This window comes from Triticum urartu, chromosome 5 (genome assembly GCF_003073215.2).
Source record: "Triticum urartu cultivar G1812 chromosome 5, Tu2.1, whole genome shotgun sequence".
Lineage (NCBI taxonomy): Eukaryota > Viridiplantae > Streptophyta > Magnoliopsida > Poales > Poaceae > Triticum > Triticum urartu.
In genome coordinates this window covers 477,250,446-477,322,534 of record NC_053026.1, presented here as the reverse complement: position 1 = coordinate 477,322,534, position 72,089 = coordinate 477,250,446, and the positions used below count along the sequence as shown (strand labels likewise).

Genomic DNA, 72,089 nt, shown 5'->3' with positions numbered 1-72,089 from the left:
TATTGAGAAACCACCTTTCCCTGTTAGAATAAAGGATCATGCTAAAGCTTCAACTGTGGTTAACAAAAGTAATAATAAGACACCTAAACCCCCTGAGCAAATTAAAGTTGAACCTAGCGTTGCTATGGTTAAATATCTCTTGCCCGATAATATTGATGGGCACGTTATTTACTTCTGGAATGAATCTGCTTGAATTGCTAGACCTGATACTAAAAATAAACGTAGACCTGTTGTAGGCATGCCTGTTATTTCTGTTAAATTAGGAGATCATTGCTATAATGGTTTATGTGATATGGGTGCTAGTGCAAGTGCAATACCTCATTCCTTATACAAAGAAATTATGCATGATATTGCACCTGCTGAGATAGAAGAGATAGATGTTACAATTAAGCTTGCTAATAGAGATACTATTTCACCAGTTGGGATTTTTAGAGATGTTGAAGTCTTGTGTGGGAAAGTTAAATATCCTGCTGATTTTCTTGTTCTTGGTTCCCCACAAGATGACTTTTGTCCCATTATATTTGGTAGACCCTTCTTGAATACTGTTAATGCTAAGATAGACTGCAATAAGGATATTTTTTCTGTTGGTTTAGGGGATATGTCTCATGAGTTGAATTTTGCTAAATTTCGCAGACAACCCCATGATAAAGAATTGCCTAGTAAAGATGAAATTATTGGTCTTGCTTCTATTGCCATGCCTACTAGTGATCCTTTAGAACAATGCTAGACCATGAAAATGATATGTTTATGAATGAAAGAAGGGAAATAGATGAAGTATTCTTTAAATAGGGACCTATTTTGAAGCAAAACTTTCCTGTTGAAATCCTAGGGGATCCTCCTCCACCTAAGGGTGATCCCGTGTTTGAGCTTAAACCTTTACCTGATACTCTTAAATATGCTTATCTTGATGAGAAAGAGATATACCCTGTTATTATCAGTGCTAACCTTTCAGAGCATGAAGAAAGAAATTATTGAAAACTCTGAAGAAGCACCGTGCTGCAATTGGATATACTCTTGATGATCTTAAGGGCATTAGTCCCACTCTATGCCAGCACAAAATAAAGATGGAGAAAGACGCTAAACCAGTTGTTGATCACCAACGACGGTTAAATCCTAAGATGAAAGAATTGGTAAGAAAAGAAATACTAAAGCTTCTGGAGGCAGGTATAATTTATCCCATTGCTGATAGTCAATGGGTAAGTCCTATCCATTGTGTCCCTAAGAAGGGAGGTATTACTGTTGTTCCTAATGTTAAAGATGAATCGATCCCACAAAGAATTGTTACAGGTTATAGAATGGTAATTGATTTCCGTAAACTAAATAAAGCTACTAAAAAGGATCATTACCCTTTACCTTTTATTGATCAAATGCTAGAAAGATTATCCAAGCATCACATTTTTGCTTTCCAGATGGTTATTCTGGTTTCTGTCAAATACCCGTGTCAAAAGAGGATCAATCAAAGACTACTTTTACATGCCCTTATGGTACTTTTGCTTATAGACGTATGCCTTTTGGTTTATGTGATGCACCTGCTACCTTTCAAAGATGCATCATGGCTATATTCTCTGACTTTTGTGAAAAGATTTATGAGGTTTTCATGGATGACTTTTCCGTCTATGGATCTTCTTTTGATGATTGCTTGAGCAACCTTGATCGAGTTTTGCAGAGATGTGAAGAAACTAATCTTGTGTTCAATTGGAGAAATGCCACTTTATGGTTAACGAAGGTATTATCTTGGGGCATAAAATTTCTGAACGAGGTATTGAAGTTGATAAAGCTAAAGTTGATGCTATTGAAAAGATGCCATGTCCTAAGGACATTAAAGGTATAAGAAGTTTCCTTGGCCATGCCGGTTTTCATAGGAGGTTCATTAAGGACTTTTCCAAAATTTCTCGACCTCTGACTAATCTCTTACAAAAAGATGTCCCTTTTGTCTTTGATGATGATTGTGTAGAAGCATTTGAAATACTTAAGAAAGCTATGATTTCTGCACCTATTGTTCAGCCTCCTGTTTGGAATTTACCATTTGAAATTATGTGTGATGCTAGTGACTATGCTGTAGGGGTTGTTCTAGGACAAAGAATTGATAGGAAATTAAATGTTATTCAATATGCTAGTAAAACTCTAGACAGTGCCCAAAGAAATTATGCTACTACCGAAAAAGAATTTTTAGCAGTAGTATTTGCTTGTGATAAGTTCAGACCTTATATTGTTGATTCTAAAGTAACTGTTCACACAGATCATGCTGCTATTAAATATCTTATGGAAAAGAAAGATGCTAAACTTGGACTTATTAGATAGGTTCTCTTACTGCAAGAATTTTATTTGCATATTATTGATAGGAAGGGAGATGAGAACCCCGTTGCAGACAACTTGTCTAGGTTAGAAAATGTTCTTGATGACCCACTACCTATTGCTGATAGCTTTCCTGATGAAGATCATAAATGCTTCTCGTACTGCTCCATGGTATGATGATTATGCTAATTACATTGTCGCTAAATTTATACCACCTAGTTTCACATACCAGCAAAAGAAGAAGTTCTTCTATGATTTAAGACATTACTTCTTGGGTGACCCACATCTTTATAAAGAAGGAGTAGATGGTGTTATTAGACGTTTTGTACCTGAGCATGAACAGGAACAGATCCTACGCAAGTGCCACTCCGAGGCTTATGGAGGACACCATGCTGGAGACAGAACTGCACATAACGTATTGCAATCCAGTTTTTATTGGCCTACTCTCTTCAAGGATGCCCGTAAGTTTGTTTTGTCTTGTGATGAATGTCAAAGAATTGGTAATATTAGTAGACGTCAAAAAATGCCTATGAATTATTCACTTGTTATTGAATCATTTTATGTTTGGGGCTTTGATTATATGGGACCGTTTCCTTCCTCTAATGGGTATACACATATTTTAGTTGATGTTGATTATGTTACTAAGTGGGTAGAAGCTATTAAAACTAGTAGTTATGATCATAACACCTCTATTAAGATGCTTGTCGGTGTCAAAACCGGCGGATCTCGGGTAGGGGGTCCCGAACTGTGCGTCTAAGGCGGGTGGTAACAGGAGGCAGGGGACATGATGTTTTACCCAGGTTCGGGCCCTCTTGATGGAGGTAAAACCCTACGTCCTGCTTGATTTATTCTTGATGATATGAGTATTACAAGAGTTGATCTACCACGAGATCAGAGAGGCTAAACCCTAGAAGCTAGCCTATGGTATGATTGTATGTTGTCCTACGGACTAAAACCCTCCGATTTATATAGACAGCGGAGGGGGCTAGGGTTACACAAGGTCGGTTACAAAGTAGGAGATATACATATCCGCATTGCCTAGTTTGCCTTCCACGCCAACTAGAGTCCCATCTGGACACAGGGCGAAGTCTTCAATCTTGTATCTTCATAGTCCAACAGTCTGGCCAAAGGATATAGTCCGGCTGTCCGGAGACCCTCTAATCCAGGACTCCCTCAGTAGCCCCTGAACCAGGCTTCAATGACGATGAGTCCGGCGCGCAGTGTTGTTTTCGGCATTGCAAGGCGGGTTCCTCCTCCGGATACACCACAAAAGAGTTTGAATAAAAGGATAGTGTCTGACCCTGCAATATAAGTTCCACATACCACCATAGAGAGAATAATATTTCCACAAATCTAATCTGCTGACATGTTTTGGCAACATGACATCATGCCATGGCTCGGTGATTATTCGAACCATTTTTCTTTAACTAGCCCCGCACATAACGCGAGGCAGTTTCTTGACACGTCTTGTCAAAGTAGAGATCGTGTCCCCCTTATTACAGGATTCTCATCAATACGGGCATGGGTAACCCAACCGCGCCATCAATTACGGCGCTTGGGGGATAAGTTAGTTTTACCAGGCTAGTGGGGGCGCATAGTTTCGGCCATCCTTATAAGGGGATAAGGTTTAACCTTTTTCTACCCACGCCTTCTTCCTCCTTGCTCATCCATTCTTGCGCACTCGAGCTCCAATGCCCAAGTCCACATCCTTCTCCTCAACCTTCTCCAAACATGTCCGGAGTGGGAGGCAAGTGGATGGCTTCCTCCGTCCCGGAGGGACACATCAAAAAGCTACGCGGAGCCGGATACTTAGCGCGAATATCGCGCATCGGCTGCCCGCTGCGGGGCAGATCGTTCCTACCCCGGAACCTCACGAGAGGGTAGTTTTCCTCGACAACTTCCTCCACGAACTGGGATTTCCCCTCCATCCAGTCGTCAGCGGTCTTATGTTCTACTACGGGCTGGACTTTCATGATCTGGCCCCGAACTTCATCCTCAACATTTCGGTGTTCATCGTCGTGTGTAAGGCTTTCCTCCGCATCCGGCCCCACTTCGGCCTTTGGCTGAAGATCTTAAATATCAAGCCGAAGGTGGTGGGAGGCCAACAAGCGGAATGCGGCGGAGCTATGGTGGGCAAGATGCCCAATGTTATATGGCTTGAAGGCTCCTTCGTGGAGACCATAAAGGGGTGGCAATCGGCGTGGTTCTACATCACTGCGCCACGCGACACCAACTGGGTGAAGGCCCCCGAGTTTCGATCCGGAAATCCCACGCGGCTCACCTCCTGGAAAGAGAAGGGCCTGTCCTAGGGTTCATCGGTGGAGCTGGACGGACTCCAGAAATGTATCCGGAATATGGCGAGCAAGAAGCTCAAGCTTGTCAACATAGTCCAGGTCATGCTCTTCCGCTGGATCCTCCCATGTCAACAACGGGATTTCAACATGTGGGAGTTCGACCTGGCCCGGCACCAGACTCTAATCGAGCTCTTCGACTTAACGCACAAAGACGTCTGTAGGGTGCTGTTCAAGGGCGCCAAGGTCCCTCCCTCTCTCACCGAGGACTGCGGGCTAAGCACGAAGCGCCCTGCGAATCCGGTAAGTTTTGTATGTCTGGTAGGATTTTTACTTCCCATAGATTAACCATAAGCGGGGTCTGAGCTCACATGCCTTTGACAGGACTGGGTGAAGGCATCGGAGCAGATCGACTGCCCGACCCCTCTGCCCGAAGACACTGCGGACGCTCTCCTGACGGAGATGCTGACTCCGGCTCCTTACAAGGTGTCGGAGAAGACCAAGAAGTAGGCCAAGGGAACCCGAAAGAGTTCCCGGCGCCAGGTGATATCGGACTCATCGTCCGATGACTCCGCGACACGCTCCTCCCCCGAAGACGAGGAGGAAGATGAAGATGCTCCCCCTTCAGTCGGGGGAGACAAGAAAAGGAAGGCCGCCCCAACCGGGGGAGGCTGAAGGGTCCAAGAAGGGGAGGACTCTCCTCCCGAACTACTCCACCACCGCCGTCGAAGGGAAGACGAGTAGCTGCTCAGGGCCAAGCACTTGGCGAAGTCGTAAGTATTTGGATACCAGAGTAACTCGTAGCATACCTTTGTTGCACTGCTTCTCCTAATGCCGAATATGATTATGCAGACCGCCCCAAGCCTGTATCGATGTATCTTCATCGAACGGCTCCTTGGAATCGTCGGATATGGGTAGCGATCCACTTCCGATCGCCACCTCCCCTTGCCCTACGGACAATGCCGAGGTATTGTCTCAAGAGGCACCAGGTCGAGGGGAGACAGTCCCGGAGGCACCTCAAGGTGACCTTCCAGACTCCGGGAGCAGAGGGAGTAAGGCTCCCGAGGGCTCCGAGTTCGGCCCTCAGCCGAACACCGCGCCGGAACCTCCAGTGGTTCCGGACTCAGGCAGGCGGCCTCCATCCAAAAGGGGTAAGACGCCTGTGCCAGTGACCTTTGTCCATCCAGAGGCACCGGATAACCTGCTGGGAGAGCTTCGCGGTGCTTCCGTCGACGAAGAGCACCTCACTATTATGAGTGTGGTGATCAAGAAGGTTCAGTCCGCCAAGAGCGGACTGACTGAAGCCTGTGCCAGCCTTCTAACAGGCTTTGAGGTAAGTGTTCAAAATATAGGAAAAATATTACCGCATAGACATTAGCCCCTGATGATCTGTTTGATGTTCAAAAAGAAAAGCCGAATAGAGGATCAAATAATATCTGCAGGAGTCTAATACTAGTATGTATGTATGCGTATGCAGGCTTCGCTGCTGACCTCTGCCGCACTGACTACAGAGGTTGCCGCACTAAAGCAGGACCTCTAGGGGTCCAAGAAAGAGCTCGGCCTTGCTAAGAGGCACCTCGAGGAGAACAAAGGTAAGTAATACCTAGTCTATAGATATGTATATATACAAAAAGAATGCGATTGCAAAAAGACAGGACCATCTTTAATTTGCCAGGGGCCATGACCAAAGTGGAAACCCTGAAGCAAGCGCTATTCGAGGCCGAAAACAAAGCAGCCCAAGAGCGCGCCGAGCGGGAAAAACAAGAGGCACGGGTGGACGAGGTGCAGCAAGAGCTCCACGCTCTCGTGACGAAGCACGAGGCGTTGGAGCTTGACTTGAAGATGCGAGAGTCCGAGCTTGCCGCGGCCCTTGAGAGTGCCAAGAGTGCCAAGGCTGAGGCCCACAAGGCCCTCCAGGAGATTGATGCGATGAAGAAGATAGCGGCGGGTAAGGCATTCAATATGCAAAGCAAGCATGTGAAAGTAAATTACTTGTTACTTACCCGAGTCCGGAGCTCTCCAGGAGCATTCGCAGATTTGCCCCGCAGCGTGTCGGATGCCGCACAGTTTTACCAGGCTGAGGAGGGAAGCTCAACGGAGAAGCTGTACTGGTCTCAGTAGACTGGGACCGAACACCCGATGCCTTTGAGCGACCAGCTGAAGCAACTGGTCGAGCTGCACAAGGCGGCCGAACAGGCCATGAAGGGCTTTATAGTCCGGATGTGGCCCGGCGATGCCCTTCCCAACAGCTACTTCGGCCTGGTGAGGCGGCTTGTGGAAGCCTGCCCACGGCTGGAGGTCATCAAGCGGTCCGTCTGCTCGTGCGAAGGTGCACTTGGCCAAACTGGACGCCGTGAAGCTGGTGAAGGAAGGGCTGCCGCAGGGCAAGGAGCATCGCCACCCCGAGATGTACTATGAGGGTGTCCTGAAGGGTGCCCATCTTGTAGCGGACGAGTGTGTGAAAGATGTAATATTTGAATAAACTTGCTCGTGTAATCCTGTATTATGATAACTTGTTCATATGCCCTATGCAACACTTGTTTGAATTTAAAATATTACCTTCTGTTTGGCTGTTTATCAAATCTGAGAGATGGCTAGTCGTCAGCTTCTGCCCCCACGCCACGAGTGCTGGGGTGTTCGGGATAAACCTGAGCACTCTTGTTCCCATTTTTGGGTCCTTCGAGGGAGGTGCTCACCACAACGAACAAGGCAATCGGACTATAATGCGTTATCACTCTCACTTAGCCATAGAATTCTATAATTTTAAATTTCGGTGAAGCCCCTAGTATTTGGAAGGTCGAATTCGGGGCGCTATACACGCCTTAAGCCAGACAGGGCCGACTCCTCACTCTAAGCGGCATAAGTCTTTAGGGACCTGAAACCTCTTGAACGGTGACCAGTCTCTCGCCTTATCATGACAGTCAGTTTTAGCTTTCTCTACTGAGGTGCTTAGCCCAGCAGAACCGGGGCACAATTGTAGTAGTTCTCCCAGTGCTACCTTAGCCGATATAGCGGAACGTAAGGTACCAAAACATGGGAGCCGGGCAAACCCAACTATTGACCCAACACATGATTCGGAGCTGATGCATATAATGCTATAAGTTCGGGGTGCCGCACTGTCGAAAGTGTTCGGACTTCTCACGCCGTATTATGGGGTATGCTTAAGCCCCTGGCGTATTGGCCGTACCAAAGTGTACGGGTGCTAGATGTCATGAATGAACATATATATATAAAGGAAGAATGCAATAATAGTCTTAATGCTATGCATTGTTTATTCAAAACGGTGCATTAAAGCAGAATGATACAAGTAGTGCGATAAGCAAAAAGTAGGATTATTTGATGTGTCCCTTCCAAGGGAAAGCTGAGGAATAGTATTAAAGCAAGTATTGCACTCGTTATCGTTATCCACCTGGGAGTTCTGTGGTGTGACGTAGCTTTATTCCTCCTTGGTTGCTGCATCATGTGTTCGGTAATCATGCTGTCGGATAGGGTTTCCACAGATTAAAGTCCTAAAAGAGAAAAATAACAAAGCGGGAAGCCCCTAGTGCGGTTTAAGTCACGTCTTGGAGCGTGCCGTAGTCGTGCCCCCCTTCCCACCTGTGCCCTTGGTATTTTTAATGCATAATTATGTACGCGTGGCACGAACTTCGCCGTTTGGCTGGGACCGGGGTGGGGGCCACATTGCTATGCGAGCTCAGAACGTGCCAGGCGGTCCTGTTGCCGATTACTCCGGGCGCGCTTGAGGGTGTCCGGGTCCTTAATCGCCGAACTAGTGTATTGCCTTAAGAGGCTGCTTTGCGCTTCTGCTACGAGGGCCGCAGTGTGCTCCTCTGTGCGTAGAGAGTGCTCTGTGCTTCCATTGATTATGATGACCAGCCGAGGTCCTGGCATCTTGAGCTTGAGATATGCATAATGCGGTATCGCATTGGATCTCGCAAATGCGGTTCGCCCGAGCAGTGCATGGTAGCCACTGCGGAACGGGACTATGTCGAAGATTAACTCTTCGCTTCGGAAGTTACCCTTGCCTTTCTTGAACTTAGTGGTTTTATTCACCATCAACACTTGATGTTCCTTTTTGATTTCCACCTCCGCTGATTTCAGCATTGAATATACCTCAGGAATGGTCTTTTCCATCCCCTGCATATTGAAGTTCATCACAAAGCTCTTGTAGCTCGGTGGAAGCGACTGAAGGATTCTGTCAATGACCGTGTCATCCGAAAGATTAACTCCCAGCTGAGTCAAACGGTTATGCAACCCAGACATTTTGAGTATGTGCTCACTGATAGAACTATTTTCCTCCATCTTACAACTGAAGAACTTGTGGGAGACTTCATATATCTCGACCCGGGCATGAGCTTGGAAAACCATTTTCAGCTCTTCGAACATCTCATATGCTCCGTGTCGCTCAATACGCTTTTGGAGCCCCGGTTCTAAGTTGTAAAGCATGCCGCACTGAACGAGGGAGTAATCATTAGCACGTGACTTCCAAGCGTTCATAACGTCTTGGTTCTCTGGGATGGGTGCGTCACCTAGCGGTGCTTCTAGGACATAATCTTTCTTGGAAGCTATGAGGATGATCCTCAGGTCCCGGACCCAGTCCGTATAGTTGCTGCCATCATATTTCAGCTTGGTTTTCTCTAGGAATGTTTGAAGTTGAGGGCAACATTAGCGTGGGCCATTAGATCTATAAGACATAGTGTAAAGATTTTAGAATAAGTTCATGATAATTAAGTTCATCTAATCAAATTATTCAATGAACTCCTACTCAGATAGACATCCCTCTAGTCATCGAAGTGAAACATGATCCGAGTCAACTAGGCCGTGTCTGATCATCACGTGAGACGGACTAGTCAACATCGGTGAACATCTTCATGTTGATCATATCTTCTATACGACTCATGCTCGACCTTTCGGTCTTCCGTGTTCCGAGGCCATGTCTGTACATGCTAGGCTCGTCAAGTCAACCTAAGTGTATTGCGTGTGTAAATCTGGCTTACACCTGTTGTATTCGAACGTTAGAATCTATCACACCCGATCATCACGTGGTGCTTCGAAACAACGTACCTTCGCAACGGTGCACAGTTAGGGGGAACACTTTCTTGAAATTATTACGAGGGATCATCTTATTTAAGCTATCGTCATTCTAAGCAAATAAGATGCAAAACATGATAAGCATCACATGCAATCAAATGGTGACATGATATGGCCAATATCATTTACTCCTTTTGATCTCCATCTTCGGGGCTTCATGATCATCGTTGTCACCGGCATGACACCATGATCTCCATCATCATGATCTCCATCATCGTGTCCTCTTGAAGTTGTCTCGTCATCTATTACTTCTACTACTATGGCTAACGCTTTAGCAATATAGTAAAGTAATTACATGACGTTTATGTTGACACGCAGGTCATAAATAAATTAAGACAACTCCTATGGCTCCTGCCGGTTGTCATACTCATCGACATGCAAGTCGTGATTCCTATTACAAGAACATGATCAATCTCATACATCACATATATCATTCATCACATCCTTTTGGCCATATCACATCACACGGCACATGCTGCAAAAACAAGTTAGACGTCCTCTAATTGTTGTTGCAAGTTTTTACGTGGCTGCTATAGGTTTCTAGTAAGAACGTTTCTTACCTACGCCAAAACCAAAACGTGATATGCCAATTTCTATTTACCCTTCATAAGGACCCTTTTCATAGAATCCGATCTGACTAAAGTGGGAGAGACAGACACCCGCTAGCCACCTTATGCAACTAGTGCAAGTCAATCGGTGGAACCAGTCTCATGTAAGCGTACGTGTAAGGTCGGTCCGGGCCGCTTCATCCCACGATGCCGCCGAATCAAGATAAGACTAGTAACGACAAGCAAATTGACAATATCCACGCCCACAACTGCTTTGTGTTCTACTCGTGCATAGAATCTACGCATAGACCTAGCTCATGATGCCACTATTGGGGAACGTAGCAGAATTTTAAAATTTTCTACGCATAACCAAGATCAATCTATGGAGTCATCTAGCAATGAGGGAGAGGATAGTGCATCTACATACCCTTGTAGATCGCGAGCGGAAGCGTTCAAGAGAACGGGGTTGATGGAGTCATACTCATTGTGATCCAAATCACCGATGACCTAGCGCCGAACGGACGACACCTCCGCGTTCAACACATGTAAGGTTGGGAAGACGTCTCCTCCAACTTGATCCAGCATGACGGCGTGGTGGTGGAAGCAATGGTGATCTCGGCAAGGCTTCGCCAAGCTCAGGGAGAGGGAGGAGTGTCACGGGAGGGAGAGGGAGGCGCCAGGGGCTAGGGTGCGGCTGCCCTCCCTCGCCCCACTATATATAGGACCCCTAGGGGGGGAGCCAGCCCTAGGAGATGGGATCTCCAAGGGGGGCGGCGGCCAAGGGGGGTGGAGTGCCCCCCAAGCCAAGTGGGGCGCCTCCACCCCTAGGGTTTCCAACCCTAGGCGCAGGGGGAGGCCCAAGGGGGGCGCACCAGCCCACTAGGGGCTGGTTCCCCTCCTACTTTAGCCCATGGGGCCCTCCGGGATAGGTGGCCCACCAGGTGGACCCCCGGGACCCTTCCGATGGGCCCGGTACAATACCGATTACCCCCGAAACTTTCCCATTGGCCGAAACATGACTTCATATATATAAATCTTCATCTCCGGACCATTCCAGAACTCCTCGTGATGTCCGGGATCTCATCCGGGACTCCGAACAACTTTCAGGTTACCGTATACTAATATCTCAACAACCGTAGCGTCACCGAACCTTAAGTGTGTAGACCCTATGGGTTAGGAAGACACGCAGACATGACCGAGACGACTCTCCGGTCAATAACCAACAGCGGGATCTAGATACCCATGTTGGCCCCCACATGCTCCTCGATGATCTCATCGGATGAACCACGATGTCGAGGATTCAATCAATCCCGTATACAATTCCCTTTGTCAATCGGTACGTTACTTGCCCGAGATTCGATCGTCGGTATCCCAATACCTTGTTCAATCTCGTTACCGGAAGTCACTTTACTCATACCGTAATCCATGATCCCATGATCAACCACTTGGTCACATTGAGCTCATTATGATGATGCATTACTGAGTGGGCCCAGAGATACCTCTCCGTCATACGGAGTGACAAATCCCAGTCTCGATTCGTGCCAACCCAACAGACACTTTCGGAGATACCCGTAGTGCACCTTTATAGTCACCTAGTTACGTTGTGACGTTTGGTACACCCAAAGCACTCCTACGGTATCCGGGAGTTGCACAATCTCATGGTCTAAGGAAATGATACTTGACATTCGGAAAAGCTCTAGCAAACGAACTACACGATCTTTAAGCTATGCTTAGGATTGGGTCTTGTCCATCACATCATTCTCCTAATGATGTGATCCCGTTATCAATGACATCCAATGTCCATAGTCAGGAAACCATGACTATCTTTTGATCAACAAGCTAGTCAACTAGAGGCTCACTAGGGACATGTTGTGGTCTATGTATTCACACATGTATTACGATTTCCGGATAACACAATTATAGCATGAATAATAGACAATTATCATGATCAAAGAAATATAATAATAACATTTTATTATTGCCTCTAGGGCATATTTCCAACAATCACCGCGGGCCGTGTGGATGTGCAGGGGGAAATCCTTGATCCATACCGCAGGATCTGTTGTGCCGTCGTATGATTCTATATTTACGGGTTTGAAACCCACTGGGATTTGATGATCCATTACTTTGTCTATGAAGCATAAGGGGTGTGCGGCGCCTCTGTACTGGGCTATATCATGAAGCAGCTCAAATGAGTCTTGCTCGCTGTGTTCGGCTCGGCCGGACTTACTTTTATTGTATCCGGCGTGACGATTATCGTCTCGCATAGTGGCGCGCCCTCGTGATTCGTAGATTGATCTTTCATGTTTTGCTTTGTCCTCCAATACGTCCCGCAGGTCTGGCGTATTTCCCCATGCCTTTTTATTTGAATGGCGTCGGGGTGCGGGCTGAGCTTTTGGCTGGAATGCCTCTCTGTCGCGGTCACGAGGTGGCCGATCAGCCGCGTCATACACCGGGGATGTAGGTTTCGGTGCTTCCTCCTCCAGTCGGGGTAGCAACCTGCACTTTGGGTAACTCTTGGAGGGGCGTTCGAGTTTATATTCCTCGGCCGCCAGGACATCAGCTTGAAGCTGCTGCTGCTTTTTCTTAAGGCTATTTGCCATGGCTATAAGCCAGCGCTTGAAGCGCTGTTGTTCGACGGGATCCTCTGGCACGACGAATTCGTCATCGTCGAGGCTTGCCTCGTCTTCGGAGGGAGGCATGTAATTATCATCCTTAGCCTCTCCATCTGCCGCTCTTCTCAGGAGGGCTGGCTTCTCCGTCCTCCTGCTCCAAATCTTGCTGGAGGGGATTGTTGTTGTCTTCGGCACTGTCCGGAGTGCTATTATCTCCGATGCCGGTACACCGCTTTTGCCTTGGCGGGACTTAGAGAGGCGCCGCTAACGCCGGAGCTTGGGTTGCTTCTTGGAGGGGTCATCCTCCGCTATTCCGTCGTCATTGCCTTCTTTGGGTGTGTCCACCATGTATATGTCATATGATGAGGTGGCTGTCCAGTGCCCTGTGGGCAGTGGTTCCTCTTCGCCTCCCGCATCGTCGTCCATACCGTCGATGTCTTCGGAGTCGAAGTCGAGCATGTCTGTTAAGTCATCGACAGTGGCTACTAAGTGGGTGGTGGGTGGGCGGCAAATTTCTTCGTCATCCGCATCCCAATCCTGCCGGACGTAGTTCGGCCAGGACTCTCCTGACAAGGAGAGAGACCTTAATGAGTTCAGTATGTCGCCAAAGGGCGAGTGCTGAAAAATATCCGCGGAGGTAAACTCCGTGATCGGCGCCCAGCCGGATTCGATAGGCACGGGCGCAAGCGGTTCGGGGTCTGTGACCGGAGCAGGATCCGGCAGTTTGGCAACACGGCTCTCGTGAAGGGTAAGGTCAATATTCAGCTCGATCGCCGCTGAGGTGTAACATCCCAAATTTTCAATTTGGAATGTTATACATTAGGTCATCATGCATATCATATTTTATTGTGCTTTTGGTTTTGATCCTAGAAAATCCTAAGCAACTCAAGGACCCACGAAGAGAGTTGGAGATTTCGTTATTTACATATTTGAGTTTTCTCAAATTACGTAAACAGGATCATTTGATTTTATTTATTTTATCATCAATTATTTCTATCGCAAAAATATGAGAGAGGGAATAAAATGACTTTCCCAAAATATAGAAATATTGAGGATTTAATAAAAAAATCAAATAGGTTTTATTTCGGAGTTTTTCGGTATTTTTAGTTGAATTTAGGAAAAATGCGCGTTTTTCAAAGTTGTAGTTTGGGCCCAGATAAATGTTCACTTTATCGGGCTTGATTTTAGGAACCCGGCAAAATTTATTTCGTGATTTTTGAAGTCCGTTTAGTATTTATTTTTATTTTTCTTCCGAGCGGAATTATTTAAAAAAACGCGTAACCGACTCCGGGCTGTACCCGGCCAGGAAACCTCCGCCCGGGGCGCCTTTAAATAGCGCCCGAGCCGGCCCGAGGAGAGCCCAGCCGCCGCCGCGTAAACCGAACCCTAGCGCCGCCGCCGCCGCCCGCCGCCGCCGCCACCGGAGCCGTGCGCTTTTCGAGGTTCACCGCCGCCTACCTCCTTTTCCGTGCCGTTTTCGTCTTTTTCGTCGGATTTTCCGCGGTTATTTTCTGATCGCGATTTCTGATCCGATTTTCGTTTTAGTATAACTTTTCGCTCGTTTATCGGAATCAGGCGATTCAAGCGCCTGGAGTTTCGTCTCGAAACCCTCTTTCCGAATAATCAACTTAAACAAGTTTTTGCTACTGTAAAATTTGCCCTAGATTCAGATTACTAGAACGAAGTTGTTTTTCTTTCGCCGTTTGATTTCTTTTGCTTCGTTCGATTTGATTCTTTTGCCAACCAGTTCTTAAGTTGAACTTCTGGTTAGATCTTCTATTTGAGTTTTACCTGTGCATTAGATGAGTACTTATTGTATGCTTGTTTTGTCTGCGATAGAATACCCGGAGTGCGCCGCTGTTACTTCGAATCTCTAGGTTTCGCGGATCATCAGCAAGGCAAGTAACACTTTGATCATACTTTTCTACACCAGTTTTATTGCATTAGATCAATCCTCACACATTGCATGATTAGGATCTAATTAAATTGTGGGATGGGAAGTAGATGAGGTAGTACCTATTACCTGTTTATTATCAAACCTTTGGGAGTTACTTCTACGTTTGCTTATTATGCCATGCTATGCTAGTAGACGTGGATTGGGTGAGTGATATCCATGACAGATGTGAGATTGATAATTAAGGTTTATCTAAGGTGGCAACCTAACACACATCTGGGTGGATTGAGGCACCTGGGTATTTCAGGACTTGCCTGTTTTTCTTTTGGAGCGCCACCCAGGCTCAAAGGGATCATGAGATTATTCATACTAGAAACTTCCGTGTTCAGCCACAAGCCATTATGGGCTCTGGCATAGTTGACTAAGTTGTGCGAACTCTTACAGTGGTAGACTAGCAGACGTAGGGGAAAGTAGATGTACCGGTCTAGCCGTCGTAAGGTGCTAGCGCTTCTGAAAGACTGTGTCTCGGTCATCCGTTTCTCAAACACCATGTAGTGCGAGAAATCCAACGGAGGCGATCGAGTCTTGTGGGGAAAAGTGCGCAAACCTCTGCAGAGTGTAACAAACTAATCATGGTTAGCCGTGTCCCGGTTATGGACATCTTGAGTATCTAGTACCTGGATTTTCATGTGAATCTCAACATGTTACTCTAAATTAATTTTGATGGGTTTTAATGATGTTACTTAATTGGGATTGAGAATGCTGTCAACCATTCTCAATGTTTAACAACCACCATGATAGTAATTAATTTTATTCCTTTGAAGTAGGGAAAAATTGGCTTTACGCAAAAACTGTAACCATAGAGCTTTCCACCAGCCAAATATGCATATAGTATAGCTGTTGCATTCCATTATCTCTATGTGTTTCTTGCCAGCATATTCCATGTGCTGACCCGTTTCGGGCTGCAACGTTAATGTTGCAGACTTTTCAGATGACGATTGAGGAGTTTTAGGTCGTGGTTCTATACTCAGTGATGCCGTTGGAGTTGATGGACTCACTTATCTTCCAAGCCTTCCGCTGTTAATCGTTATTAGATGGCCTTAAGCCATATTTATTGTAATAAGTTCTCTTTTGAGACACTCGATGTAATAAGTGTGTGATTGCTACTCTGCTATAAATCCTCCGAGTACTGTGTGGTGTCAGCATTACTGATCCAGGGATGACACCGGAGCACAGAGATCAGACTGTTTTAGGTTTGGTCGCTACAGAGATGGTAGCAGAGCACACGCTAACTGTAGGACACGACCACTAAGCTAAAGACCTAGATCACTCTCTTCTCTTCTGACTTCTCATCTTTTCTACTCTTTAGGATGGTGGATGCAAGGAACAAGTTCACACAACCGGATGAAGATACACCCTTTGGACGCCACTTGAAGGAAGTCACTAGATACCTGAACATAGGAATACCAAGCTTCACGGGAACCTACAACGCCACTCTACCTGAAGAAGAGCGCTGGATGATTCAAGTTCAAGTACCAGGAAGGACGTTCATGCTAGTCACTGAGACCATAGAGTTTTCTTCTGATGCACCAACTTGGAGTCTAGGAAAGAGAATGGCAGCTCACATCGCCATGGGACGCATTGGAGAAGTCTACCGCAAGGATCTTAAGGATACTATCTACCAGATTAGTGGGCGCCGAGATGAACACTGGAAGATGATCAGCACCAGGAAAGATAGATCAATTGCAGCTTTTATCCAGGAGTTGAACCAGCACATTCGATGACAGGAGAATCAGATGTGCGCCGACATGATAGATCTGAAGAAGGCTAAGACTAGAATTAAGGAACTGGAGGAAGAACTCAAGGCTACACGTGAAGATTATGAAGAAGAAATTGAAGTATTGGTAGAGAAGAATGACGATCTGATTAAGAAGATTGGAATATTTATGGGAGGCCCGACTCCAGTAGATGAAGACGAAGAACCCAATGAGATTAGCCCGGAAGACTACATCGTCATTGACGGCACCGACTCGGAACAAGATAGTAGCGATGATGACTGTGTGGATGAAGCAGGAGCAGATATCATGGAGTCTACATCCGTAGAATATTTCTAGTAGACCACCTCATCAGTAGTAGTAGTCCACCATGTAAATATAGTAGTCCAAGTACTTTTGCGATAGTTAGACCGATTGTATGCCTTTGTTTGATTGATTGAAGTGAATTGTGTGCTTTTGCCTCATGTGCATATGGGTAGTGCTTTCCCTCTAGACCCCCTCTATTCTTATATCTCATCTTTTCTAAAACCTCAGATGCCTCCGAGACGTGACCCAGGATTTGCCTTTCCGCCGGAGCTCACCCAGTTGATCCAGCAGCAGAACACCTTGATGTAGTTGCTAGTTCAGAATCAGAATCAAGGGAACAACAACAACAACAACAACAACCCACCACCACCACCACCTGTTGACCACTTAGCCCGTTTTCTTAGGCTGAATCCGCCAGTGTTTTCCAGTAGCACCGAGCCGATAGTACCAGATGATTGGCTCTGCAAGATAGCTAGGGAGTTGACCACAGCAGGATGCACAGATGTGGAGAAGGTTAAGTTTGTCGCACATCAGTTAGAAGGACCCGCAGCATCTTGGTGGGAGAATTTCACAGCCACCTTCCCAGTCGACACTGTCACATGGGACCAGTTTCAGCAGGCTTTTCGTACTGCCCATGTTTCAGCAGGAGCAATGGCCATGAAGAAGCGTGAGTTTCGTAACTTGCGCCAAGGAGGACGGACAGTTGGCCAGTATGTGGAGGAGTTTAGTAAGCTAGCACGTTATGCCCCAGATGACGTTGCTACGGATGCAGCTAAGCAGGAGAAATTCCTAGAAGGATTGAATGATGAGTTGAGTATGCAGTTGATGGTAGCCACCTTCAACAACTACCAGGAGTTGGTAGATCGTGCTCTTATGATTGAAGGGAAGCAGCAGCAAATAGAGAACCACAAGAGGAAGTATGGACAAGGAAAGTATAATTCAGGAGCTCAGCAGAAGCCACGTTTTACCCCTAGACCGGGAGGACATTTTCAGCATACCCATGGTGTAGGTAGCTCGCACAATCACAATGGCACAAAGAATGGTAATGGGAATGGAGGAAGCAATGGACAGAACCGCAGCACCCCATCAACCCCAGCCAAGAAGGATTTGAGCCACGTCCCTTGCTATAAGTGTTCGAAGCCAGGACATTATGCAAATGACTGTCCTGAAGGACAAAATGGCAATGGAAATTCCGGAAAGAAGCCGAACCCTTTCAACAGGGGACAGGTGAACCACGTTAATGTGGAGGAGGTTGAAGCTCAGCCCGATGCAGTAATAGGTAAGTTTTTGGTTAAGTCATTTACTGCACTCGTTCTTTTTGATACTGGTGCATCGCATTCATACATCTCAAGGGGATTTGTGGATAAGTATAACCTACCAACCCAAGCCCTTAGGTCACCCATGTTAGTAACCTCGCCAGGAGCAGAGTATGTGGCAAGTTTATGGTGTGATCGGTTACCATTAAGGATTGGTAACTATGTTTTTCCCTCAGACCTAATAGTATTGGAATCTCAAGGATTGGATGTGATATTAGGCATGGATTGGTTATCAAAGTATAAAGGGAATATTGAGTGTGCTAGTAAGTCAATTTTGCTTACCACACCAGAAGGGAGAAGGATCAAGTATGTATCCCGGCATGTGCCAAACAGGACACAAGTAAATTCCTTATCAGGAGTTGTGCAGGAGGAAGTACCAGTGGTAAAGGATTTTCCTGATGTATTTCCCGAAGAGTTGCCAGGCATGCCACCGGATAGAGACATTGAGTTTTTGATTGAACTTTTACCAGGCACTGGGCCAATATCAAAGAGACCATATAGGATGCCAGCAAAAGATTTGGTGGAAATTAAGAAGCAGATTAAGGAGTTACTGGATAAGGGATATATTCGCCCAAGTTCTTCGCCTTGGGGATCGCCAGTACTTTTAGTGGAGAAGAAGGATGGATCGTTAAGGATGGTTGTTCATTATCGAGGATTGAATGAAGTAACGATCAAGAACAAGTACCCACTACCAATGATCAACGATCTGTTTGATCGGTTGCAAGGAGCTAAAGTGTTTTCCAAGATCGATTTGCGATCAGGATACCACCAGTTGAAGATTCGAGAACAGGATATTCCTAAGACAGCTTTTACCACAAGATATGGACTATATGAGTATACTGTTATGTCATTTGGACTGACTAACGCGCCTGCCTATTTTATGAACATGATGAACAAAGTGTTTATAGAGTTTTTGGATAAGTTCGTCGTAGTGTTCATTGATGATATCCTGGTATATTCGAAGAATGAAGAGGAACATAAGGAGCATTTGCGTTTGGTACTTGGAAAGCTCAGAGAACATCAATTATATGCCAAGTTCAGCAAATGTGAGTTTTGGTTGAAGGAAGTAGGATTCCTCGGACACGTTATATCTGGAGAAGGTATAGCAGTAGATCCCGCTAAAGTTGAAACCGTGACAAAGTGGGAAGCACCAACAACAGTTGGAGAGATCCAGAGTTTTCTTGGACTCGCAGGATACTACCGGAGATTCATTGAGAACTTCTCAAAGATCGCGAAGCCTATGGCGGAGTTGTTGAAGAAGGATACTAAGTTCAAATGGACTGAGGAGTGTGAGGCTAGTTTCCAGGACTTGAAGAAATGCTTGGTTACCTCACCAGTGTTGATTTTGCCAGATCAAACCAAGGATTATGAGGTGTATTGCAACGCGAGCAGAGCTTATGCAGGAAGGAAGAGTTGTTTCGTATGCTTCACGACAACTGAAGCCCCACGAATTGAATTATGCCACGCATGATTTGGAGTTAGCAGCCGTAGTGCATGCATTGAAGACATGGAGACATTTCCTCATTGGAAATCATTGTGAGGTGTACATGGATCATAAGAGTTTGAAGTACATTTTCACGCAGAAGGAGTTCAATCTCAGACAAAGGAGATGGTTGGAGCTCATCAAGGATTATGATATGAAATTGCATTATCATCCCGGGAAGGCTAATATAGTAGCTGACGCATTGAGCCGTAAGAGTCATGTCAATACACTAATGACGGGAGGAATACCCAAGGAGTTAGCAGGAAATCTTCGTGAACCATGTTTAGAAATAGTTCCGAGAGGCTATGTAGCAGCATTGGAAATTCAGTCAACTTTGATGGATAGAATCAGAGAAGCTCAGAAAACTGACAAAGAGATTGCCGCTATAAAGGAGAAACTGAGCAAAGGAAAAGCTAAAGGATTTCGCGAGGATGAGCACGACACCCTATGGTTTGAAGACCGCGTTTACGTGCCCAACAACCTGGAAATCAGGAAGTTGATTCTGCAAGAGGCACATGATTCACCGTATTCGATTCACCCAGGAAATACCAAGATGTATTTGGATTTGAAGGATATTTTCTGGTCGACCGGAATGAAAAAGGATATTGCGGAGTATGTAGCAGTTTGTGATGTATGCCAGAGAGTTAAGGCAGAGCATCAGAAGCCAGCAGGATTGTTGCAACCATTGCCGATACCCGAATGGAAATGGGATAAGCTAGGCATGGATTTTATCACGGGATTACCAAGGACTCGTTCAGGCTATGACTCGATTTGGGTTGTAGTTGATCGATTGACGAAGGTAGCTCATTTCATCCCAGTAAAGACCACTTACACCAGTGCTAAGTTGGCAAAGATATACATGACCAGGATCGTATGTTTGCATGGAGTTCCGAGAAGCGTCGTATCAGATAGAGGAACCCAGTTTACCTCAAAGTTCTGGAAGCAGTTGCATGAGACTTTGGGTACTAGGTTAGAATTTAGTACAGCTTTTCACCCGCAGACAGATGGACAGACCGAGAGAGTCAATCAGATTTTGGAGGATATGCTAAGAGCTTGTGCGCTAGATTATGGATCTAGTTGGGACGATAATTTGCCATATGCAGAGTTTTCTTACAATAATAGCTATCAGACCAGTTTGAAGATGGCCCCTTTCGAAGCTTTGTACGGAAGGAGGTGCAGGACACCGTTGTCATGGGACGAAGTTGGAGACCGCCAGTTGTTTGGACCAGATCTGATTAAGGAGTCTGAACAGAAGGTGAAATTGATTCGCGATAGGCTCAAGGTAGCCCAGTCCAGGTAGAAGAGCTACGCAGATTCTAAACGCAAGGAGACAGTTTACGAAGTCGGAGATAGAGCTTATCTTCGAGTATCCCCACTTCGAGGGATTAAGCGTTTTGGAGTTAAGGGGAAGTTAGCGCCACGATTTGTAGGACCATATCGAGTTTTGGAGCGTATGGGAGAAGTGGCCTACAAGTTGGAATTGCCAGAAGGATTGGCCGGAGTGCATGATGTGTTTCACGTTTCTCAGTTGAAGAAGTGTCACGCGGAGATGACTGACATACCCTTGAGAGACACAGTGCCATTAGAAGCAATTCAGTTGGATAACAATTTGACCTATGAGGAGAAACCAGTCAAGATCCTCGAGTTTGCCAGCCGAGATACTCGCAGCAAGGTTATCAAGTTTTGCAAAGTTCAGTGGAGCCACCATACGGAGGATGAAGCCACCTGGGAGCGAGAGGAAGATTTGCTCAAAGACCACCCTCACCTATTTTCTAGCCAACCCGAATCTCGAGGGCGAGATTCATCTTAAGGGGGGTAGGTTTGTAACATCCCAAATTTTCAATTTGGAATGTTATACATTAGGTCATCATGCATATCATATTTTATTGTGCTTTTGGTTTTGATCCTAGAAAATCCTAAGCAACTCAAGGACCCACGGAGAGAGTTGGGGATTTCATTATTTACATATTTGAGTTTTCTGAAATTATGTAAACAGGATCATTTGATTTTATTTATTTTATCATCAATTATTTCTATCGCAAAAATATGAGAGAGGGAATAAAATGACTTTCCCAAAATATAGAAATATTGAGGATTTAATAAAAAAATCAAATAAGTTTTATTTCAGAGTTTTTCGGTATTTTTAGTTGAATTTAGGAAAAATGCGCGTTTTTCAAAGTTGTAGTTTGGGCCCACATAAATGTTCACTTTATCGGGCTTGATTTTAGGAACCCGGCAAAATTTATTTTGTGATTTTTGGAGTCCGTTTAGTATTTCTTTTTATTTTTCTTCCGAGCGGAATTATTTTAAAAAAACGTGTAACCGACTCCGGGCCGTACCCGGCCAGGAAACCTCCGCCCGGGGCGCCTTTAAATAGCGCCCGAGCCGGCCCGAGGAGAGCCCAGCCGCCGCCGCCTAACCTAACCCTAGCACCGCCGCCGCCGCTGCCGCCGGAGCCGCGCGCTTTTCGAGGTTCGCCGCCGCCTTGTTTTCCGTGCTGTTTAAAAAAAAATCTGTTCGTCGTTTTTCTTTTTCGTCGGATTTTTCCGTGGTTATTTTCTGATAGCGATTTCTGATCCGATTTTCGTTTTAGTTTAACTTTTCGCTCGTTTATCGGAATCAGGCGTTCAAGCGCCTGGAGTTTCGTCTCGAAACCCTCTTTCCGAATAATTAACTTAAACAAGTTTTTGCTACTGCAAAATTTGCCCTAGATCCAGATTACTAGAACGAAGTTGTTTTTCTTTCGCCGTTTGATTTCTTTTGCTTCGTTCGATTTGATTCTTTTTGCCAACCGGAGTTCTTAAGTTGAACCTTCTGGTTAGATCTTCTATTTGAGTTTTACCTGTGCATTAGATGAGTACTTATTGTATGCTTGTTGTTTGTCTGCGATAGAATACCCGGAGTGCGCCGCCTGTTACTTCGAATCTCTAGGTTACGCGGATCATCAGCAAGGCAAGTAACACTTTGATCATACCTTTTCTACAACCCAGTTTTATTGCATTAGATCAATCCTCACACATTGCATGATTAGGATCTAATTATATTGTGGGATGGGAAGTAGATGAGGTAGTGCCTATGACCTGTTTATTATCAAACCTTTGGGAGTTACTTCTACGTTTGCTTATACCATGCTATGCTAGTAGACGTGGATTGGGTGAGTGATATCCATGACAGATGTGAGATTGATAATTAAGGGTTTATCTAAGGTGGCAACCTAACACACATCTGGGTGGATTGAGGCACCTGGGGTTACCAGGACTTGCCTGTTTTCTTTTGGACCGCCACCCAGGCTCAAAGGGATCATGAGATTTCATACTAGAAACTTCCGTGTGCAGCCACAAGCCATTATGGGCTCTGGCATAGTTGACTAAGTTGTGCGAACTCTTACAGTGGTAGACTAGCAGATGTAGGGGATGTAGGTGCTACGGTCTACCCGATCGTAAGGTGCTAGCGCTTCTGAAAGGCTATGTCTCGGTCATCCGTCTTCTCAAACACCCTGCAGTGCGAGAAACCAAACGGAGGCGATCGAGTCTTGTGGGGAAAAGTGCACAAACCTCTGCAGAGTGTAACAAACTAATCATGATTAGCCGTGTCCCCGGTTATGGACATCTTGAGTATCTAGTACCTGGATTTTCATGTGAATCTCAACATGTTACTCTAAATTAATTTTGATGGGTTTTAATGATGTTACTTAATTGGGATTGAGGATGCTGTCAACCATTCTCAATGTTTAACAACCACCATGATAGTAATTAATTTTATTCCTTTGAAGTAGGGAAAAATTGGCTTTACGCAAAAACTGTAACCATAGAGCTTTCCACCAGCCAAATATGTATATAGTATAGCTGTTGCATTCCATTACTCTCTATGTGTTATCTTGCCAGCATATTCCATGTGCTGACCCGTTTCGGGCTGCAACGTTAATGTTGCAGACTTTTCAGATGACGATTGAGGAGTTTTAGGTCGTGGTTCTATACTCAGTGATGCCGTTGGAGTTGATGGACTCACTTATCTTCCAAGCCTTTCGCTGTTATCGTTATTAGATGGCCTTAAGCCATATTTATTGTAATAAGTTCTCTTTTGAGACACTCGATGTAATAAGTGTGTGATTGCTACTCTGCTATAAATCCTCTGAGTACTGTGTGGTGTCAGCATTACTGATCCAAGGATGACACCGGAGCACAGAGATCAGACTGTTTGAGGTCTAGTCGCTACAGAGGATAAGGCCTCCGTGGCGGGGTCTATCCACCCGTCCATGGAAGGCGCAACTGGCTCCAAATTGATGGTTGGAGTGGCTGCCGGTGCGATCTCCAGAACACTATCCGATGGTAGAGCTAAATCGTACTCATTGTGACCGCGTGGCGCACAAGGCAGGGGTTTGAATCCGTTGAAGATCAAGTCTTCGCGGACATCGGCCATGTAGTTTAAGCTTCCAAACCTGACCTGGTGGCCAGGGGCATAACTTTCGATATGCTCCAGATGGCCAAGTGAGTTGGCCCACAGTGCGAAGCCGCCGAACACAAAGATCTGTCCGGGGAGAAAAGTCTCACCCGGGACTACATCTCTATCGATGATTGAAGGAGCCATCAAGCCTAATGGCGACGACATAGAGGAACTCTCAATGAAAGAACCAATGTCAGTGTCAAAACCGGTGGATCTCGGGTAAGGGGTCCCGAACTGTGCGTCTAAGCGGATGGTAACAGGAGGCAGGGGACATGATGTTTTATTCAGGTTTGGGCCCTCTTGATGGAGGTAAAACCCTACGTCCTACTTGATTTATTCTTGATGATATGAGTATTACAAGAGTTGATCTACCATGAGATCGGAGAGGCTAAACCCTAGAAGCTAGCCTATGGTATGATTGTATGTTGTCCTACAGACTAAAACCCTCCGGTTTATATAGACACCGGAGGGGGCTAGGGTTACACAAGGTTGGTTACAAAGGAGGAGATATACATATCCGTATTGCCTAGCTTGCCTTCCACGCCAAGTAGAGTCCCATCCGGACACGGGACGAAGTCATCAATCTTTTATCTTCATAGTCCAACAGTCCGGCCAAAGGATATAGTCCGGCTATCCGGAGACCCCCTAATCCAGGACTCCCTCAATGCTTAAAGAAGTTATTTTTCCGAGGTTTGAAGTCCCTAGATACTTAATGACTAATGGTGGTTCAAATTTTATTCATGGTGCCTTTCATAAAATGCTTGCTAAGTATGATATTAATCATATAATTGCATATCCTTATCATCCACAGTCTAGTGGTCAAGTAGAATTGAGCAATAGAGAGCTTAAATTAATTCTGCAAAAGACTGTTAATAGATCTAGAAAGAATTGGTCCAAGAAACTTGATGATGCATTATGGGCCTATAGAACTGCATATGAAAATCCTATGGGTATGTCTCCGTATAAAATGGTTTATGGAAAGGCATGTCACTTACCTCTTGAAATAAAACATAAGGCACATTGGGCCATTAAAGAGCTCAATTATGATTTCAAACTTGCTGGTGAGAAGAGGCTTTTTGACATTAGCTCACTTGATGAATGGAGAACCCAGGCCTATGAGAATGCCAAAATGCTTAAAGAAAAAGTTAATAGATGGCATGATAGAAGGATACAAAATCGTGAGTTTAATGTAGGTGATTATGTATTGCTATACAACGCTCATTTAAGATTTTTTGCAGGCAAACTCCTCTCTAAATGGGAAGGTCCTTACATCATCGAGGAGGTCTATCGTTCCGGTGCCATAAAAATCAACAACTTCGAAGGCACAAATCCAAGGGTGGTGAACGATGAAAGAATCAAACATTATATCCCAGGTAATCCCATAAATGTTGAAACTAATGTTATTGAAACCGTAACCTCGGAGGAATACATAAGGGACACTTTACAAAACATTTCAGACTCCAAAAAGGAATAGGTACATGGTACGGTAAGTAAACCGACTCCAAAACAGTTCTAATGGCATTTTTTCTCCGTTTTGGAATACTTAAGAAAATAGGAAAATAAAAAGTAGTCCGGGAAGGATGCGGGGCTTCCACGAGGGTGGAGGGCGTGCCCCCCTACCTCATGGGCACCTCGTGTGCCCTCCGGACTCCGTTTTCTTGCACGATACTTCTTTTGGTCGATAAAAATTCATTATATAATCTCCCGAAGGTTTTGACCACCGTATCACGCAAATATTTTATGTCTTTCTTTCAAGCTGTTTTTCTGATAGATCTAGATCGCCATGGCGTCTTCAAGTGCCCCCAAGGACAAGTTCTTCGAGAACTTCATCAACCCCTACCTCGCGGATGTGCTGCAACACCCTCAAACCATTGAGATGCATGAGGGATTTCTGCACATCCGCGATGTTGAGGGACCAAGGAGGACCGGAAGCGTGGAGACAAGGCTCGAGGCATTGTAGCAGCATGTTTTCAAGTGCCTGGAGATGGTGGAACATGGACTCGACTCCAATCATATAATGATCATGGAGTTCACCAACAACCACAAGCTGGATGAGGAGAATATTGGGGAGGCCATCTTCAAGCTTCACGAGAAAATCGAGCACCTCCAAGCCCAGATCTATGACCTGCAAAACCAAAACTGTGAGTATGAATATAGATTCAAGAGGATGAGTTTGCCTGCAGATTTGAGGATCCCGGAGACTCGATCATCCTTCTATGATGGTGATCCTATGCCTTGGAAGATGGAGGACAAGCCTACAAAATCAACAACTCCATCATCACCACCTCCGAGGAAGGAGGCATAAAGACATGGGTATGGGCACTCCCCCTTGGTAACTACCAAGATTGGGGGAGTGCCCCGGTATCGTATCGCCATCACTTTTATCTTTACCATTTTTCAAAGTTTGATCCTTTGGGTAATATCTGGATCTAGTAGAATAAAGTTTTAGTATGATCTAGTTTTTTGTTTTGCTTTATGATCCTTCTATGTAATCGAGTCCGTGAGCTATATATAATAAAGATTAGTGTTGAGTCAAGGGCTTGATTATTTTGCTTTGATCTTGAGGGAATAGAATAAAAGAAAAAGAAATAAAGAGATCATATGAGATGACGACCCTTGGCGGGATCCCAACCGAGGAACCACAAGGCCCCCGGCAAGCGCCTTGCCGGGGATGATAGCAGGCGCCTCGGCAAGACCCTTGCCGGGGCCCCGGCAAGGCTCTTGCCGAGGACACCCGCAGCGCCACCATCAGGCCCACGCCGACTAAACCTCCACCACCGCATGCATGCAGCTGCCGACCCAACGAGCTGGGCAGGCACCTGCGTGGCGGCATGCAGATCTTCATGAAGACCCACCATTGGGCCACCACAGCTGCCTGCCTACCTACACGGCATCTCAGGAATCGCTGGCCAGGGCGCGTGTCGACACAAGAAGGAGCGGCGATGAAGGCCAGCGCCGGGATTAGGCATCCCGTTCTTCACCGCCGCTGCAGGTTCACGACCAAGACAAATTTCGTCTTTAGTTAGAACCGCATCAATGATGTGATGTAATATAACTTTGTAGTACTTTTGGGATTATGCATGCTATTTTCCTATTTGTTGCCTCTTTGTACGTCCACCCTACGCCAGCTGGGTAAGCTTGCCGGCGCGGAAACCCAAGGCGGCGTCTTGGGGACGGGTCCCCATTGGCCTGCCGGGTGAGCGTGCTGCCGGGTGAGCCACCTTACCACCTTTGATGCAGCCGCTCGAACTGTTGAGTTTGACTCGAGTCAGAGTCGAGAGCCTTGCCAATTGCGGAAGGCTACCCTACCATTTTCAACGCAGCCATTTGAACTGTTGAGCAGACTCAAAATAGAAAAAGGCATTGCCTATCGGGGAAGGCCCCATTTGCGTACAGGTTTCTTTTTGTACAAAGAACGACAACTCCAAGGATAATAACTTTATATAATAGAATGGAAATACCTGGGGTCCAATGTAACTTAGCTTATGTTTGTAGTCGCTCGAGCGCTGATCTTCCGGCCTCCTTCCCTCTCCAAGAGCCACGAAGACGAAGGAGTGTTGGGCTGATTGCTAGAGCCGATTCTCACAACTGCGCCCCCTACCTGGCGTGCCAAAGATGTCGGTGGGAACGACACCTATGGGATCACAAGAATCCCTACTGTGGTTAGCGGGGCACGGGGTCGTGAGAAGAGCGGATCAAACAGATAGCACATGGTTCGTTTATCCAGGTTCGGGCCGCGTGGATGCGTAAAACCCTACTCCTGCTTTGGTGGATTGTATATCTATGTTCTTGAGCTAGCTATGGGGCGTGAGGAGCTCCAAAAAGCCGAATCCTTCCTCTGGTCGCCTCGGGCCTCCTTTTATAGAAAAAGGGGTTGCCACAATGGCACACCGGAGGTGGAAAGGGTACAGTGATACGAGGTTATCCCTCGCATTACATGAAAAGGCACATTTAATGCGTCTTGCTTAGGTGTCCTTGCTTTATCGGGGACGGGGGAGAGATATGTCTCGTCCGTCGCCGCTCCTTCTTGTGTCGACACGCGCCCTGTCCAGCGATGCCTGAGATGCCATGTAGGTAGGTAGGCAGCTGAGGTGGCGCAATGGTGGGTCTTGACGAAGATCTGCATGCCGCCACGCAGGTGCCTGCCCAGCTGGTTGGGTCGGCAGCTGCATGCATGCGGTGGTGGAGGTTTAGTCGGTGTGGGCCTGATGGTGGCCCTGCGGGTGTCCTTGGCAAGGGCCTTGCCGGGGCCCTGGCAAGGGTCTTGCCGAGGTGCCTGCTGTCATCCTCGGCAAGGCGCTTGCCGGGGTCCTTGTGGTTTTCCTCGGTTGGGATCCCGCCAAGGGTCGTCATCTTGTATAGTGTGTATCTGATCTTGAATGTCTTCACAAAGATCTTCATGCCGCCACGGGGATGTCTCCCGAATCCTTGCCCTTTGGGGGCAGTGGACTCAAGGGTGATTTGCTCCATAGGCGCGGGACGAGTCGCCGCGGCAAGGGTCTTGCCGGGGCTGCTTGAACTGTCTCCCGGCAAGGATCTTGCCGGGGGAGTCCGCTTCGTCCCCTTTGCTCTTCGTGGTCTTGGCCTTGGCGTCGTTCTAGTTCTCTTGAGCTTCGGTCTTACCCTGGCTCACCTCCCTTGCCTTGCTTGGTGTGGTGGTGCCCGTGGCTCAGACTGCCCGTGCATAGTTATAGGGGTACAAAAAGTGTACCCCTCTTTTCGTACACCGACAATATGGATCTTATGGAGAGTAATGACTTCACATATAAAGAGTATGATGAATAAAAAATGTTGAGATTTGACAAACATAGTTTTGTTCATCGTTGCAATTAATAGGAAGTAATAAAGAAAGAAAGGTTTTCACATATAAATATACTATCTTGGACATCTTTTATGATTGTGAGCACTCATTAAAGTATGATATGCTAAAGAGTTGATGTTGGACAAGGAAGTCAACATAATGGGTTATGTTTTCTTACATCCAAGATAAATTATATTGTCATGGATCATCCAACATGTTGAGCTTGCATTTCCCTCTCATGGTAGCCAAATTCTTTGCACCAAGTAGAGGTACTACTTGTGCTTCCAAATATCCTTAAACCTAGTTTTTCCATCATAGTCCACCATATCTACCTATGCATTGAGTAAGATCCTTCAAGTAAGTTGTCCTCGTTGCAAGCAATAAAAATTGCTCTTTAAATATGTATGATTTTTTAGTGTGGAGAAAATAAGCTTTATACGATCTTGTGATGTGGAAGAAATAAAAGCGACAGACTGCATAATAAAGGTCCATATCACAAGTGGCGAATATAAAGCGACGTTCTTTCGCACTGAAGATTTTGTGCATCCAAGCATAAAAGCACATGAGAACCTCTGCTTCCCTTTGCGAAGGGCTTACCTTTTATTCTTGTCTTATACTTCATGCAAGAGTCACGGTGATCTGCACCTTCCCCTTTTTACATTTTATCCTTTGGCAAGCACAATGTGTTGGAAAGATCCTGATATATATATAGTATATAATATGTAATCGAGTTTGTAGTCAAGTATATAATAAAGATTAGTGTTGAGTCAAGGGCTTGATTATTTTGCTATGATCTTGAGGGAATAGAATAAAAGAAAAAGAAATAAAAAGAAATAAAGAGATCATATGGATCTTATGGAGAGTAATGACTTCACATATAAAGAGTATGATGAATAAAAATTGTTGAGAGTTAACAAACATAGTTTTGGTCATCGTTGCAATTAATAGGAAGTAATAAAGAAAGAGAGTTTTTCACATATAAATATACTATCTTGGACATCTTATATGATTGTGAGCACTCATTAAAATATGACCTGCTAAAGAGTTGATAAAGTATGATATACTAAAGAGTTGACGTAGGATAAGGAACACTAGTAGAAAAGGCCCATTTGTCCCGGTTCATAAGGCCCATCTGTCCCGGTTGGGGAACCGGGACTAAAGGGTCGTTACTAATGCCCTAGGCCTTTAGTCCCGGTTCTTATACAAACCGGGACAGATGGGCCTCCACGTGGCCGCTCTGGCGAGCCCAGGTAGGAGGGCCTTTGGACCCAGTTGGTAGCACCAACCAGGACTAATAAGCTTCCACGCGTCAGCATTTCAGCGGCTGGTTTTTTTGAAAGGAGGTGGTTTAGGGGTTTTGGGGGTTAATTTAGGTTCGTATAGGTATCTAATAGAGAGATGTGTCCTCTCTTATCTCCGTGCTACTGCTACTGCTATGCCGAAGCATGACTTAGATTGAAGTGAGGCAACATGTGGTGCATGTCAAAAGTAATACTAATCCTAACTTGATCAAGTTTGGATTGTACTACTTTCGACATGCACCACATGCATGTTGCCTTCACTTCAATCCAATCCATGTTCATTTCATCCATAGATATATAACTCTTCATGATCGCATCATGCATCATCATAATAACAAGTCCTACTAATCATCATCATACAACTTCTACTCGTTATTAATAACAAGTCATACGATCATCATCCTGATAGTCATCGAACCAACCCTACTTTGTTCTTAGCACATGATCATCAGTATTAGGTAGGACCTAAATACCCTCTTTAAGGTAAAATAGCATAAAACAATATAGACCCTGACTCTCCATTATGGAGAATGGAGATCATCCTGTCTCCAACTCTTGCGCTTCGCATCCTTTTGCTTCCAAGAACCTCCTTACGACTGTCCATACATATTTTCCATTTACTGATTAGCATGTCTCCACTTCTTTGAGAAATCTGGTATGGACAGTTGAGATTCGTAGGATGACCTGGATACATGTTCAAAACATGAAGGCTGCCATTCTGATACATCAAATGAGGCACACAATCCTCTGGGATTCTCTGTTGAAAAACATAGTAATAACTTCATAGTTAGCAATGATGTGCTAGCTTTAGAAGTTTGCAAAAGATGCATGGATGTCGTAATAGTAAAATATCTTACCAGGGTATCACCATGGTAGTTACCGTAGTTCAACATGTGCACTAGTGGCACGTATTGACCATAATGTTGAGGAGTTTGATTGTAGATATTGTAATTCTCAATATCAGTAGAAAATCCGACCAGATGATTTTTCTCCTGATAAGTTAATTCGGAGCCATCGGTGTAGTGGGTTTTGTCTACCATGTTCCTCACATTGTTTGAACAATCAAAATAAGCTGTCACTGGAAATAAGTTGTCAACTATTTTGAAATAAACAATATAAATTAGCTAATAACTATGTTTGAGAAACTCACATGGCGGTAGAACTGGAGGGGTATCAACAAGGACCCAAATGTCCATATTATCTTGCTCGGTTTCAGGATCACCAAGATGCATGGTGACAAGCATACCCTCATCAAAACCATACATCTTGCAAAATGCTTCCCAATTTTTGCAACCAAAATGGGTTACGCTCTCAACATTATACAGATTTACTTGAAAATCCACATGATGATGGGTCCTTAGGTGAATTTTCTTCGTTTCAAAATTTTCATGGTCTGCAAAATCCATCCTCTCCAAGACATAGTGTCTTGCATGGCGTGGGATAAGCTATACTCGAATTGTAAAAGATGAAAATTACACATTGAAATAGTTGAAGTCATGCTTAATTACGAAAAAACACTTGTCGCTGTTGCGTACCGTTTCAACATTGAAGGTCTCCTCCAGCTTAATGCTGAAGCCTCGATCATCGTCCAGGTGAGGCCTGTCGCACAAACCTCGATCGTCGTGGCACCACCCGCACTCCCCCGGGAGACTTTCGTCGTTCGATGATGACATTTCCTACGCTCATAATTCAAAGATTAAACTTGTACAATTAAATATATGTACTAAAAAACTAAATTAGATCATTATTATTCATCATGGGTTGACTATCGGTTTGTCGAGTCTTTTCTTGAAAACTCTCAGCTCACGTGGTGTATACATTCGACCGTTGGTGATGGTCGCTATTCCATTTGTCCCCGAGTGCGTTACACCAAAATGTCTAGCACACGGGAACGAAGGAGAAGCGACCCCCACGAAAACAGTCGGGATTCTTCGTCCTCTCATATATATATGGTGGAACTCGCCCTCACTGATTCCTCTCTGAAATATATTTGCGACCGTCGGTGATGGTCGCTCCTCCTTTCGTTCCCGAGTGCATTACACCAAATTGTCTAGCACACGGGAACGAAGGAGAAGCTACCCCCACGACAACAGTCAGGATTCTTTGTCCTCTCATATATGGTGGAGACTCGACAGACTTAAAGTCAACCCGAAATATCATTTAATTATCTTTCTAAAAGAGGATTTGGCTGGTCTCACCTCGATGTTGGAGGGGGTCGGTGACGGGGATGATGGCGGGGATGATGGAGGGGCCGGGGGCTCCTAGATTTATGCGAAAACAAAAACCCTATAAGCTATCAACTAATCATATGCATATGCCTTGCATAGTGCTCTCCAATTATAGCATTCAAAGTAGGAGTAGTTTTCCAATTGGAGCATTCAAGAAGAAAAATCAAATCGCAAAATAAAGTAGTATTCAAATTAGGATGCATTCAATTATAAGCAAAACTACATCATCTCCATGCGTCCGTACATCGTCGAATATTATCACTAATACACCTCGAATAGTATCATACATACATCATCGCTAGTACAACTAGAACCGTAGCGCCCGGCGGGTATCGTCGCGGGCGGTGGACACCCAAAGGGAAGGAACCATCACAGGATCATAGCTCCAGTGAGATCCCTGAAGAACCTGCCAGGTATTGTCGAACCTGCCCCCCAACGCAACCATGTAGCGACGGACGTGCTGGTCCTCCTCGCTGACACGGTGACGCACTAGTGCAAAACCTGGCAATAGCAGCGATTCGTAAGGCCCTTTAGTCCCGGTTCGGTTACCGGCACTAAAGTGTGGGCACTAAAGGTCCCCCCTTTAGTACCGGTTCAGCACGAACCGGTGCTAAAGGGCAACCACGTGGCACGAGCCAGCTCCGGGGGCAGGGAGCCCTTTAGTACCGGTTGGTGACACCAACCGGTATTAAAAGGTTGGGGGATTTTGGGTTTATGATTTCTTTTTCATTTAATTTTGTGTTTTCCATTTAATTCTTTTTCGTTTGCTGGTATTTTACGATACTACATATTGTACACGTTATGCATATATATTAATAGAATTTCTAGTAGAACTGATCATATATATGTATATATCATCGAATGTATCACAACCACCATTAATTAATTCACACATGTATATATATACAATTAGCTAGCTATATACAATTTCTCCTAATTGGTGCCTTCAGAGCCAGTGGCATTAGCCTAATTGGTACCTTCGGAGCACGATAACAATTGGAAGTGGTTCATGGGGGCTGTAGCGGGTAATAGTATTCTCCTTTGGGATCTATGACCTGGTCGAGCAAAAATCCCGCTATTTCCTCTTGAATTGCTTGTATGCGCTCCGTTGCTAGGAGCTGCTCCAGCACCTCTTTGAACTGTTAAGAAGGAGATCAATATGCATGTGTATTAGTTGTGTGACTAGATATCGATAATGGTGTAAAAATTGTGAATAGTGTTCTGACAAACGTACCCACTCCTGTCTTTGAGATCTGCTCCTTTCGGACGCCATCATGCGAATGTTCTCGCAAACGTAGTATGCATATAGATTATTCCCCGGCGCCTGCTTCAGGGCCTTTACGAGAATGGAATTTGATCAGATAATAATTAATCATGCATGATAATTAAAGAGATGGCAGCTAGCTAGCTAGTACTACTTAATTACTTACCTTGGGTCGATACCATTTCAGCTTTCGGTTCCATTGGCCTGGAGTGACGTTGATGAACTTTGCCCAAGACCTGCCCGCCGACAATGAAAATGAATAAAGGGGTTATTAAATAGTTCATATCAGGAAATGACGAACTAAATAGGCCGAGATATAGTTAATAATGATTGAAATTACCTGTTGACTATCCCAGACAAGATGGTGTAGTCACTTGCTTTTTTAAGTAGTGAGTCCAGTATTTCAACTGTTCCTTCCTCAACTTTAATGATTAACAAGATACAGTGAAATCTGCATGCACACACGCTTGCTTGTCTTAATTAAGCGGGCATATGTAAGCAAAAACATGTAGCTAGCTAGTAGGAAAAAACAGAATTTGTAGTACAAGACAGTGTGACTCACTCGAAGTTGTACGGAAGTAGTATATCTGCATTGGTATTGAGGTGCTTCAAGAACTCTAGCATGCTTTCTCTACACTTTTTTATAATATGGATCTAATTTCCATGTGTATTTATTAATGGTATTTGGGTCAATGAACCCAATGCCATAGCGTCCACCTTTTTTCATTTCATAAATCTTCATCCTGCATTATACCACAGAAAAGAATATAGTGAGGATAATTACAGGTAATGATTGATCAAAATGATCACTACAGCTAGCTTGAGACTTAAATTACAGAAGGAAATCACTTACAGACAATAGCAACTGACGATAGATTTGTCAAGTGTGTCTTGATTGTATAACTGAAATAGTTCTGAATACTCAACGGACACAACTTTCTCATGGTAGTAATGATCCTTCTTGACATTCACCATGAGGGACTCTCGATTGGAAATCTTGGTAATGTCCATGTACCATTGATGCAATTCATACATTCTTGTTGGGAGCTTCTTGACCTCGTCTGGCTCGACCAAAGGTTGGCCCCGGACATATTTCCGTTTTATTTCCTCCTCTCTAAGAGGAGGCATGTGCTCGATGTCGAGGAGTTGTCCAACAATGATCTTGAGGATTTCAGCCTGCCTTATATGCTCCTTGGTTATTACCACATCGCCCAGCTCGGGAACGTAAACGGTTTGCCCACAATAATATTGGGCGCGCCTACTCTCATGTGTTGTTGGCACAACAAGCGGGGGGATTTATTGTGCCGCCTGTTCTCCCAGCTGGGGAACGGTTTTACCGCATTTTCGCCAGCTGATTTGCTTGAGCTTGAGCTCGCCTCTTTTTGTAGACGTGCTCGATTTAACTTCCTGAGGTGGCGCTCATAGTCTGTGTCAACACGCTTGGGAGCTGGTGCTCTAGCCATACGAATGAAGTGGTCAATCTTTTCCTCAGGCACTTTCTCCCTTGGCGGCGGTGGCGGTTTCGGTGCAAAATGGGCTTCCACCTCGGCCTTCGATATGGCTATGTTTTCCTCCTCGGACTTGTCGTAAGGCCTCTGCGGAAGAGGCGCGAGACTTCTTGGACCATATTGAAATCGCTTTCCTCCGCCTGTACCTCCAGTACTACCTCGACTTGTACCGCTATGCACCATAGCTGAGGCGGCTCCCTTCCGTGATTGCTGAGGCGGCGAAGACGGCTGACGTGGCTGAGTTGGAGGAGGAGGAGTGGCCTGAAGCTATGCCGGACTTGGAGGAGGAGTGGCCTGACGCTTTGCCGGACTTGGAGGAGGAGGAGTGGCCTGAAGCTGTGCTGGACTTGGAGGAGTGGCCTGATGCGTTGGTAGACTTGGAGGAGCGGGAGTGTGCTGACTCGGTGATGGCCTTTGACGAGGAGTCAGATGAGGCGGTGTCGTTGGCCTTCGAAAGATGATGCAATCCTTTCTCCATAGGATGATACGATGGTTGGCCTCTCCTAGTGTGTGCTCCTCGTCACCTCTAGGAATGTCAAGCTCTAGCCCCGAATATTGGTCCACCACCTCATCAACCAAGACACGAGCATAGCCCGCTGGAATCGGGTTGCAATGGAAGGTTGCCTCGGGGGGATTTGTAAAAGCAACGGCGTCCGCCACCTTCATGGATATGTTCTTCATTTTGAAGTGTAGCTCGTAGTTAGTGTTCTCCATGATGTCTTCCACTAGGTAGCTATCCAGCAATGCGTCGCCCGGGGCGAAACCCACGCTGCTTCTCGGCATGGATGGGACGGTGCTATCCAATGCTGGATCATGCGCTAGCTGCTCCAGCTACTGAGACCCCCTTTGCTGGGTAAGTGAGTCAATCTGCTCCTACTGCCACTGGAATTTTACGGCCAAGTCCGTGTGCTCTGATTCTAGGCCTTGAAGGCATTCATAGTCCAGCTTCCTCTGCTCCTCCTCCATCTTCCTCTTCTTCTCCTCCGCAATCTTCTTTCTCGAACGGGTTCTGTAGTCGGCATTCCAGTCTGAAAACCCCTCATACCACGGAATAGTGCCCTTGCCTTGTGTTCTTCCCAGGTGTTCAGGATTTCCCAGGGCACGCGTAAGCTCGTCGTTCTCTCTGTTGGGCTCGAACACCCCCGATCGAGCCTCTTCTATTGCAACAAGTAGCTTATCTTCGGCACCGTCCAGACATGCCTTCTTTGAAACTTTGTCTGTCTTCGGGTCCAACTCCCCCCCATGCGCATAGAACCAAGTCCTGCACTTGGGGGGCTAGCTCAATGTTTCTAGAGTGACACCTACATCCAACATCTCTTTCTCAGACTTATCCCACTTAGGCATTCCCACCGCATAGCCACCTGGCCACAGCTTATGGAACTTATCCTTTTTTGCGGCATTGGCCTTGTTTATTCTTGACCATTCCTTAGATAATTCCGATTCCTTGAATTTCATGAAATTGTCCCAATGAGCACTTTGCTTCTCTACTGTTCCCTCGAATACTGGAGTCCTCCTTCCTCCCTTGACGTACTTATCCCATACACGATTCTTGTGGTTGTTGAATGAAACCGCCATCTTCCTAAGAGCAGCGTCCTTGACTTTCTCCACATCTGCATCTGTGAAATGATCTGGTAGGGTGAAATGTTCCATGAGCGTTTCCCAAAGTAAATGTTTTTGTCTATCGTCGACAAAAGTAAGATCTGGACGTGGCTTTGCTGGCTCTCTCCATTCTTGAATGGAGATCGGGAGTTGGTCCTTCACAAGAACTCCGCACTGATGAATGAACTTGCCCGCAATCTTCTTAGGCGCTAATGGTTCGCCATTAGGTTTGTTGGCCTCGATATTGTACTTTACGCCCTCCTTCAACTTTTTGTTCGGGCCTCGTTTCCTGTTGCCTGAAGATTTGCTCGATCCGGATGGCTGAAAGAAGAAAGATCGATTCGTTAATATATCTTCAAGTCATTTAAAACATGTGATGATCACCAGATGCCTGCTTATATAAATATATATACCTCACCGGTCTTTGTTGTTTCAAGATCAACATTTTCTTCGTCATGTTCATAGTTCATGACTTCATCAATTCGGTCGTTGCGATGGAATATCATATCACCCTCCCCGATGTTGTTTAGATATTCGGAGCCGTCATAATCTTCTTCATTCTCATCATCATCTAGCCCGCGAGGATTGCGTATGATATTGAACAGGGCCTCTTCTCCCTCTCTGCCGGTATTGTCCGCCATAGGTTTTATTTAACTAATCCAAAAGAAATATATTCAAATTACAATGCATGGATGCAATCAATTAATAAGGAAAAACTGAATCAATCATAGTACATAATAAGCATCATCGAATATAATCTCGAATACATCGTCTCGAATAATAGATATAATCTCGAATACATCGTCTCGAATAATATATATAATCTCGAATAAATCATCTCGAATATTATATATCGAATACATCACTAGCTAGCTAGCTAGCTAATAAAGATCGAATACTAGAGAGTAATCTAGACCACTCGCGGTTCCTGAGGTGCGGGCGGTGGACAACCAAAGTGAAGGAACCATCACTGGATCATAGCTCGGGTGATCTCCCGAAAGAACCTGCCAGGTGTTGGAGAACCTGACGTCCATAGCAGCCATGTAGCGATGGACGTGCTCGTCCTCCTCCCTGACACGGCAACGTACCACCTCCGGCGGGGCCGGCTCCCTCCGCACCGAAAGTGGCCCACGCGAACGCCACCAAAGGAGATTAGGGTCGACGACGGGACCCGGGGCCGGGTTCCTCACCAAGCGTCGCGCCCCTGAAGGTAGCACCTCCCAGTGCCAGCCCGGCGGAGTCCAGTCCCGGACATGGGTCCTCTAAAGCAGGACGTCGTCGCGAACTGGTCGACGGCGAGGATGCGGGCTGGGCATCGTCGACAACAAATACTATATGCCTCAAAAGTAAAGTAACATTTTTTAAATGATGGATTGTGATTTCATATATGCAAATTCTAAATTTTATAACTAAAACTAACATTTCTAATATTTCTATAACTAACATTCTAATATTTCTATACCTAAAAAACATTTCTATATAACTAACATTTCTATGTAACTAAGATTTCTAATATAACTAACAGTTCTATATAACTAACATTTCTAATATTTCTATATAACTAACATTTCTATATAACTAACATTTCTAATATTTCTATAACTAAAAAACATCTCTATATAACTAACATTTCTAATAATTCTATAACTAAAAAACAGAAAGATTGCTAACCTATCTATAACAATGTGTGTGTGTGTGGTACACGACGGGGGGCGGCGACGGGGACGGAGACGGAGACGGCGACGGGGACGGGGCGGCCACGACGGCGACGGGGACGGACCGGGCGGGGACGATGGGAGGACGGGGCGGGGCGCGGCGACGGGGCACGGCGCGGCGACGGGGACGACGGGGACGGCGACGGACGGCGACGGGGGCGGCGACGAGGTGCGGCGGCGATGAGGCAGAGGAGAAAGAAGCAGAGGGAGAGATGAGAAACTGACAAATTTTTTGATGTGTTTTCTTATATAGAACAACCTTTAGTACCGGTTGGAGCCACCAACCGGTACTAAAGGTCTGTTTTAGCCAGGCCAAGCGGCGGGAACGGCACCCCTTTAGTACCGGGTGGTGGCTCCAACCGGTACTAAAGACCTCCCCTTTAGTACCGGTTTGAGCCACCACCCAGTACGAAAGGGGGTGCACTGGCGCAGGTGCGGTGCGTCATGTTTAGTCCCACTTCGCTAGCCGAGGGGTGTCCGCAATGGTTTATAAGCCCCAGTGCGGTAGCTCCCTCGAGCTCCTCCCCAAAGTAGGCCTACTAGGCCTAAATGTTCTGTGCTGCCCTGTGGGCCTACTGGGCCTTTGCGGGCCTGCATCCTGGCCCAACAACAGGTTGGGTTTCTAGTCATATGCAGGCCGCTGTGGCGCAGTAGGTGGGCTTTTTTCTTAGTTTTTGCATTATTTATTTTTGTTTTATTTATTTTTGAGTTGTTTTTTGCTGTATTTAGAGTTTCTTTGTGAATATTTTTGCTTTACGTATAAAAAATTACAAAGTTTCTGTTAGTATCGGTAGTTTACAAATTTGAGTAGCTTAAATTTTGAATTATTTGAAATTTGTGTGAATAACTTAACTTTGAAAATAGATTTTTCAGTGATTCTTTTTTCTTATGTATAATATTAGTGTGCTTTATCATTATATTCAATTTGGTAATGCTTAGGTTATTTAAAAAATGAAATGCCTTTGTAACGGATGAGTTTTCATCCAAAACCCTGATACTTCGAAAGAGATCGTCCATTTTGTACACGAAGTGCATCCAGTTTTTGCGGTAACCCTCTCTACTTTTTTGCACATGCTATGTGGGTGAAATTATGATACCATGCCAACTTTCAACCATTTCTGAGTTCATTTGAAATGCTTTTCAATTTCAGGGTCATTTAGCTAAAAAATCAGTAAATGCATGAAAGAATTTGCTTGCACATAAAATTTCTTCGCGTTTCAAATGCCAAAACACATAACTACCCTAACTATTACAGAGATTCCCTCCTGGGTGTGAAACATAGAAGAAAATGATGATAGTGAAGCCGATCACATCCCAGATCTTTGGGTGTGACACTTTTTCCTCGCGTGTGTCCCTTTCTGTCGTAGCCATGGAAAATCTTCATCATTTAACTGGATGCTCGGGTCAATATTCACTGTGAATGGAGCAATTTCATCAAACTTTTCATAATCTCCTGACATGTCTATCTTGTCATCCACTCCCACGATGTTTCTCTTCCCAGAAAGAACTATGTGCCGCTTTTGCTCATCGTACGACGCATTCGCTTCCTTATCTTTTCTTTTTCTCGGCTTGGTAGACATGTCCTTCACATAGAAATCCTGTGCCACATCATTGGCTAGGACGAATGGTTCGTCTGCATATGCAAGATTGTTGAGATCCACCGTTGTCATTCTGTAATGCGGGTCTTCCATTACCCCGCCTCATGTCATATTGACCCATTTGCACCGAAACAAAGGGTCCTTCAAACAACATCGATAGTCAAGTTCCCATATGTCCTGTATATAACGATAATATGTTTCCTTTCCCGTCTTGGTATTTGTATCAAAGCGGACACCACTATTTTGGTTGGTGCTCTTCTTATCTTGGGCGATCGTGTAAAATGTATTACCATTTATCTCATACCCTTTGAAAGTCATTATATTCGAAGATGGTAACTGGGACAGCAAGTACAGGTCATCTTTGATAGAGGCATCATGCAGGGTACGTGTCTGCAACCAGCTGGCGAAACTCCTGGTTTGTTCACGTGTAATCCAGTCATCAGACCGCTCCGGGTGTTTGGAGCATAGAAAATTCTTGTGTTCATCCATATACGGAGCGACCAAGGTAGAATTCTGTAGAACTGTGTAGTGTGCTTCAGTGAGAGAATATCCGTCAATACATATTATTTGTTCCCCTCCTAGCGTGCCTTTTCCATCTAGTCTGCCCTTATGCCGCGATTCAGGAACACCAATCGACTTAAGGTCAGTAATAAAGTCAATACAAAACTCAATGACCTCCTCATTTTCATGGCCCTTGGAGATGCTTCCTTCTGGCCTAGCATGGTTATGAACATATTTCTTTAAGACTCCCATGAACCTCTCAAAGGGGAACATATTGTGTAGAAATACAGGACCCAAAACGTTAATCTCTTCGCATAGGTGAACTAGGACGTGCGTCATGATGTTGAAGAAGGATGGTGGGAACACCAACTCGAAACAGACAAGACATTGCACCAAATCATTCTCTAACTTTGGTATGATTTCTGGATCGATTACCTTCTGAGAGATTGCATTGAGGAATGCACATAGCTTCACAATGGCCAATCGAAATTTTTCCGGTACAAGCCCCCTCAATGCAACCGGAAGCAGTTGCATTATAATCACGTGGCAGTCATGAGAATTTTGGTTCTGGAACTTTTTCTCTACTATGTTTATTATTCCCTTTATATTCGACAAGAAGCCAGATGGTACCTTAATACTGAGCAGGCATTCAAAGAAGATTTCCTTCTCTTCTTTGGTAAGAGCGTAGCTTGCATGACCCTGATGTATGTCGTCTTTTCCGTGCATACGTTGCTGGTCCTCCCGTGCCTCAGGTGTATCTTTTGTCTTCCCATACAAGCCCAAGAAGCCAAGCAGGGTCACACAAAGATTCTTCGTCATGTGCATCACGTCGATTGCGGAGCGGACCTCTAGGTCTTTCAAATAGGGCAGGTCCCAAAATATAGGTTTCTTCTTCCACATGGGTGGGCGTCCGTCAGCGTCATTCGGAACATGTTGTCCACCAGGACCCTTTCCAAAGACCACCTTCAAATCCTTGACCATATCATGTACATCAGCACCAGTACGGTGGCGAGGCTTCGTCCGGTGATCCGCCTCACCTTTGAAATGCTTGCATTTCTTTCTTACGAGATGCTTGCTCGGAAGAAATCGACGATGTCCCAGATACACATTCATCTTACAATTAGCCAAATATATACTGTCGGTATCGTCCAAACAGTGCATGCATGCGCGGTATCCCTTGTTTGTCTGTCCTGAAAGGTTACTGAGAGCAGGCCAATCATTGATGGTCACGAACAGCAACGCCTTTAGGTCAAATTCTTCCCCCATGTGCTCATCCCACGCACATACACCTGTTCCATTCCACAGTTGTAAGAGTTCATCAACTAATGGCCTTAGGTACACATCTATGTCGTTGCCGGGTTGCACTACAAGAAATATGTCAACTAGTGACCTTCTGTCAGTGACCCTGGAAGAATTGGTCATAGATCTATGACCATTTGAGACCAATTGGTCAAAAGCTATTCGGGGGCTCCAAACCCTAAACCATTGCGACCATTTTGGTCAGAAAGGTCGTAATTTCCTTACACGAAATGGTCATAAAGCAAACAACGTTGGTCCGTTGCCTTATCTCTAGTTGTTAACGACCAATATAGATGGTCATAGCCTTGTAAATTGTGGTGGGTTGTGATGACTAGGCGCCATCTCATCAGTTTTGCCTATGTGTCATGTCCATGTGTCAATTTTTGCCCTAGGTTGTGAAGCAACCTATATTCCTGTCATTCCCAAAATTCCCCAAAAAATCTCATAAATTCTTTGGGTCATATCTTCGTCAAATATGTAAAAATCCTTCTTGCCTAGTTCAAAAGTAATTCAACAATATTCATTTTCCTATTATGTTCACAATAATACTTTGTGAAGGAAGTGCTATTTATATATTCTTGATTGCCCTCAAAAATTTTGGGCACTCTTTCCTATCCAAATCATTGCCTCATGAAAAAATTCAGCTCCATTTGCCCAGTAAATCTTCCTCAGAAAATTTTCAAAGTTTTTTTCCACCTAGAAGCATTGTGAAGGAAGTACCATTTTTATATATCCAAATGACATGAAATTTATACATTTCCTTCATATGCCCAAATTATCACCCTACAAATTGCAGCTCAGTCAAATCATCTATGTGAGCGCAGGTTCAATTTATATTTTATGGCCAGATTGGCACATTGCAAAGCAAGTGTTATCCAAATCCCTCCTATTACCCTCAAACTTTTTGGGCAGTCTTCCATACCCAAATCATTGCCACATGATAATATTCAGCTCCATTTTCATGGTAAATCTTTCTCAGGAAATTTCCAAAGTTTTTATCTCGAGAGAAACTTTGTGAAGTAAGTACTAGCTAGGCTTACCCAAATGATCTGAAAATTTACCAGGGCATGACCATACCTATGTAACTTACCTACACCAAATTTGAGCTCATTTCATTTATCCAATTTCTCTCGCTAATTTTCCCAAGTTTCTGTCCAGGGAATAGCATTGTGAAGGAAGTACCACTTTGGCATGTCCAATTGGTATCAATTTTCTACAGTGCTTTCCTATGCCCAAATAACCACCCCACCAAATTTCAGCTCAATCCATTCATTATTTTGAGCCCAGCTTCAACATTCATATTTCTGTCCATTGTGGTACTTTGCAAAGCAAGTACCACCTAGGCTCCTCCTTTTGATGACAGTCTTCTTAGTAGATGATCATCCTCAGCCAAAACTCACGCCCATTGGCCATGTGCATTTCCCGTATCGCTAATCAAACACTTGGCTGCTAATTCATGTTTGAGCATAGTTCGGTCTCCTCATGAGAATCTTATGTTGTAATTTTCTTCCTAGCACATGCCTGGGGAGTACCCAACCGCCCAGAACACGTGGCAACGCCACGGTCACGCGGTGACCACACGACGGGCATGCGAGTTTACGCGCTCTGGAGTTGGGGCCCTCGTCCACCATCCAAACCTCGATGTATCGCCACCAAACCATGTATTTCTGATTAAATAGATACTTATATACCTAGAAATGATTTTTTTAAAAAATAAAGAGGAAACTATAAGGTAGATGCAGTTCAAAATTGACCCACTTCCTGCTGAATCGGTAGAAATTTGTCTTTTTCACAAGTGGTGGATCAAAACTTTTGACACCCAACCATTTTGTCAATTATGCATTAAATATGGCCTAATATTTTAGAAAAATGGTTTGGTCCAATTTTGCAACAAATATATGGTAGCTCCTTCAGAAAAAAATCTCAATTCGGGCACTCGGAAAATGGAAAATGAATGTTCTGTGCAAAGAAAATGAAAACTCCCTTAGGCTACATTGTTTGGAATTCCAAGATGCACTCTTGTGCACAATATGAGATCACTTGAACAAACTATGCCATGAATGTGGTCATAAGATTGATCATTTGGCTTGAAAACCCTGAATCTTCACGCATGATAGCTCATTTCTAAGAACACTTTTTTAAAATAATTGTCGTATTACAAGTTTAATATTTTTCCTGGAAACTTGGTCACATATAATGACACAATGCGAAGGTTTTCCAATTTTTTGATTTTTTTGAATTTTTTATGCCCGTTTCGAAATGCGATCAAAACGGCGGGTTTGACCGTTCCTAGCTAGTGGTTGAATCTTGGAAAACTTTTGATGTTTCTCTAATTAAATAAATACTTATGTACCTAGAAATGATTTTTTGAAAAAAATAAAGAGCAAACAATGAGGCAGCTGCAGTTCAAATTTGACCCGCTTTCAACTAAATCGGCGGGAATTTGTCTTTTTCACCAGATGTGGATCAAGGCTTTTTGACACCCAACTATTTGGTCAATTGTGAATCAAATATGGCCTAGTACTTTAGAAAAATGATATGGTCCAATTTTGCAACAACTATATGGTAGCTCCTTCACAAAAAGAACTCAATTCGGGCACTCAGAAAATGGAAAATGAATGTTCTGTGCAAAGAAAATGAAAACTCCCTTAGGCAACATTGTTTGGAATTCCAAGATGCACCCTTGTGCACAATATGAGATCATTTGAACAAACTATGCCATGAATGTGGCCATAAGATTGATCATTTGGCTTGAAAACCCTGAATCTTCACGCATGATATCTCATTTCTGAGAACACTTTTTTAAAATAATTGTCGTATTACAAGTTTAATATTTTTCCTAGAAACTTGGTCACATATAATGATACAATGCGAAGGTTTTCCAATTTTTTGAATTTTTTGAATTTTTTATGCCCGTTTCGAAATGCGATCAAAACGGCGGGTTTGACCGTTCCTAGCTAGTGGTTGAATCTTAATTTTTTTTGATGTTTCTCTGATTAAATAGATACTTATGTACCTAGAAATGATTTTTTGAAAAAATAAAGAGCAAACTATGAGGCAACTGCAGTTCAAATTTGACCCGCTTCTAACTAAATCGGCGGGAATTTGTCTTTTTCACCAGAGGTGGATCAAGAATTTTGCCACCCAACTATTTGGTCAATTGTGAATCAAATATGGCCTAGTATTTTAGAAAAATGATATGGTCCAATTTTGCAACAAATATATGGTAGCTCCTTCACAAAAAGAACTCAATTCGGGCACTCGGAAAATGGAAAATGAATTTTCAATGAAAAGAAAATGAAAACGCCCTTAGGCAACATTGTTTGGAATTCCAAGATGCACCCTTTAGCACAATATGAGATCATTTGAACAAACTATGCCATGAATGTGGCCATAAGATTGATCATTTGGCTTGAAAACCGTGAATCTTCACGCATGACAGCTCATTTCTGAGAACACATTTTTAAAATAATTGCCGTATTACAAGTTTAATATTTTTCCTGGAAACTTGGTCACATATAATGACACAATGTGATGGTTTTCCAATTTTTTGATTTTTTTGAATTTTTTATGCCCGTTTTGAAATGCGATCAAAACGGCGGGTTTGACCGTTCGTAGCTAGTGGTTGAATCTTGAAATTTTTTTTACGTTTCTCTGATTAAATAGATACTCATGTACCTAGAAATGATTTTTTGAAAAAATAAAGAGAAAACTATGAGGCAGCTACAGTTCAAATTTGACCCGCTTCCTACTGAATCGGCGGAAATTTGTCTTTTTCACGAGAGGTGGATCAAAACTTTTTACACCCAATCATTTGGTCAATTGTGCATTAAATATGTCTTAGTATTTTATAAAATTGGTTTGGTACAATCTTGAAACAAATATATGGTAGGTCCTTTACAAAAAAACTCATTTTGAGCACTCGAAAAATGGAAAATGTTTTTTTTACCAAAAAACTTATTTCTCATGACATATTTTTAAAGATATTTATCTTATTTCATGTTCGTTAATTTTCCTGAAAACTTATTCACATTTGGTGACGCAATGACAAGGTTTTTCATTTCTTTTTGAATTTTCTCAGGTCATAAAATAGCTGATATGATTTTAACACGCTATTTTTAGTCAACTACGACCAATTTAAATGATCATAACGCGGTACTGCATTTTGATTGGTCCGTGGACGTCTCGCGCGGATCGTGCATGAAACACCATCGGATGCTCGCGGATCCAATGGCAGTCCTCGGCCGACCACACCACCCCCGAGCCCACCTAAGCTCTACTCGTGGCCGTTTTCCATCCACCCCCGCCTCCTTTCTTTCTCTGCCCCTCACTCCCTCACAATCCCTCTCCCGAAACCCTTGCCACCGCCACCTACGCCTCTTGTTCCGGCATGTTCCGGCGGGCCTCGCCGGCGCGCAGCCCAGATCCGAGCTCCCCTGCCTCCGCTCTTCCCTCCCCTCCGGCCAGATCCGCCTCTCACGGTCCCGGTAGCTCATCCCCAACCCCTTCCTACGGCTAGGGTTTCGAGGGTGGCGTTCCCACCAATTCCGGCGCGGCGGCGGCGACTGTGCTCCGCCCTCTTCGACGCCCACCAACCTAGCCGCATGGCACAGCCATGGCCATGGCGGCGGCCAGATCCACCCCCTCCCTCATCTCCTCGCCGCCGCCACCTCCTCCCCGTCCTACAGCGGCGCGTCCCGCCACCACCTCCTTCCTCAACGGGTCCCGTAGTGACGCCCATCACGTCCCGCAGATGCCGTCCCCAATCCCCACCGCGTTCCCCAATCCCCATCCCCAACCAAAATCTTCCCCATCTCCCCCGGCCAGTTCTCCTCCCGTTCGCGTCCCCTTCCCCACCCCCCCTCCCAGATCACGCCGCGCGCCGCCCCTGACCGCCGCCGGAACCCCACCCCGCCGGCGACGAGGCCAGGACCCCCCGAGGGCCCAGCCAAGATGGTGCTCGCGCAGCTGGGCAGGAGCATCTCCCGCGCGCTTGCGCGGATGGGCAATGCCACAGTGATCGACGAGAAGGTGCTCGGGGAGTGCCTCAACGAGATCTCCCCCGCGCTCTTGCAGTCTGGCATCCGGAAGATCGTCAACCTCGAGACCCTCGCCGCCGGCACCAACAAGCTGTGCATCATACAGCAGGTCCTGCCCGCTCCACCTCCCTCAATTCATTTCCTGCGCTATTCGATCGTGGGACGCGCGTGCCAGGGGGGACTGGTCGGTTGGAGGCTGATGCCCTTGTGTTTTTCCTGCTGCAGGCTGTCTTCACGGAGCTCTGCAACATGCTAGATCCAGGGAAGCCGGTCTTCACCCCCAAGAAGGGCAAGCCCAATGTCGTCATGTTCGTCGGATTGCAGGGCCAGTCTGACTCACCAACCAACCTCGCCTGCTTGCTCTGTTTATTGTTCTACACCTATTACTGAATGTATATATGTACCACTCTGTGTGTAGCATTTTTCTAACTATACAATAGCACTCACTCCTCTACTGTCACATAATAGATTAGCCTTGAATTCATCTAGTTTGGATCAAAACAGAACCATTGATTAATACTAGATGATTGTTACTGTAAATTTGGTTATAGATTTCTTTGAACTAGTATGATTCCCTGTTGATCTACATCTTTTACTTACTCACATGCTTGACTGAATTTGCTACTGCTGTTACTCTAGTGGTGAACGAGATAGGCATTATATTGCTTGTTTCATTGCTTCCACAAATTAAAACTCAGTAATCTTGTTAACTGCTACCGCTGTCATGAACCACACATCTGAGATGAACTTGACATTGATTTTCTCGTGTGTCAAGTATGGATAGACTTTGCTATTCACCAGTATTCAGGAGGTTGAAGTGTGCGTGTTGTTGTGGCTGTTAGGATGTCGTTGGGTTGTTATCACTAGTACTAGTCCTATCAAATTGCATGTGAGTAGTTCATTACCATGCTATCCAGGGGATATTCATTTATGTGCCTGTGAATTCGTTCTTGATGTGTATGTATGTATATGTGCTAGCAACATGAGTAGGAATTAGCATCATGCTCTGCCTGGATGGATTGCATGCATACATTGATCCAGGGAGAAGTGTATGGCTGATACAATCCTTTTTTTCACAAAGCTATTATACACTTTGGTAAATACAGTAATTTGTTCTTTACTAAATGCATTGCAAGTATGGATGCTGATGCATGCATGCATCTAGGGTGAGTCGTACCTAGTTGTTCTTTATGCATCTCCAGTCGTACCTAGTATTGTTTTAATGGAATCAGTACAATTTCTGTGTATATAGGGATTGCTCTGTTTGCTTCATATTATGGTGTAAATGTCTTGCTAGCTTATTGTGGCAACCGGCTGGATTATCGCTCATAGTGTCACTCGTATCACGCTACACTGGCTAGGCTTCTACCGGCTGTTCCGGTGCCGTGCTACGCTGGTTGGGCTTCTCTGGACCGGTAAAAAAAATTAAGAGAACGATCATTGGCATGGAGAGATCGATCCTTCCGTGTGATCCGTTCGGTGAAAAAAAAGAAAATGGGATCCATCGGGGTAGTACATTTGTACTGGTATGATGAACAAGAGCTTCCAGTTAATTACATAATATTGGTGATGTAGTTTTACTTGCTGTGTATGCTTGCTTAGTTGTTCATCGGGGCGCTCTCTTGTATCCTTTGAGTGCGCCAACTAGTTCGACCAGCCTCTCTATGATTTATTTTGATAGCTTATGGAGTCCTTCTATCTATATTTGTGAAAAATTCGACCCAACAAAAAAATGTTAATCAGTCCTCTCTCTCAAAGTTGAGTTTGGGCTGCTGCATATGAATGATTTTTTTTTCGCAGTTTGACTTTGAGGATGTTGTTGCTGCTAAAGTAGCAACAACAACAATCACGCTTTGGTTCCCCAAAATTCAGATGGCACTTGCATCTCTACATACACACACATATGAATATGCACCTCGGTTTGGCTCAGTTTGCATGTTTACATTTGCTTTAACTTTGACTGAAACTATCTTGGTGACACTTGCATCAATGGTGTGTTCTGCCCTTATAGATGTCCTTGGAGAAGATGGCCATTGGAGTGTAGGGGAGGAACAACCTTGTCCTGCTCGAGGAGGAGGAGGAGGACCACCCGAGCTCGACGACGACACGGCAACAGGTAGCACTCGCCTCCCTCCCAAGGTGAAGGTCTGATCCGCCTGTTTAGATGGTCTGCTCTTGACTTATGCATGTGAGGGGAGAAGAAAGGAATTGGACTGAATTATATTTGCATGTGAGGGGAGCGATCCTTTTGGTAGATGCATAGTATAGATTCACAAAATTCACCACATGAGCGTACTACCTATATCCAAATTCTGGATACCACTTGCATGCTTGAAAAGATGATTTGATTGAATGCTTGAAAAGATGAGTCGCTGAAGTGAATGATGTGAGGGATGTTCTCACGTATTACTATTATTGTCGTTCCTTTTCTGTCTTCTTTTGTCAGATTTTGTTTTTTGTAGTAATTTAAGTTCTGCTTTGTAGACCTATTTGTTTGTGTTACTGTTCTATTTGTCCGGTGATGAAAAACCTGTTAATCATACCATCTTTCGGGACTGATTGGTCGTAGTGCGCCCATGCTATCATTCTGCAATTCTGAGGACAAATTAAACAGCTTGACTGTAATTTTTTTTAATACTTCCGAACTTACATGTCATCTATTTTTTAGTTTTTTATTCTGTTGTTTACTATGTATAGAATATGGCTGGACAATGATGAAAACCGAATAAAACACCATCTTTTTGGACACCTAATGACTGGACAAATATGTTCATATTTTTTAAGTTGCTCTATGAAGAGAGTACAAGCAGACGGGCGGTCTGAACTGATGCCATGTTGATATGTGTGCATCATCTGTGCTACCCTTGTGGTTGGCATCTGAGAGAAAAAAATTGTGCACTTTGTTCTTCTCATAAGTTACATTTTTTAAATTCTTCTGCTTTTTGTCCTTTTTGCATTTAGCTTCTATTATCCCTCTTTGTTGCACTTGGTCTAAGGGGGATGTAGTGGGCGCGGATAGAGAAATGGTTTACTTGCCAACCCTTTGCAGCGTTTGCCATTTCTTTGGATTAGTGGCAGTGATTTGAACCTTACCCGTGCTTCTGATTAATTCATGAAGGACAAGGGAAAACATGGTTGAATTTCTTGATATGAGACAAAAAGAGACAGTCTCATTATTGTCATTCTTTTAGATTCATGTGTTCTGTTTGACCATGGCTGTGATGATAAACACTTTCAACAAACATGCCAGTTCTGCTTCTGAAAATTCATGACTGAAAAACCTGTTATACAAGATCTGTTTAGTACTAATGTATTATGGTCGTGGCTTATTTAGTATGTGCTTGTTGTGCCTTGTGTATTGGTGCCTAATTAGCTTCTGTTAGGGGATAATCTACTAGTTATAGCAAGATTTTACTCTTGTGCCGTGGAATAGATGGTTCATGTGTACTGCGATGTACTAGTTGAGCTCTGCTGGTTGTACTAGTTGAACTCTGCTCCTTCTAACTCATATCAATTTTGCTCCTGCTGCTGTACAAGTGATGCTTGTGTGATTGTTGATGGACAGGAACTAGCAAACTTTGTTGTTTTGCAACTGAATGAACGCAACTTCAGTTTGTATGTCACCCAGCTTGCTGTTGCGGTGGCTGTCGATGCCGGTGAGCCTGCAACATCTCCGATGAGCTGCAGGACCTGGACACCTTAGGTATGCCCTGCTCCTCCTCCTTCCACCCTAATCTCATGTGCGCCAAGTCCATCTATCTCATGTGCATGTAGATCATGATGTACCAGAACCCTGCAACAGAACTACTGATGTAATATGCAAAGAACAAATTAAAACCATGTTCTATATCCTGACTTGTTATTTTCTTATCTAGCAAATTGTAGACATGAATCTCTAGTTGACCTATTGTTTCATAGACATATATCTGCATTTCTGCTCCTTTATCATGCATTCGATCCATAAATCTGCATTTCTGTGAAATTTTGTTAAATATATATTTTCCAGATAGTCTATACACTAAACCTGGAGGTTTGAATATCTACTCCAGGAATGAAAATGCTAAATGACTTTGTGTTCACCCTTTTACAGGAGCTCCAGGCATAGGAAATTTCAAGTTTGAAGTGGCGTGTTCTGATAGTCCAGAAAAGTGAAGAAGTCTGGAGTGTATTTGTAGTAGGAGTTATATGTTCTGATAGAATCACATGTAATGGTGAAATGAATTATGTAAAGATTGTGCTATTAGTCAAAATTGGCATGTGGTTTGATAATTCTCATTTGTTTGCTGTTCTGACTGAAATAATTATGTGGAAATTGAAACATTGGCTGTCTTTAATTAGAACCTGACAAGTGGGACCTAATAGTATTTGGCATATAAAAAGGCCATTTTCCAAATAATATTCACAGGAAAAAAACCTAAAAACTAAGGAAATGGATTGGAAAAAGGCCGAGGCCCAATTGAGAAATAGATGCGACCCGAAAAAGAAACCAAAAAAGGATCACAACCCTGTAAATAAAAAGGCTGCAACGTTGGGCTTGGCCCATGAAGTCGACAAAAAATTGATCGTAATTTTGCCACGTCAGATTGCCACGTCGGATCCGACATGCCCTGGGCAGACAGCCAGTGACCAAAACAAAAGGTCATGGGTTCAACGACCTTCTGTTTTGGTCGTAAACGTCTACGACCTTCTCTCGTTAATTTCAGTTTACGACCGCCAGCTTTTGACCTTCCGTTTTTGGTCATAAAAAGGTCGCAAATGAAAAACTATGACCTTTCAGCGGCCAATAGTGAGGGTCACAAGTTGACATATTTCTTGTAGTGTTGCTTAGGGCCTTGGATGAGCATTGGCATCATAATGAACTTCCACTTCACGCACAACCAAGGAGGAAGGTTATACAAACATAGAGTCACAGGCCAGGTGCTATGGTTGCTGCTCTGCTCCCCAAAAGGACTAATGCCATCTGTGCTTAGACCAAACCATATGTTCCTTGCATCATCTGCAAACTCCTTCCCGTACTTTCTTTCGATTTTTCTCCACTACGACCCGTCAGCGGGTACTCTCAATTTTCTATCTTTCTTACGGTCTTCTCTATGCCATCTCATCACCTTGGCATGCTCTTTGTTTTGGAACAAATGTTTCAACTGTGGTATTATAGGAGCATACCACATCACCTTGGCAGGAATCTTCTTCCTGGGGCGCTCGCCCTCGACATCACCAGGGTCATCGCGGCTGATCTTATAGCGCAATGCACCGCATACCAGGCAAGCGTTTAAATCCTCATACTCACCGCGGTAGAGGATGCAATCATTAGGGCATGCATGTATCTTCTACACCTCTAACCCTAGAGGGCAGACATCCTTCTTTGCTTCGTACGTACTCTCGGGCAATTCGTTGTCCTTTGGAAGCATATTCTTTATCATTACCAGCAACTTTCCAAATACCTTGTCAGATACACCATTCTCTGCCTTCCATTGTAGCAATTCCAGTGTGGTGCCCAACTTTTTCTTGTCACCTACGCAATTCGGGTACAACAATTTTTTGTCATCCTCTAACATGCGCTGCAACTTCTTCTTCTCCAAATCACTTGCGCAGTTTCTCTTTGCATCGGCAATGGCCTGACCTGGATCATCAACGGGCTCATCCGATGCCTCTTCTTCAGCTTCTTCCCGCATTGGCGGCTCATCTTCTTCCCGCATTACCGGCTCAACTTCTTCCATCATTGTTGTATCATCGTATTCAGGGAACCCATGGCCAGGATAGCTATCGTCGTCCTCTTCTTCTTCATTGTCTTCCATCATAACCCCTCTTTCTCCATGCTTGGTCCAAACATTATAGTGGGGCACCAAACCGGACTCAAACATGTGGACATGAATGGTTTTTGACGTAGAGTAATTGTGACCATTCTTACAGCCAGCACATGGACAAGGCATAAAACCATCCGCCCGCTTGTTTGCCTCAGCCGCAAGCAGAAAAGTACGCACGCCATTAATGAACTCGGGAGAGGATCGGTCATCGTACATCCATTGCTGGCTCATCTTCAATACACAGCACCAAGAACACCAAATTAATACAATACATAAAGTTCATACAACACTTAAATGCAACAAACAAATAACTCTCTAGCTAAAGAATTTAAATGCAACAACAAATGCGATCAAGATTGCAACTAAGGTAACAATCGATCCAACAACATAATGATACCAAGCCTCACTATGAATGGCATATTTTCTTAATCTTGTGATCAACGGCGACATCGGCAACATGCAACTCCAATTCCATCTTCTCCCCCTCAATTATTTTCAATTTTTCCTTCAAATCCTCATTTTCTCTTTCAACTAAATTTAACCTCTTGACAATAGGGTCGGTTGGAATTTCTGGTTCAACTACCTCCTACATACAAATATCTATGTCAACTTGATGGGCATAATTTGTCAAAAACACGAAATGCAATGAATAGTTTTAAAAGAGAATATACCACATCTGAATCATAACCCGGACGAGGGCCGACGGGGACGGATATCAAAACCATATATCCAAATCACACAAACATCAACTTTTTATATAAAACATTCATGAACAAGAGGCTCACCACAAGGTGGTGTCGGCGACGGGACGTTGCCGGCGATCGACGGTGGTTACGACGGAGATTTAGAAGGCACTAGGTAAACCACACCTACATATGCAAACTAAGTGTTATTTTTGACCTCAAATTGCATATAAATCAAATACTAGCAAATATATATAATTCCTCCCAAATTACTAAACTCAAAAATCAATCACTGTATAAAGCATTGCATGAGCTAATCTAGCAATGAGAGATGAAAGGACAAAGTTGCTAACCTTTGTGATCATTTGAATGGATGGGGGCCTTCAAATCTTGACAAATTTTGGGCAAAATGTGTGATGAGCTTGAGAGGAAGAGGGAAAAGAACAGAGAGTAGAGGGGAAAGGGGAAGAACGGAGCGAGCTCGGGTGGATGAAGGGTGTATGTAGGACGACCTTTAGTACCGGTTCGTAATACGACCCGGTACTAAAGGTGCTGGAGGGGCCCCGGACTGACAACATCCTGCCACCACTCACTTTAGTACCGGTTCGTGGCACGAACTGGTGCTAAAGGTTCGCCACGAACCGGTACTAATGATGTCCGCCCGCCTAGCCATTGGAACCGGAACAAATGGACACATTAGTGCCGGCTCAAATTCAAACCGGCACTAATGTGCTTCACATTTGATCCTTTTTCTACTAGTGACATACCACCTCCGCGGTGTCCGGAAGCCTCGGCACCGTCACTGGCCCATGCGACCGCCAGCAAACAAGGATCGGGTCAACGACAGGCTGGCTCCTCACCAACCTACACCCCCCGGAAGGTAGCACCTCCCAAAACCAGCCCGGCAGAGCCCAGTCCCGGACATGGCACCTCTGATCAAGCCGGCCTCCTCCGCCGAGTCGACCACGAGGATGCGGGATAGGCATTGTCGACGTCGATGCGGGAATAATTGCTTTAACTAAAAAGACTAGTTCTATTAATTTCCTTACTATAAATAGAATAAAGTAGTACTTACTAAAAATAAACTAGCTAGTTTAACTAGTTCTATTATTTTTCCAAGTAATTCTATTAAACACTTTCTAAGTAGTACTTACTAAAAGTTATCTGGGAGGGGGGTACTTATATCGACAACGACATACCCGATAAAAAATAAGAAGAGGAAGAAGATGAAAAAAAGAGGAGAAGAATAAAGGAATAGAGGAGGAGATCGAAGAAAAAAAGAAAAATAAGAGGAGAAGAAGAATGAATAGAGGAGAAGAAGAAAAAATAGAATAATATATTATTCTATTTCTTCTTCTTCTCCTCTATTTCTTCTTCTTCTACTACTCTTTTTTTTCTTCTTTTTCATCTTCTTATTTATTTGTCCTCTTCTTCCTCTCCTCTTCTTCTTATTCTTCTTCTCCTTCTTCTCCTTCTTCCTCTTCTTATTTTCCTTTTCTCTCTCCTGCTTTTTCTTCTAAATATGAACATACATAAATGACTTTGATCACAATTTTCAGATTCCTACACAATATGAACATATACATAAAAATTCTATGAAAAAAATCATAAAAATTCTATGAAAAAAATTATAACAGAAAAAAATCATAAAAATTCTATGAAAAAATCGACATATTCTTTGCATATGAACATACAAACATTTGCATATTCAATAATAATATCACCCAAAAAAATCTAAACTACACATCTAAATTAATACATCTAAATTACAACAACTAAATTAACTACACATCTAACTACACATCTAACTACACATCCAAATTAATACAACTAAATTGCAAATCTAAACTACACATATATATAATAGCTAGGGGGCGCGGCGGCAGCGGAGGCGGTCATTATAGGGAGGAGGAGGAGGGGATCGGGGCGGCGCTCATAGGGTGCGCGGCTACAGTGTGGGCTCGAGGGCGGCGAATGGCGTCGGCGTGGGCTCGGGGGCACGGGCGATGGCGACGGCGGCGGGGTAGCCTGGCGGCGTCGTCGGGTGGCAAAATCTGAAAAAAATGCTAAGGGCTGTCTTATATAGAAAAGGCTTGAGTCCCGGTTGGTGGCACAAACCGAGACTAAAGGGGGGGGGTATTGGTACCGGTTGGTGCCACGAACCGGTACCTATGTATGCCTTTAGTACCGGTTGGTGGCACCAACTGGGACTAAAGGCCTTTTGCTGCCCGCATCGCGACACGAAAGTTTAGTCCCACCTCGGTAGCTGAGGGAGCTCGAGAGTGGTTTATAAGCCCCACTCCCGCTGCCCTCTCGAGCTCGTCTCAAATGCAAGCTTTCGGGCTTAAACATACTGTATCTTCCTGTGGGCCTATTGGGCCTTCTACGGGCCTGAATCCTGGCCCATGGGTGGGTTTCTAGTCGTATTCACGCCGTGGTGGCCCCGTAGGTGGCATTTTCTATTTTTTCCCAGTTTATTTCTTTTCCTTTTTGCGTTATTTATTTTATTTTTTTCTACTTAAAACAAAATACTTATTTATTTTATTTTATTTTGTTTCCAATTACTTATTTATTTTATTTTATGATAATTATTTTTGCTATTAAAGTTCCTAACAAAAAAAGTTCTTTATGAAAATTCTTTTTTCTTTTAATGATTTTGAACAGAAAATACGTTGATAATTTTAGTTTCATAAATTTTATTTATATTATTAAAGTTTATTTTATTTTTTCAGCTATAAGACCCTGAAATTGAAAAGCATTTCAAATGAACTCTGAAAAGGTTGAAAGTTGGCATGGTATCATCATTTCACCCACATAGCATGTGCAGGAAAGTAGAGAGGGTTACGACAAAAACTGGATGCACTTCGTGTACAAAACGGATAATATGTTTCGAAGTATCAGGATTTCGTACGGAAACTCATCTGGTACAATAGGCATTTCAAATGAACTATGAAAAGGTTGAAAGTTGGCATGGTATCATCATAATAGTTGTGGAGAGAAAGTCTTCACTTTTTTCGCTTGTGTGATTTGCTTATTGCGCCGTAACCATGGATAATCTCCATCGTTTATCAGGATGCTTGGGTCAGCCTTGACTTTGAAGGGAGGAATTTGATGAAACTATTCATAATCTTCAGACATGTCTGTCTTGCCCTCCACTCCCACAATGTCCCTTTTTCCTGAAAGAACTATGTGGTGCTTTGGCTCATCGTATGATGTATTCGCTTCCTTATCTTTTCTTTTTCTCGGTCTGGTAGACATGTCCTTCACACAGATAACCTTTGCCACATCATTGGCTAGGACGAACGGTTCGTTAGTGTACCCAAGATTGTTCAGATCCACTGTTGTCATTCCGTACTGTGGGTCTACCTGTACCCCGCCTCCTGACAGATTGACCAATTTGCACTTAAACAAAGGGACCTTAAAATCATGTCCGTAGTCAAGTATATAATAAAGATTAGTGTTGAGTCAAGGGCTTGATTATTTTTATATGATCTTGAGGGAATAGAATAAAAGAAAAAGAAATAAAAAGAAATAAAGAGATCATATGGATCTTATGGAGAGTAATGACTTCACATATAAAGAGTATGATGAATAAAAATTGCTGAGTGTTGACAAACATAGTTTTGGTCATCGTTGCAATTAATAGGAAGTAATAAAGAAAGAGAGGTTTTCACATATAAATATACTATCTTGGACATCTTTTATGATTGTGAGCACTCATTAAAGTATGATATGCTAAAGAGTTGATGTTGGACAAGGAAGACAACGTAATGGGTTATGTTTTCTTACATCTAAGATAAATTATATTGTCATGGATCATCCAACATGTTGAGCTTGCATTTCCCTCTCATGCTAGCCAAATTCTTTGCACCAAGTAGAGATACTACTTGTGCTTCCAAATATCCTTAAACCTAGTTTTTCCATCATAGTCCACCATATCTACCTATGGATTGAGTAAGATCCTTCAAGAAAGTTGTCCTCGTTGCAAGCAATAAAATTTCTCTCTAAATATGTATGATTTATTAGTGTGGAAAAAATAAGCTTTATATGATCTTGTGGTGTGGAAGAAATAAAAGCGACAGACTGCATAATAAAGGTCCATATCACAAGTGGCAATATAAAGCAACGTTCTTTCACATTAAAGATTTTGTGCATCCAACCATAAAAGCACATGACAACCTCTGCTTCCCTCTGCGAAGGGCTTACCATTTATTCTTGTCTTATACTTCATGCAAGAGTCATGGTGATCTTCACTTTCCCCTTTTTTACATTTTATCCTTTGGCAAGCACAATGTGTTGGAATGATCCTGATATATATGGCTAATTGGATGTGATTTTTCATGAACTATTATTGTTGACATTACCCTTGAGGTAAAAAGTTGGGAGGCAAAACTGTAAGCCCCTATCTTTCTCTGTGTCCGATTAAAACTTCATAACCATAAATATCACGTGAGTGTTAGCAATTGTGAAAGACTAAATGATGGTTGAGTATGTGGGCTTGCTGAAAAGCTCGTATATTGACTCTTTCTGATGTTATGATAAATTGCAATTGCTTCAATGACTGAGATTATAGTTTGTGAGTTTTCAATGAAGTTTCTGATTCATACTTGAGTATGTGAATGAATTGTTACTTTAGCATAAGAGAATCATATGACAATATATATATATATATATAACTATATATATATATAATTATATATTGTTGTTCTAAGAATGATCATGGATGCCCTCATGCCCGTATTTTATTTTTATCGACACCTCTATCTCTAAACATGTGGACATATTTTTCGACTTCGGCTTTCGCTTGAGGACAAGCGAGGTCTAAGCTTGGGGAAGTTGATACGTCCATTTTGCATCATGCTTTTATATCAATATTTATTGCAGTATGGGTTGTTATTACACATTACGTCACAATACTTATGCCTTTTCTCTCTCATTTTACAAGGTTCACATGAAGAGGGGGAATGCCGGCGGCTGGAATTCTGGGCTGGAAAAGGAGTAAATATTCGAGACCTATTCTGCACATCTCCAAAAGTACTGAAACTCCATAGGAATTATTTTCAGAATATATAGAAAATATTGGGCGAAAAAAGTACCAGAGGGGGGCCACCCACCGTCTACAAGGGTGGGGGCGCGCCCCCCGCCTCGTCGGCCTCCTGGTGGCCCTCCGATGCCCATATTTGGCTATATGGAGTCTTTCATCGAGGAAAAAATAATAAGCAAGGTCACGGGACGAAACTCTGCCGCCACGAGGCGGAACCTTGTCGGAACCAATCTAGGGCTCCGGTGGAGCTATTCTGCCGGGGAAACTTTCCTCGGGGAAGGTGAAATCATCACCATCATCATCACCAATGATCCTCTCATTGGGAGGGGGTCAATCTCCATCAACATCTTCACCAGCACCATCTCATCTCAAACCCTAGTTCATCTCTTGTATCCAATCTTTGTATCCAAACCTCAGATTGGTACCTGTGGGTTGCTAGTAGTGTTGATTACTCCTTGTAGTTGATGCTAGTTGGTTTACTTGGTGGAAGATCATATTTTCAGATCCATTATGCATATTAATAACCCTCTGATTATGAACCTGAATATGCTTTGTGAGTAGTTACGTTTGTTCCTGAGGACATGGGAGAAGTCTTGCTATAAGTAGTCATGTGAATTTGGTATTAGTTCAATATTTTGATGAGATGTATGTTGTCATCCCTCTAGTGGTGTCATGTGAACATCGACTACATGACACTTCACCATTGTTTGGGCCTAGAGGGAGCCATTGGGAAGTAATAAGTAGATGATGGGTTGCTAGAGTGACAAAAGCTTAAAGCCTAGTTTATGCGTTGCTTCGTAAGGGGCTGATTTGGATCCATATGTTTCATGGTATTGTTAGGTTTTATGATACGTCTCCATTGTATCTACTTTTCCAAACACTTTTTCCCTTGTTTTAGACTCTAACATGCCTGATTTGAATGGAACTATCCCGGATTGACGACGTTTTCAGCAGAATTGCCATGGTGTTATTTTTGTGCAGAAATAAAAGTTCTCAGAATGACCAGAAAATCAACGGAGACTATTGTTGGAATTAATAAAAAATACTGGTGAAAGAATCAATACCAAGGGGCCAACACCTTATCCACGAGGGTGGGGGCGTGCCCCCTGTCGAGAGAAGGATTCATCATGTTTTACGATAAGGAGCCGCCGCCAAGCCCTAAACTCTCTTAGGAGGGTTGGTCTGAAGTCCGTTCGGGGCTCCGGAGAGGGGAATCTGTCGGCATCGTCATCATCAACCTTCCTCCATCACCAATTTCATGATGCTCACCGCCGTGCGTGAGTAATTCCATCGTAGGCTTGCTGGACGGTGATGGGTTGGATGAGATTTATCATGTAATTGAGTTAGTTTAGTTAGGGTTTGATCCCTAGTATCCATTATGTTCTGAGATTGATGTTCCTATGACTTTGCTATGCTTAATGCTTGTCACTAGGGCCCTAGTGTCATGATTTCAGATCTGAACCTATAATGTTTTCATGAATATATGTGAGTTCTTGATCCTATCTTGCAAGTCTATAGTCACCTACTATGTGTTATGACCCGGCAACCCCGAAGTGACAATAATCAGGACCACTCCCGGTGATGACCGTAGTTCGAGGAGTTCATGTATTCACTATGTGTTAATGCTTTGGTCCGGTACTCTATTAAAAGGAGGCCTTAATATCCCTTAGTTTCATATAGGACCCCGCTGCCACGGGAGGGTAGGACAAAAGATGTCATGCAAGTTCTTTTCCATAAACACGTATGATTATATTCGGAATACATGCCTACATTACATTGATGAATTCGAGCTAGTTCTGTGTCACCCTATGTTATGACTGTTGCATGATCGATCGCATCTGGCATAATTATCCATCACCGATCTAATGCCTACGAGCTTTCCATATATTGTTCTTCGCTTATTTACTTTTCCGTTGCTACTGTTACAATCACTACCAAACCCAAAAATATTACTTTTGCTACCATTACCACTACTATCATATTACTTTGTTACTAAATGCTTTGCTGCAGATATTAAGTTTCTAGGTGTGGTTGAATTGACAACTCAGCTGCTAGTACTTGAGAATATTCGTTGGCTCCCCTTGTGTCGAATCAATAAATTTGGGTTGAATACTCTACCCTCGAAAACTATTGCGATCCCCTATACTTGTGGGTTATTAAGACTATTTCCTGGCGCCGTTGCCGGGGAGCATAGCTCTATTCTTTGAGTCACTTTGGATTTATATCTGCTTATCATTATGAAGAACTTGAAAGATCAAAGAACCAAGATTTTTCCCTCAACTACGAGGGGAGGTAAGGAACTGCCATCTAGCTCTGCACTTGATTCACCTTCTGTTTTGAGTAAGCTTGCGACAACTAAACCTGCCTCTGCTATTAATTCTGATATGTCGCATGTTATTGATGATGCCACTTGTACTATGCATGATACTTATGATGGAACTGTTGGGGAACGTAGTAATTTCAAAAATTTCCTACGCACACGCAAGATCATGGTGATGCATAGCAACGAGAGGGGAGAGTGTGATCTACGTACCCTTGTAGATCGACAGCGGAAGTGTTAGCACAACGCGGTTGATGTAGTCGTACGTCTTCATGGCCCGACCGATCAAGCACCGAAACTACGACACCTCCGAGTTTTAGCACACGTTTTTCAGCTCGATGACGATCCCCGGACTCCGATCCAGCAAAGTGTCGGGGAAGAGTTCCGTCAGCACAACGGCGTGGTGACGATCTTGATGTACTAATGTCGCAGGGCTTCGCCTAAGCACTGCTACAATATTATCGAGGACTATAGTGGAAGGGGGCACCGCACACGGCTAAGAATATGATCACGTGGATCAACTTGTGTCTCTAGGGGGTGCCCCTGCCTCCGTATATAAAGGCTCAAAGGGGGGGGGGCGGCCGGCCAAGAGGAGGCGCGCCAGGAGGAGTCCTACTCCCTCCGGGAGTAGGACTCCCCCCTTTCCTAGTTGGAATAGGATTCGTGGAGGGCGAGAGAGGAGGAAGGGGGGCCGGCCCCCTCTCCTTGTCCTATTCGGACCAAGGGGGGGAGGGGCGCGCGGCCCATCTCTGGCCACCTCTCCTCTCTTCCACTAAGGCCCACTAAGGCCCATATACCTCCCGGGGGGTTCCGGTAACCTCCCGGTACTCCGGTAAAATCCCGATTTCACCCGGAACACTTCCGATATCCAAACATAGGCTTCCAATATATCAATCTTTATGTCTTGACCATTTCGAGACTCCTCATCATGTCCGTGATCACATCTGGGACTCCGAACAACCTTCGGTACATCAAAACACATAAACTCATAATATAACTGTCATCGAAACCTTAAGCGTGCGGACCCTACGGGTTCAAGAACAATGTAGACATGACCGAGACACGTCTCCGGTCAATAACCAATAGCGGGACCTGGATGCCCATATTAGTTCCTACATATTCTACGAAGATCTTTTATCGGTCAGACCGCATAACAACATACGTTGTTTCCTTTGTCATCGGTATGTTACTTGCCCGAGATTCGATCGTCGGTATCCAATACCTAGTTCAATCTCGTTACCGGCAAGTCTCTTTACTCGTTCCGTAATACATCATCCCGCAACTAACTCATTAGTTCCAATGCTTGCAAGGCTTAAGTGATGTGCATTACCGAGAGGGCCCAGAGATACCTCTCCGACGATCGGAGTGACAAATCCCAATCTTGAAATACGCCAACCCAACATGTACCTTTGGAGACACCTGTAGAGCACCTTTATAATCACCCAGTTACGTTGTGCCGTTTGGTAGCACACAAAGTGTTCCTCCGGCACACGGGAGTTGCATAATCTCATAGTCATAGGAACATGTATAAGTTATGAAGAAAGCAATAGCAACATACTAAACGATCGGGTGGTAAGCTAATGAAATGGGTCATGTCAATCAGATCATTCAACTAGTGATGTGATCCCGTTAATCAAATGACAACTCATGTCTATGGTTAGGAAACATAACCATCTTTGATCAACGAGCTAGTCAAGTAGAGGCATACTAGTGACACTCTGTTTGTCTATGTATTCACACATGTATTATGTTTCCGGTTAATACAATTCTAGCATGAATAATAAACATTTATCATGATATAAGGAAATAAATAATAACTTTATTATTTCCTCTAGGGCATATTTCCTTCAGTCTCCCACTTGCACTAGAGTCAATAATCCAGTTCACATCGCCATGTGATTTAACATCAATAGTTCACATCACCATGTGATTAACACCCATAGTTCACATCGACATGTGACCAACACCCAAAGGGTTTACTAGATTCAATAATCTAGTTCACATCGCTATGGGATTAACACCCAAAGAGTACTGAGGTGTGATCATGTTTTGATTGTGAGAGAAGTTTAGTCAACGGGTCTGCCACATTCAGATCCGTAAGTATTTTGCAAATTTTTATGTCAACAATGCTCTGCATGGACCTACTATAGCTAATTGCTCCCACTTTCAATATGTATCCAGATTGAGACTTAGAGTCATCTGGATCAGTGTCAAAACTTGCATCGACGTAACCCTTTAAGATGAACCTTTTGTCACCTCCATAATCGAGAAACATATCCTTATTCCACTAAGGATAATTTTGACCAATGTCCAGTGATCTACTCCTAGATTACTATTGTACTCCCTTGCCAAACTCAGGGCAGGGTATACAATAGGTCTGGTACATAGCATGGCATACTTTATAGAACCTATGGCTGAGGCATAGGGAATGACTTTCATTCTCTCTCTATTTTCTGCCGTGGTCGGGTTTTGAGTCTTACTCAACTTCACACCTTGCAACACAGGCAAGAACTCCTTCTTTGACTGTTCCATTTTGAACTACTTCAAAATCTTGTCAAGGTATGTACTCATTGAAAAACTTATCAAGCGTCTTGATCTATCTCTATAGATCTTGATGCTCAATATGTAAGCAACTTCACCGAGGTCTTTCTTTGAAAAAACTCTTTTCAAACATTCCTTTATGCTTTGCAGAATAATTCTACATCATCTCCGATCAACAATATGTCATACATATACTTATCAGAAATGCTGTAGTGCTCCCACTCACTTTCTTGTAAATACAGGCTTCACCGCAAGTCTGTATAAAACTATATGCTTTGATCAACTTATCAAAGCGTATATTCCAACTCCGAGATGCTTGCACCAGTCCATAAATGGATCGCTGGAGCTTGCATATTTTGTTAGCACCTTTAGGATTGACAAAACCATCTTGTTGCATCACATACAACTCTTCTTTAATAAATCCATTAAGGAATGCAGTTTTGTTTATCCACTTGCCAGATTTCATAAAATTCGGTAATTGCTAACATGATTCGGATAGACTTAAGCATAGATACGAGTGAGAAACTCTCATCGTAGTCAACACCTTGAACTTGTCGAAAACCTTTTGCGAAAATTCTAGCTTTGTAGATAGTAACACTACTATCCGTGTCCGTCTTCCTCTTGAAGATCCATTTATTATCAATGGCTTGCCGATCCTCGGGCAAGTCCACCAAAGTCCACACTTTGTTCTCATACATGGATCCTATCTCAGATTTCATGGCCTCAAGCCATTTATCGGAATCTGGGCTCATCATCGCTTCCTCATAGTTCGTAGGTTCGTCATGGTCAAGTAACATGACCTCCAGAATAGGATTACCGTACCACTCTAGTGCGGATCTCACTCTGGTTTACCTACGAGATTCGGTAGTAACTTGATCTGAAGTTACATGATCATCATCATTAGCTTCCTCACTAATTGGTGTAGTAGTCACAGGAACAGATTTCTGTGATGAACTATTTTCCAATAAGGGAGAAGGTACAATTACCTTATCAAGTTTTCTACTTTCCTCCAACTCACTTCTTTCGAGAGAAACTCCTTCTCTAGAAAGGATCCATTCTTAGCAACGAATGTCTTGCCTTCGGATCTGTGATAGAAGGCGTACCCAACTGTCTCCTTTGGGTATCCTATGAAGATATATTTCTCCGATTTGAGTTTGAGCTTATCGAGATGAAACTTTTTTACATAAGCATCACAACTCCAAACTTTAAGAAACGACAGCTTAGGTTTCCTGCCAAACCATAGTTCACACGGTGTCGTCTCAACGGATTTAGATGGTGCCCTATTTAACGTGAATGCAGCTGTCTCTAATGCATAACCCCAAAACGATAGTGGTAGATCGGTAAGAGACATCATAGATCGCACTATATCTAATAAAGTACGGTTATGACGTTTGGACACACCATTACACTATGGTGTTCCAGGTGGCGTGAGTAGTGAAACTATTTCACATTGTTTTAATTGAAGGCCAAACTCGTAACTCAAATATTTTACCTCTGCGATCATATCGTAGAAACTTTTATTTTCTTGTCACGATGATTTTCCACTTCACTCTGAAATTCTTTGAACTGTTCAAATGTTTCAGACTTATGTTTCATCAAGTAGATATCCCCATATCTGCTCAAATCATCTGTGAAGGTCAGAAAATAATGATACCTGCTGCAAGCCTTAATATTCATCGGACCACATACATCAGTATGTATGATTTCCAACAAATCTGTTGCTTGCTTCATTGTTCCGGAGAACGGCGTTTTAGTCATCTTGCCCATAAGGCATGGTTCGCAAGCATCAAGTGATTCCAAAAGCCCATCAGCATGGAGTTTCTTCATGCGCTTTACACCAATATGACTTAAACGGCAGTGCCACAAATAAGTTGCACTATTATTATTAACTTTGCATCTTTTGGTTTCAATATTATGAATATGTGTATCACTACGATTGAGATCCAACGAACTTGTTTCATTGGGTGTATGACCATCGAAGGTTTTATTCATGTAAAGAGAACAACAATTATTCTCTGACTTTAATGAATAACCGTATTGCAATAAACATGATCAAATCATATTCATGCTCAACGCAAAAACCAAATAACACTTATTTAGGTTCAACACTAATCCCGAAAGTATAGGGGAGTGTGAGATGATGATCATATCAATCTTGGAACTACTTCCAACACACATCGTCACTTCACCCTTAACTAGTCTCTGTTTATTCTGCAACTCCTGTTTCGAGTTACTACTCTTAGAAACTGATCCAGTATCAAATACCGAGGGGTTGCTATAAACACTAGTAAAGTACACATCAATAACATGTATATCAAATATACTTTTGTTCACTTTCCCATCCTTCTTATCCGCCAAATACTTGGGGCAGTTCTGCTTCCAGTGACCAGTCCCTTTGCAGTAGAAGCACTTAATCTCAGGCTTAGGACCAGACTTGGGCTTCTTCACTTGAGCAGCAACTTGCTTGCTATGCTTCTTGAAGTTCCCCTTCTTCCCTTTGCCCTTTTCTTGAAACTAGTGGTCTTGTTAACCATCAACACTTGATGTTTTTCTTGATTTCTACCTTCGTCGATTTCAGCATCACGAAGAGCTTGGGAATTGTTTCCGTTATCCCTTGCATATTATAGTTCATCACGAAGTTCTACTAACTTGGTGATGGTGACTAGAGAATTCTGTCAATCACTATTTTATCTGGAAGATTAACTCCCACTTGATTCAAGTGATTGTAGTACCCAGACAATCTGAGCACATGCTCACTGCTTGAGCTATTCTCCTCCATCTTTTAGCTATAGAACTTGTTGGAGACTTCATATTTCTCAACTCGGGTATTTTCTTGAAATATTAACTTCAACTCCTGGAACATCTCATATGGTCCATGACGTTAAAAACGTCTTTGAAGTCCCGATTCTAAGCCGTTAAGCATGGTGCACTAAACTATCAAGTAGTCATCATATTGAGCTAGCGAAACGTTCATAACGTCTGCATCTGCTCCTGCAATAGGTCTGTCACCTAGCGGTGCATCAAGGACATAATTCTTCTGTGCAGCAATGAGGATAAACCTCAGATCACGGATCCAATCCGCATCATTGCTACTAACATCTTTCAACACAATTTTTCTCTAGGAACATATCAAAATAAACATATGAAAGCAACAACGCGAGCTATTGATCTACAACATAGATATGCTAATACTACCAGGACTAAGTTCATGATAAATTAAAGTTCAATTAATCATATTACTTAAGAACTCCCACTTAGATAGACATCCCTCTAATCCTCTAAGTGATCACGTGATCCAAATCAACTAAACCATGTCCGATCATCACGTGAGATGGAGTAGTTTCATTGGTAAACATCACTATGTTGATCATATCTACTATATGATTCACGCTCGACCTTTCGGTCTCCGTGTTCCGAGGCCATATCTGTATATGCTTGGCTCGTCAAGTATAACCTGAGTATTCCGGGTGTGCAACTGTTTTGCACCCGTTGTATTTGAACGTAGAGCCTATCACACCCGATCATCACGTGGTGTCTCAGCACGAAGAACTTTCGCAATGGTGCATACTCAGGGAGAACACTTCTTGATAATTTAGTGAGAGATCATCTTATAATGCTACCGTCAATCAAAGCAAGATAAGATGCATAAAAGATAAACATCACATGCAATCAATATAAGTGATATGATATGGCCATCATCATCTTGTGCTTGTGATCTCCATCTCCGAAGCACCGTCGTGATCACCATCGTCACCGGCGCGACACCTTGATCTCCATCGTACTATCGTTGTCGTCTCACCAATCTTATGCTTCCACGACTATCGCTACCGCTTAGTGATAAAGTAAAGCATTACAGCGCGATTGCATTGCATACAATAAAGCGACAACCATATGGCTCCTGCCAGTTGCCGATAACTCGGTTACAAAACATGATCATCTCATACCAATAAAATTTAGCATCATGTCTTGACCATATCACATCACAACATGCCCTGCAAAAACAAGTTAGACCTCCTCTACTTTGTTGTTGCAATTTTTACGTGGCTGCTACAGGCTTAAGCAAGAACCAATCTTACCTACGGATCAAAACCACAACAATAGTTTGTCAAGTTGGTGCTGTTTTAACCTTCACAAGGACCGGGCGTAGCCACACTCAGTTCAACTAAAGTTGGAGAAACTGTCACCCACAAGCCACCTATGTGCAAAGCACGTCGGGAGAACCGGTCTCGCGTAAGCGTACGCGTAATGTCGGTCCGGGCCGCTTCATCCAACAATACCGCCGAACCAAAGTATGACATGCTGGTAAGCAGTATGACTTATATCGCCCACAACTCACTTGTGTTCTACTCGTGCATATAACATCAACATATAAAACCTAGGCTCAGATGCCACTGTTGGGGAACGTAGTAATTTCAAAAATTTCCTACGCACACGCAAGATCATGGTGATGCATAGCAACGAGAGGGGAGAGTGTGATCTACGTACCCTTGTAGATCGACAGCGGAAGCGTTAGCACAACGCGGTTGATGTAGTCGTACGTCTTCATGGCCCGACCGATCAAGCACCGAAACTACGGCACCTCCGAGTTTTAGCACACGTTCAGCTCGATGACGATCCCCGGACTCCGATCTAGCAAAGTGTCGGGGAAGAGTTCCGTCAGCACGACGGCGTGGTGACGATCTTGATGTACTAATGTCGCAGGGCTTCGCCTAAGCACTGCTACAATATTATCGAGGACTATAGTGGAAGGGGGCACCGCACACGGCTAAGAATATGATCACGTGGATCAACTTGTGTCTCTAGGGGGTGCCCCTGCCTCCGTATATAAAGGCTCAAAGAGGGGGGGGTGGCCAAGAGGAGGCGCGCCAGGAGGAGTCCTACTCCCTCTAGAAGGACTCCCCCCTTTCCTAGTTGGAATAGGATTCGTGGAGGGGGAGAGAGGAGGAAGGGGGGGCCAGCCCCCTCTCCTTGTCCTATTCGGACCAAGCGGGGGAGGGGCGCGCGGCCCATCTCTGGCCACCTCTCCTCTCTTCCACTAAGGCCCACTAAGGCCCATATACCTCCCGGGGGTTCCGGTAACCTCCCGGTACTCCGGTAAAATCCCGATTTCACCCGGAACACTTCCGATATCCAAACATAGGCTTCCAATATATCAATGTTTATGTCTCGACCATTTCGAGACTCCTCGTCATGTCCGTGATCACATCTGGGACTCCGAACAACCTTCGGTACATCAAAACGCATAAACTCATAATATAACTGTCATCGAAACCTTAAGTGTGCGGATCCTACGGCTTCGAGAACAATGTAGACATGACCGAGACACGTCTCCGGTCAATAACCAATAGCGGGACCTGGATGCCCATATTGGTTCCTACATATTCTACGAAGATCTTTTATCGGTCAGACCGCATAACAACATACGTTGTTCCCTTTGTCATCGGTATGTTACTTGCCCGAGATTCGATCGTCGGTATCCAATACCTAGTTCAATCTCGTTACCGGCAAGTCTCTTTACTCGTTTCGTAATACATCATCCCGCAACTAACTCATTAGTTCCAATGCTTGCAAGGCTTAAGTGATGTGCATTACCGAGAGGGCCCAGAGATACCTCTCCGACGATCGGAGTGACAAATCCCAATCTCGAAATACGCCAACCCATCATGTACCTTTGGAGACACCTGTAGAGCACCTTTATAATCACCCAGTTACATTGTGACATTTGGTAGCACACAAAGTGTTCCTCCGGCACACGGGAGTTGCATAATCTCATAGTCATAGGAACATGTATAAGTTATGAAGAAAGCAATAGCAACATACTAAACGATCGGGTGGTAAGCTAATGAAATGGGTCATGTCAATCAGATCATTCAACTAATGATGTGATCCCGTTAATCAAATGACAACTCATGTCTATGGTTAGGAAACATAACCATCTTTGATCAACGAGCTAGTCAAGTAGAGGCATACTAGTGACACTCTGTTTGTCTATGTATTCACACATGTATTATGTTTCCGGTTAATACAATTCTAGCATGAATAATAAACATTTATCATGATATAAGGAAATAAATAATAACTTTATTATTTCCTCTAGGGCATATTTCCTTCAGGAACTTCTTCTATGCTTGATACTACTATGCCACTTGGTGAAGTTCTTGATGAACAACTTGCTAGGGCTAGAGAGAATGAAATTATTGAAACTGGTAATATTGATGAAAGTGATGATGAAGATTCCCCCCTAGATATGAATTGCCTGTTGTTCCTGAGGGTTATGTTATGGATGAAGAAACTGCTAGAGTCTTTCTTGCCTGCAATGATAGAAGTGATCTTAAGAAACTATTAGCTAAGCTGAAAGAAAAATCTTTGAATGCTAGAATTGAATATGATCCTTCTTATGCTACTTCACCTATCTTTATTACTGATAAGGATTATGATTTCTCAGTTGATCCTGATATAATTACTTTGGTTGAATCTGATCCTTTCTATGGCTATGAATCTGAAACTGTTGTGGCACATCTTACTAAATTAAATGATATAGCTACCCTGTTCACTAATGAAGAGAAAACTCGCTACTATTATATCCTTAAATTATTTTCGTTCTCATTAGAGGGTGATGCTAAGATATGGTTTAATTATCTTGATCCTGGTTGTGTGCGTAGTCCCCAGGATATGATTAACTACTTCTCTGCTAAATATTTCCTCGCTCATAAGAAACAAGCTGCTTTAAGGGAAATATATAATTTTGTTCAAATTGAAGAAGAGAGTCTCCCACAAGATTCGGGGAGGCTTCTCCAATTACTTAATGCTCTGCCTGATCATCCTCTCAAGAAAATTGAAATACTGGATATCTTTTATAATGGACTAACTGAAGCTTCCAGAGATTACCTGGATAGTTGTGCTGGTTGTGTTTTCAGGGAAGGAACAGTTGATCAAGTTGAAATTCTATTGAATAATATGTTGACCAATGAAAATAATTGGACACTTCCTGAACCAACTCCTAAGCCAACTCCGAAGAAAATGGGTATTCTATTTCTCAATCCTAAAGATATGCAAGAGGCAAAGAAATCTATGAAAGAAAAAAGGTATAAAAGCTGAAGATGTTAAGAATTTACCTCCTGTTGAAGAAATACATGGTCTTAATTCATCACCTATTCAAGAAACACACGATCTTGATAACCCGACACGGGTAGTAAAGGTAAATTCTCTCTATATATTGGATGAAGGTGATAGTCCTCATAATAAGTCTGCTAGCCAATGCTTAGATGAGTTTGATAACTTTATTGTTAAACAAGAAAACTTCAATGCTTATGTTGGTAGACAATTGAAACATAATACTTATATGATTGAACACTTGAGTGATTATATGGCTAATGTTAAAGGTGAAATTAAACTTATTAGTAAACATGCTTTTATGGTTACCACTCAAGTAGAACAAGTACTTAAGGATCATAATGATTTGCTCAATGAATTAAATAATAAGAAAAATGATAATGCTGTTAGAGTTATGGCTAGAGGTGGTAAAATGACTCAGGAACCTTTGTACCTTGAGGGCCATCCTAAGATAATTGAGAAAGATTCTGAGAGAAATAACATTGATGCACATAGTCCTTCTAAGAGGAAGAAAAAGAAAAATGATAGGACTTTGCATGCTTCTAGTGAACCTATTGTAGACACACCTGGGAATCCTAATGATATTTCTATTTCTGATGCTCAAACACAATCTGGTAATGAACATGAACCTGTTGATAATGTTAATGGTGATGTTCATGTTGATGCTCAACCTAGCAATAATAATGATGTAGAGATTGAACCTGCTATTGATCTTGATGACCCGCAATCAAAGAATCAACGTTATGATTAGAGAGACATTGTTGCTAGGAAGCACGGTAAAGAAAGAGAACCATGGGTTTAGAAACCCATGCCTTTTCCTCCTAAACCATCCAAGAAAAAGGATGATGAGGATTTTGAGCGCTTTGCTGAAATGATTAGACCTATCTTTTTGCGTATGCGTTTGACCGATATGCTTAAAATGAATCCTTATGCTAAATATATGAAAGATATAGTTACTAATAGGATAAAGATACCGGAAGCTGAAATTTCCACCATGCTTTCTAATTATACTTTTAAGGGTGGAATACCAAAGAAACTTGGAGAGCCAGGAGTACGAACTATACCATGCTTCATTAAAAGAAATATGTTAAAACTGCTTTATGTCATCTTGGAGCCGGTGTTAGTGTTATGCCTCTCTCTTTATATCATAGAAATTATTTGAATAAGTTGACACCTACTGAAATATCTTTGCAAATGGATGACAAAGCAACTACTATACCTGTCGGTGTTTGTGAGGATGTGTCTGTTGTGGTTGCAAACATTGCTATTCTAATGGACTTTGTTATTCTTGATATTCCCGAGGATGATAGTATGTCTATTATTCTTGGAAGACCCTTTTTGAATACTGTAGGGGCTGTTATTGATTGCACCAAAGGCAATGTCACTTTTCATGTTAATGGTAATGAGCATATGGTTCACTTTCCGAGGAAACAACCTCAAGTCCACAGTATCAATTCTATTGGAAAAATTTCAACAATCACTATTGGAGGTTTTGAATTTCCTGTTCCTACTGTCAAGAAGAAATATGATATTCTTACTGTTGGGGATGTGCATATCCCCATTGAGGTAACCTAGTGTTATTCGAAAATTCTCCAGTTTCATGTCATTCGAAATGAGTTTGTTAATAAGACCTGATCAACCTTGTTAGTGGATTCCTTTTGATGAGCATGAGAT

The 72,089-nt window shown here is 43.6% G+C and overlaps 1 long non-coding RNA gene and 3 other non-coding genes across 4 annotated transcripts; all 4 read left to right on the top strand.

The window, feature by feature from the left end:
- The first annotated feature begins 46,147 nt into the window (after positions 1–46,147).
- LOC125509963 lies at positions 46,148–51,179 on the top strand. The gene is made up of 4 exons (XR_007284426.1): positions 46,148–47,019; positions 47,136–49,026; positions 50,476–50,613; positions 51,001–51,179. It is a non-coding gene; the product is annotated as an uncharacterized LOC125509963 (long non-coding RNA).
- Positions 49,423–49,514, top strand: LOC125511722. Its single transcript, XR_007285077.1, has one exon. It is a non-coding gene; the product is annotated as a small nucleolar RNA SNORD96 family (small nucleolar RNA).
- LOC125511890 lies at positions 49,983–50,067 on the top strand. Its single transcript, XR_007285161.1, has one exon. It is a non-coding gene; the product is annotated as a small nucleolar RNA U36a (small nucleolar RNA).
- LOC125511742 lies at positions 50,121–50,211 on the top strand. The gene has a single exon (XR_007285096.1). It is a non-coding gene; the product is annotated as a small nucleolar RNA Z223 (small nucleolar RNA).
- Positions 51,180–72,089: the final 20,910 nt, after the last annotated feature.